Here is a 72,089-nt window from a genome sequence, read left to right as displayed (position 1 = left end):
TTTAACAGCATAAAGTAATACACCTATCAAGACAGATTAATTCTGCTAAGGTAAAAGAGGAAGATATAGCTAATCTGATCCTAGTTAGTTATGACTTTAAGTCGGTAACATACTATAAACTGCTGTGATGGAATTCTAAGATCAGTGGTTCAATAGTGATGCTACTGGAAAATCAATGACCCTAAAGTGCCTCCTCCCATGCTACAAAGAATATAGATTAACATATAGAAAGAAACTACTAATTACATCTGCAACTGCCAATAAAATTTGAAAATTAGAGCATAAACCTGTCCTTTTGGGGGACCTCCACTGAAGATTGACACAGCAACTCGAGTCAATACATTGGCAATAAAGGCACTAACAAGTCCAACCCCAGCCCACAAAAGCCAACCCTTTTGAAGATTGAAAGGTTCCCTCAAATCTGTAACAATGTTTTTACCATTGAATGGAAAAGCATCAGTGCGTAACAAGTTCTAATTCTTCCAAATAGAAGCCAATTGCAAACTCAACATTGGATTAAAATAAGATTTAAACCAACATGAACCAACATACAGAGATACAGCACGTTCATAAAGGCACAAACTGGTTTGTATTGGTTGTAGTGAACCTCGTTAAATCGGTAATACTTTTTCTAGTCTTAAGATTGGATGCCAGTCATTAATATAAACATCAAGGAATAACTTTTGCATGAGCTCAGTGTCTATAAGTGCAGCCAATAAAGAGCTCTAGATGTATTAAAATAATAATCAACCTTGTATTGAAATCTATGTTGAAGTTATCTTAATATTATTTTGAGCTCTTGATGCACTATACTCAGCCTTACACAAATACTGCTCACACTGGAAACCTTTTTGTCCATATCCTAAACATAATTGAAAGGCTCTTAAATGATAATACCGTATTTGAAGAAGTCTTCAGGAAGTGGCTGGAAAGTGTCGGCAACACTATATATGATTCCAAGTATAACAGCAGTTGTTATGCTGCCAAGACAAATAATAGAAGAAACTAAGAAAGTAATCCAAAACTTCGCATACTTCTTCTTTAACACCAGAAAGAAAATTGGAATAATTATTACGTCTGACGGTAGAAAGGCCAAAGGAGTTTCATACTTTTATTATTTATAGATTGATTAAGTAGATGGCATACAAAAGTTTAAAGCTGTTGGAAATAATGATAATAACAGTTAATGCTTTGAAGAAACAGTATGTTTACATATCACATGATAAAATGCATTTAGTATTCATGAGTACTATTGTCTACAGAGTTGCACTATTAATCTTTCCTAGAATTTGGACTCAAGACCAGAGTCAATCTATTAAATCGGCTTACAAGGTAAGAATTGTCCCAGCTTTATATGAAAGTAAACCACTATTTAGTGGCAACTATGGCAACCTCAACGAGGCACAACTAAGTCAGGCCACGGATCAGCGCAATTAAGGTGGCCTCCCAACACTCCCCCACACACACAAGGTTGCTAAAGTGTCGCAAATGCAAGTGACCCAATAATGTATATAGAATAGGTTTTGATATATTAGAACCTAATTCAACCCCCATGAAATCCATTTGCAAGGTGAGGGTTGTCCAAGTTGTATAAGCTCTATAATCATACTGTGTCAACGGAGACTAAAACACCACCCTTGAAAAAAATTAAGGCAGACCCCAAATAAGTCACAACCAAGGTAGGGCACGGATGACCGTAATTAAGGTGGTTTTCCAACAATATTAGCCTAGGAAATAGAAATTTTTAGTTTCCTGGAAAACTGAGGTTGGGAAAGTATGTTTCTCACGCTTGGTTTACCTTTTAAAATATAACATCCTCAAGGAAATATGTTTCTCACGCTTGGTTTACCTTTTAGCCAAGCTTTTCACAAAAAACTTGTCATGGAGGAGGTGGGAGTCTAACTTTCCCAATTTAAAATAAAAAATTTACTGAAAAATTTACCATATTACTCATTAATTCAATTTAAGGTATGAAGAAACTTCCCTCCTACCAAAAGTTCCCTAAGTCTATCAAGAATCTATATATGTAGATTATATATACAGAACCCTCTCTCCTCCCTTTTTAAATCCCCCCTTAAATTCAATAAAAGGAAATGTACAAAGTAAGCCAGCCTTCAAACATTTCACTAAGATACAAGTTTTGAGTCTTAAGAAATGGACTTTAAACCTAATTAAACCTCACAAAATTGAATTTTAAGATGAGATTTACACAATCTTACATACTCTAAATTAGTCTTATTTTGGGATCTCCAACATTGAGCAAGAAGTAATCAAACGATGAAAGCCTAAAGACCTAATGCATATCACTCACTTCCAAGAACATCATGTGATCTTGCTAAGTAAAATGTAGCTTCACATCTTCTCAGCAAGTCAATGACTCGTCCAAAATAAGTCAGAAGCAAAAAAGTGGAAGTAGTTTCAAAATTACCAACCAACTTCAAGGATTACAAAGGTACGAGAGTCGAAAGGAATAGCATACCCTATATCTAACAAAAGCATCACTGCCTCAACATTTAAACTTAGCACATCAGGTTTGAACCTATGAATTGCATCCATCACACCTGTCGACAAAAAACTGCCTGGGAGTAAATTAATGGCCCAAAATACACCACAAACAGTAACAAAAATAAATTATAACTTGTATGGGTAAGAAGGCCCTAGATGCCATCTTCTCCGTAGATTTTCATTATTTCAAGTTTGATATGAAATCATAACAGCTATTCGAAACACACCCAATTACACAAGCAAGAGAGGTTAACGAAACCGTTTGCCAGTCCCAAGGCACCTCCCATCGCCTCAGAATACGCCATTCCACTCCCGATTCCTGAAAAAGAGACAAATAAAATGAACAATACAAGTAATTATTACAATCTTTTATAAAGAATTTGACTAGAATGTATTGATAATATAAAAGTTGTTTACATCATCAATCAATAGTATATTTTCACGCATGGAAAGATTACGGACAAAAGTAATAATTACTTAAAAAATATATTTGAGAGATCCATATTTGATCGACTGAATAAAAATCTTCATAAGCAAGGTGTTAAACTAAATTATTTCATATATTATTGTAAACAAAAACAAATAACATAAAGACCGATAACTCATAGGTGTCACTGAAATGCACTCACATTCACTCATGCAAAGGGAATCATATCATCATAGTAGATTTCAATTTGGTATTGAATACACTGAAAAACCAATCGCCAGATACCCACATTAAAAGAATATGTTTTTACTTCTTCATTTTCTTAGCTTGTCACAAGTAGCATAGAAAGTCAAACACTTTTACTCTTCAAGCACAGAAACCATAGAGCATCATTCCGGAAAAGTAATTGCATAGGAAACAAAAATAGAAAGAAAAACAAAGGTGAGAAAGCAGAGTGCCTTTTCTCCGGCGTTGGAGAAGCAAACTGAAGAGAGGGCCCATTTACAACCCAAATTCCAGTGGTGCAGGAAAAAAGGCTTTCTGTGAAGAACTGTGTGGCTTTGTTTTGAGATGGTTTTGAAGGAAGAACAAATCTCCGGCGTAGGAGAAGCAAACTGAAGAGAGGGCCCATTTACAACCCAAATTCCAGTGGTGCAGGAAAAAAAGGCTTTCTGTGGAGAAATGTGTGGCTTTGTTTTGAGATGGTTCGAAGGAAGAACAAATCTTTTGGGAACCAAAGAGGGTGGAAGGTGACGGTGAACACACAGAAGAAGCAATGAACATTAAATTTGAAAGCATTATGTAAAGTGGAGATTTTAGAAGTTGGATTGGCAAAAGAAGATCTTTGAACGTTAAAACTTTGGATGATTTGCCCACAAGAACAGAAGACAGATGAAATGATGTTCGAAAATTTTGGATGAAATGATGTTCGAACTTCGTTTTGGGGCTTCCTATTGGTTTTTTCTCTTACAAGAGTTTGTTGCAATTAGAACGAATTTATATTGTAAACTAACTAAAAAATATTTAAGTAGTCATTCTAAAAATTATATGTTAATGTGTGATTAGATATTATAATAAAATTTGTACTTTCCAATCTCCTTTAAATAGTTGTACTGTTACTATCGCTTTCAAATTCATAATGTGTAATTTCAACTTGCATTGCACTTAGGATAAAGTTCAACATTCTAAATTTATCTTTATCTTCTGGTTTAGGATTGATTTTCTGTTCTGTATATATTAATTAAAAGAGATTTAATAATATATAATTCAGAATATATATTTTTATTTTAGATTGTTTATTTTGAAATACAAATTTACATTATAAATTTATTTCAAAATATAATACTTGTATTATAAAATATTCAATCCAAAATATAAAATATAAAACATAGTTTAGATAATACAATTCTAAATACAAAATATATCATCCAAATTTCACAAGTAATTCAAGATAAAGTTAAACATATTTTTTTTCTTTTAAGTTTAAGTGAAAATTAAGGTTAACATATTGCGACATTTAATTACACACATATTGATTTAAAAAATCAATTAAAAAACCAGCAGCATAAAGATTAACCAAAAAAAACAAACTCTGATAACAATTGAAGGTTATAAATCTCATTCATAACATGCACAGAAGAAATTGTTGGATCTATTTTTATTAAATTCATGCATAATAGATATCAACAGACAAGAAATTAAGAAGAAAAAAAATACCTTGATTGCCAATTATAGTTCCGAAAAGTTTTCCCTTTCAAACATACAAAGGTCTTAACGTGTATCCACGGAGACTAATCTCTATTGCGCCAAGACTTGACCGATGGAACCGACCTACTTCTCTAGCAACGGAAAACTATTGAAATCTTAAAGAGAAAGCTCCTTTTCATAAAAATAAAATAAAAAAAAAAAAAACTTTTGCATCTACTCTTAGGGTTTTAAAAATAAGCCTCTCATCTAAAAATGTGTTTTTCGAAATTGGTTTTATTCTATCGTCACGCAAGCCCACATTTGCCTCTCTTTTTTTTCTATCTAATATAAACCAAATCGAATCTTTGTTTCGAGCGTCAATAAATCTTATATTAAATCATATTTAATTTTGATTTATCAATTTTGATTAAGTTTTACTTAAAATCAATTTTATATATTCTTAGACTTTTATTAATTGTATTTTTTGTGCTAGTAAAGAGTATAATAATATTCTAATTAAGAAAATATTAATTAATTAATTAATTAAAATTAAATTATTTAATTTAATTAATTATATTTTCCGTCCAAAAAATATCAGAACATCCTTGATGATCTTATAGATTTATTACTAAACCAATAATAAATTAATTTATAAAACCACTAAAAAATTAATATAATATTTTTTATTATGTTTTCATCTTGATGTTAGTTCTAAAATAAAGGTATAATTGTCAAAAATTTAACTCAAAATGAATAATTTAAGAAAAACATTTCTTATTTCATTCCTGATATTCTCACCAAGATTTTTATTTATATAAAGACCAAACTCATTATCAAAAAGTTAATGAATTTTTATTTGGTTAATCATATTCGATTATCATTCAACTATCATAATAAAATATTAAATGTTTAATATCAAAATATAACAAATAACTTGTTAAATTTTATAATAATTTCAATTATAAGAAAAACGATATGTTTCTTTAAAAGAATTTTTGATTGAATACTTTTTATTTGAGTTCTATATGTACTATTTTAGTGTAATTAAGAATTTTATTTTTATTTTTTTACACATATTAATCTACCCGAATTAATGATATCTTATCATCAATAACGTATATAATTAAAAATAATTTAAATTAAAATTATATAAAACTTATTTGTAATTATAATAATCTTTCTTATAATAATATGACCTGAATTTTAATAGAGAACCTTTACAAATGAATTCAATGAATATATGACGATGGAATAAATAATAATAATAAATAATAAGCATAATTTTACAGATTTGATCTAACATACCTCCGATCCATTAGTGCCTGAGCCAACTGAGCTATCTCTTTTCCCCTTAGCACCAGGGTTTGTACCTCTTCCTCTTCCATGGAGGCTTTCGCATTGCTGCAACAAAGCCGACGCCGCCACACTGCGTCGCCACTGCCACCGTGCCAGTGCATCAACGGCGCCGTTGCCGACCGGAGACCGCCAGCGCCATTCCCCTCTCCTTCCGCGCAGGAAATACTCCATCTTCTTGATCACACAAGTGCCATCGCCAGCAACATCTCGATCGTCGTCGCGTCTAGGGTTTCCCGCTCCATACTGTTCTGTACGGCTAGAGAGGTTCTTCCCGAAGTTGATACTTCTTCTCTCTCCATCGATCCATGATAGCTGCAGTTCCCGTTGCCTCCATTTCCGTCCAACACCACGTGGCAGCGAGCGCCTCCACGCAAGCACCTTCCAGAGCGTCATCATTCACAAAGTATTTGGTTGCCTTTAGAAGGTAGAGCCAAAATGAAATGGTTAGAGAAATTGAAACTGAAAAGATTTGAAATAGCATTTACATTATTTAAAGACCGCTGCATGCATTTTCTCCGTTATTACCTTCTCATTCCCGCCTATCGATTCATAATAATCCACAAGAATATCAAATATTATTTTCAGTGCCACGTAGGCTTGTCAATTGAGTGTAAAATCCGTTGGGTTTTTTCACGTGACCAGATTTGGGGATGAAGGTCGTTGGTTTGTAACTACTTCTGAGCAAGAAGATTTGCACCAAAACGAAGAGATATGCAAGAATAACTAAATGTTTTATCTTAATACCCTATCCACACAGCTACCATATATCTATATATTTATTCATCTATTTATTTATATATCTATATCTTTTATAACATTTTGAACATGTAATAATTCCTGACACCTTCTCAATTTTTTTCTTAAGAATTCAACAATAAAAATATATTAGTACTTTTTTTTATAACACTTTTATGGTTTGCAATAAATTCTAAAATCATATTAAGACTTTTTTAACGTAAATTTGAAAAGAATTTAGTAATATAATTATATATAAAAAAAATTTCGTTATTAGTAATATTTTTATTATAATATATAATGGTACACATAAAAATGATTTTCAATAGATAATTCAAATCAATTTAATTTAAAAGAATATTAATATTTTCTTAACATAAAATTTGAGAAATTCTTTCGATATACTGCCGCCTTCAAGTTTATTTATAGTATGTTAAAATATCGAAATATATTCATTAGGAAATATACGCTAATTTCATTTTCATTTACATTTACATTGCTTTTTATTTTTTATTTCATTACTTGCATAAATAAATTCAAGATTAGAGTTATGGAGGAAACAAATTTAACCAATTTAACCACTTTTGTGCTATTTATATATATATATATATATATATATATCTTTATATTACTCAAGAAATCATGTTCTAAAGGTGTTTGAATCTCATGATGAGGTACATTATTTAATGATTTTTTTTATACTTTTTGTCTTTTTTTATCTATTCCACTATCTTAAATCCATGATTTCCAAAATAGTTTCACCAACTCATGAATAAGACTTTGACGTCAAAAGTTAAGTACAAGTATGATGCTACATGCATATTTCAACAATCATTTCAAGTTAAAAATAGTGCAAAAGTTTAAATAAAAATATAGTGCAAGAGTTTAAAAATATGCTCTTAAAGTCTTCGGTAAAACTTTGTAAGTAATTATTTTTTTACATATACCATTGTCTTAAATTTTGTTATTATTAATTGCATATGTGTTTTAACATCACAAGAGTCGGCATTACAAACGTTTATAAATAATTACCTGTTTGTGCATTTATCTTCCTAACGTATCCCATTTTATATGTTTTTAATATCTTTTTCTTTTTCATTTTGTGCATGATCTACTCATTAAGTTCTCACATGAGTCAAATGTCAAAAAAGTTTAATATTTAAATGTTGATTTGAGTTCTAATGTAGCTCTCACTTCTTTGAGGGAAGATAGTTCAAGTACTTTTGACGTCCCAAATAAATAAGATATTAGAAAATAAGTATTAATAAAGATTAACATTGAGAAGTTAGTGATTTCAACTTATAACTATTTTAAGAAGGTCATAAAGTTTTAGAGTATTTATGAAGTATTTATATTTATTTGTCTACTTAGTGCATGTATTTTGTTATTGGATTTATTTTGTTGTTGTTTTAAGTTTGAAATCATTTATGAACACTTGGGTTGTTAATTTAAATGTTCCATTTTTTTATTCTCATTTCACCATTTTACTTTTAATGTTCATGTTAAATTCTTATGTTAACCTCTTCTTATTAAATATTTCTATGAAATTATTAAATGTTTTTTTTTAAGAAAATTGAACACTATTTTTCATAAACGTTTAATAGGAGTATTTGCAAAAATTATATATTTTAATACAAACAATATGTTATTTGTATTAAGTATTAGATATTAATTGATAAAATTTGATTCATCATTTAACATTAATTATTGAATTACTAAATATTATTCAATATATCGATATAAAATTAACAATTAACACAAACAATATGTTATCTATCTCTATTATGTACTATATATTATGTATTACGTATATGTTTTTAATATTATTAATGGTAGTAGTTATACAATTTAATATGTAGTATAGATAATTTTTTTTAATTATTTTATGTTAATTAACTGTTTAACAATCAAACATTGTATTACGTTGATTGAAAATATAATTATAGAACTTACAATATTTTAATAGTTAATTTTACTATTTCATATATTAATTGTATATTATCTATTATATATTATATACTATGTATTATGTATCTATTATTAATTATTAATGTCAGTAGTTATATTGACCTTAATTAAAAAGACAATGATAGTAGTTACACACAAATAATATATTCTTCTTGTTATTATTTTTTTCTTATTAAATCATTTTAATTCAAATTTTAACAATTAATGATATTTTATCGTTTACTTAAAATATAAACTTTTATTTAGTTTATATTTACAAATTGACAAATTATTATTTATATTTAATGAAAAAAAATAATTGTTGTAATAACTTATTAAAATTAGGTACATTATTATTATTATTATTGTTAAGAGTTATGCAAATTATGTGAACCCCTTACTTTTATTTCTTTGAGTTATCTCTTTCTCACTAAACTTAAGTGCACCAACTCATCTACACTGAACAGAAACACTCTCCACCATTCTCTCCAGTTCTTTTCCTCTTAAACCCCTCACACTCTCCACAATTCTAATTCTTCTTCTTCTGCAAATTCAGTTCCTGGAAGAGAAACCCTTGCAGAGCTCCCAGTTGACCTTGCTTCCAACTCCCTCCCTCATAGTAAGTCAATTCTTCCAAGTCTGATCCTGTTTTACTCTGAATTCGAAATTTTGCCTCTATTCTGGAATTAATCAGGCGTCCTCCTCTTCCTGTGTTGTAATGACTAAATTCTCTAGGTTGAACTGAAATCCTGAGCCCTCATTGTTGAGGAGGTATCTTATCAAGCTCAAATATCATAAAAAGGTAAGGGAAGCTAACCATTATCTTATAATTCATAGAGAAATCTGTTCTAATGACTTTAGATTGCATGCTCAAGTGATGAATTGATGTTTGAACCGTATAATTGAATGTGTGTTAGATTCTGTGGAAAATCTGGGCTTCTGCATGTAGGAACAGGTTCATAACCTGGTATTTTCGCCTGGGTGAGTGGCTCTCGCCTGAGCGAAAATACCAAGAAACCCACCCATGTTCCTGCGCGAAGCCTTGCCTAAGCGAGCTGAGGTCGCTTAAGCGAGAGACACCCTCGTCTAAGCGAACCAGTTTAGCCTGAGCGAGAGTTCGCCTAGGTTTTTAATTTTTTCCACTGTTAGAGCCTCGCTCAGGCGAGATTGAATCGCCTAAGCGAGACGACCTCTCGCCTAGGCTAGATTGTCTAGCTTGAGCGAAAGCCACTGCAATGGGACACTTGATGTTCTATTTTAAAAGGGTGAAATTATATGTTTGAAAGTGATTTTGTGCAATTAGTCTCCTTTGTGAATGGAATGTGTTGCTAATGCTATGTATGGTGAAACTTGATGAATATGAATTGTGAGAAGATGTGATTGAGATAGAATTTCAAGGGAAATTCAGAAGAGAATGTTAGTGTGTGTGTGTGTGTGTGTGTGTAAGGACGTGAGGAATCCGTATTGGTTGGTATCCTAAAACTCCAATAATCATTCACGCTCAGATAGAGTAGAATGGATGTCGTGAGGAGTAGTAGGAGGTCCTAGTCTTTGGACTTGATTAAGTCTTAGACGCGAAGGGGACTTACCCTGTGAGTGGTTGGGTGATAACCCCTTGTGCTCAAACTTTGCAGAGTTTGGGAACCTTCACAGGCGCAAACCACCAAGAGCTCCAATGTCACTTACACAATCCGAATATCGAGTCTAGAATTATATAATTGAGTTATGTGTTGTGAATGATTTGATACTGTGGATTGTACGATTTTCTCTCATTTCAGTTAGCTTACCCTTCTTGTTTTATGTTTGTTTCCTTGTGTGTTCTCCTTTGCAATGATCACTTACTATTGGTGTGAGCAGAGCCGAATCCAGATGAAGAAACCCCTCTCCTAGACAGGAGCTGATCTTGGCTTGGAACTTTTAGTAGTGACCTTTTTGAGTTAGATCCTTGGAGTTTTTAATTGTATGAACTGACTCCACTTTGTATAGACCGTACCACTTCCTTAGGGAATTATATGGTTATATGGTTATTTTGGATGACTCTATCAACACTTTTTAACTGTTTATCCATATTACCTGCTTTGTTGGATCATGATGTGAATATTTTATTTAGTACCATAAAAACTATTAAATGGGATGTTACAAATTAATTTGAATGATTAATTATTTTTTAATTAATTAAATTTAATTACATTTTTTTAAAAACCAAACATTAATTACGTATTTAATATATCATATATATTAATCGATAAAATTTGATTCAAAATTTAATATTATTTGTTAAATTACTAATTATTTAATAATTCGATATATAATTATATTATCTTAAAAAATAATTATAAACTCATACTCAAATATTAAAAAAATCAAATAAATTAAATTTAGATTTATTAAAAATATTTTGTAACATTCCATTAAATAGTCATGGAACTACTAAACACAACATTAACAAGTCATATGACAAAACATATAGTAACTACAATATTAAAATATTGTTACAGTCATCTAAAAAAGAACAACTATAACAAATATTAAAATATACACAAGACATGTCAAAGTGAACCAACCTGGCTCACACAGGTTGGCTCACCACGAGCCGGGTTGAAAATGAGTGAACACAACCCGGCTCACTTTATGGTAAGCCAGAAATTTTGTAACCCGGCTCAACTCACCATAGGTTGGTGGGTTAAGTGGGTTGGCTCACCAACCCACTTAAAAATATATTTATTTATTTAGTTTGAAGTATTTACATACTTAAATAATTTTTTTAGAAACCCATGAGATGACAATCACAATAAAATCAAGAACCGATGTCATCATCATACTCACCACCAATATATGATGAATTATTTCCAAGAAAGTATCATATAATCCAAGAAAATATGACTAATATTACACATTTTCTGTCATGCTATTCAACAAAATATAAATAAAAAACTACACATTTTTGTCATGCTTATTTAGAAAAAAATGTTTATAAAATCGTTGCTTGTGTATTTACTACGAAGATTATAGTTAAAGATTAAAGTATCAAAGTATATAACTTGACAATCAAATTAATTAAACATTCAAAGTATTCAAATATTATTGAGCAACATTCTAGCATTTAAAAATATGAAATTATGAACCTATATAATTAAGAGTAGTAAATAATTATTAAAAAAAATAAAAAAAAATGTAAAAAAAAATTTGGTGGGTTGAGTGGGCCAACCCACCTCCAACACGGCTCGAACTCGTTTAACCTGTGGGTTTAGTGAGCCGGGTTGAATTCAACCCACTTTTGAAAAAACTGATTTTTTTCTCAACCCAACCCGGCTCGAACCCGTGGTGAGCCGGGTTGGCTCACAGGTTGAAACCCATTTTGACATCTCTACACAATCAGTGCTGCTGAACTAAAACAGTTATTATTCTTAAGCATCCAAAAGTACTATCTACACATAGTGTCATGCTCTACTGAATAGTATCCTAGCTTCCTGTAAGAGGAGTATCCCCACATGCACTCCCATATGCTCACACTATTAAGTGATCATTGCAAAAGGGTAACAAACACAACCACAACACCAAACAACAACAAAAGGGTAAACTAATGTATCAATGAATCTTACAACCATAAAAGTCAAATTATAATTATCATGCTAGTACACAACATAATCACCTATACCTATAAATAACAAACACTGACTCGACTATCCGGATACATGCACCAAACATCGAGTCCCCTGGTGGCCTGCACCTGTGAATTGTTCTCAAACTCTGTAGAGTTTGGCCTCAAGGGGTTATCACCCAACCATTAACAAGATAAATCCCCTTCGCGCCTAGGACTTGATCTAATCCAGTGGCTAGGATCTCCTTCTTCTCTTCACCATATAATATACTCCACTCTACTTGAGTTTGAGTAATTAATAGAGAAAGGATACCAATCCAATAATGAATCCTTATGTTGATGCATACAATAAACTTCCATATGGAATTTCTCCTTGAAATCCTTTGCATATCCACATAAAAACCATTTCCAAACACACAATCAATCCAATTTCAAGATAATATATTCCATAGAATTCAAACTAACCTTATTTAATATCTTCACACAGATAAAAACAACAAGCAGTGAACAGAGCAAACAACACTCAATGCTAGACTTCAGCGCTGAGCGCCAATTGCCTCGCATTTTTCAACGCTTAGCGTCCTTAAATTAAATCCCTCCCAGACCTGCAGAGGTCCCAATGCTCAGGCATCGCTCAGCCTGCGCTTAGCGCAATTTGCCTCGCATTTTTTAGCGCACATACATTGTTCGGCCGACGCTCAGCGCTATTTGCTTCGCATTTTTCAGCGCTCAGGCACCGCTCGGTCGACGCTTAGCGCTATACCAAAAAACTTTATGAGAAATTGATACCTGTGTATTTCATGACTCAAATTGGCATTCCTACCACTAGCACTAGTTTTCAAAAAAGAGAGTTTACATCGCAATAAGTGAAACCAATTGGGGTCATGAATCATGAAACCATCTTTCTAAATTACAACAATAATTCACACAATGCATTCAAGATTCAATTCACACATAAATTAACAACTCACAACAACCAAACTTTAAATTTTAATTACCACATGAACATGTAAAAAGCATTCATCAAACCTAGCAGCAATTAGCTTCCCTGATCAAAAAGCCTCAACACCAACAGTGATCCTAAACCCCTTTTTGCTACTAGACGCGAAATTCAACCTAGACAGAACAAAAATAGAATCAGGGTATGTAACATCCCGACAGGCCATCTCATCCCTTTAATACAACAGTAACACTTGCCTTGAACGCATAACAACACCCTCGCTCCCTTAGGCTAAAAGCCTCTGTTCAAACAGTTCAGCCTATCTCGCTTAAGCTAGGCCCGCTAGCTTGAGCGAGCCCCTCAAACAGTTGCAACCCGCGAAGTCTCGCTTGGGCGAGACCCTCACTCGCCCAGGATTAAAGTGCCTCGTCTAGGCGACGAGTTCAATGAGACAGTGGAACCACCCTCGAAATCTCGCTGAGGCGAGAGGCTCTCGCTTGAGCGAGACGCACCTTCGCTCAAAACAATAAATCCCGCCTGCGCGAGATGTGCAACCAAGCCACACAAAAACACACGCGAGTTCTCGCTTGGGCGAGGCACACTCACCTAAGCGAGATGGCCTGTCGCCCAAGACCAAATTACCCCGCCTGAGCGAGATGCTCGAGCAGAGCCTGAAGCTAAATCCCTATAACTCTCGCCTAGGCGAGTCCGGCTCGCTTGAGCGAGAATTGCAGATTTTGGCATTGTTTTACGCACACAACAACAACAATCGAACCCAAAATACACTCCAAATTTATACCATTCATTCAGCATAATTTCATTAGGCATATGAGCATAATTGGACACGAAAATAGGCCCCAACAACCCAACTTTGCATAATCACAGTATATACAATGCATAACCCCATTATATTCATGCATTTAGGCCAAAAATTCAGTAAACCAGTACCAACAACCATAACCCTTGATTCCCTCATGTGCAACAAGAAATTCAAGCATAGATTCATCCAAATTATGCAAGATAATACAACAAACTCAGAATTTCGATTCAGCTCCCCTAACCTGAGATTTTCCTTTGCCTAGCGTTTGAATTACGCGTCTCCCCTTGAACACCAATGCCCTTCTCCTTGATTCTATCCCAATTCAACTTTCAATTTCCTCAAACCTCATAATTCACTCTAAATTTTCGTATTCCTTTACCTAGGCCACAATCACAGATGCCAAAACCCTTATTCTCACCTGAATTTACCTTTTAAAGGGTGCCTTAATGTGGGTTAATGCAAAAAAACCCTAAACCATTATTATTAGTTATTTTTCAGCCCCTCTTGGCTGCCCCTACTGCTAGGGTTTTCTATACCCTTTCATATTCAAGTCACAATCAATTATTAGCAAAAACCCAAGTCCCTTCACACAATTTAAGTACTCTCAACCACTTGAGCTGATACTTTTTCACATCACACCAATCAATATTTAAAGCCATAAAAGTTCCACTACCCGCATTTATTAATTAAGTAATTATTTAATTAATTAATTTTTCCGGGTCTTACAGGGTACGCAATCAGGACCATTGATAAAAGGAAATTCACATGGTAACCTCAGAATCTACAAACAATCCTTCACTGGCCATTTGCAAGGGATAGAATAATTGACAAAGAAAGGATCGGAACACCAACTTACTCAATAAAAAAATTGATCGGATGAACTTCGAGATCTCTCTACAAGGATCGCTCCCGTAGTCTATGATCCTCAAATAGAGGAGAAAATAGTGAAATATTGTAGAGAGAAGGGAGATGGCTTCTAGAAAAGTGTTTCTAGAGAAATGTAGTGTTTTTAACTAATGAGATCATTTTATGAAATTTCTATTTATAATTAAGCATTTATGTATTAAAATAATATTAAGATCTTATTATTTTAAAAACACTCTCACTCTTAAAATAAGATTTTCTAAGTTCTCACATATTTCGTGTGATTTAGTTTATTAACATGCATGTTGTATCGATAAATATTTTATGATTAATATTATGGTGGAAATAAATCAATATTGTTCATTCTTTGTAAACAAAAGTTGCAGGGGTTTGTTAATTTTTTTTTAAGAAAATGAAACATGATTTTTCATAAACGTTCAATAAAAGTAATTGTGAAAATTAAATATTTGAATGCAAACAATATATTATCTATTTTAAGTATCATATATTATACAATGTTATATATTATTCTATATACTTTATATTATGAATTATATATATTATGTATTGTGTATATAAATTTATTGTTATTGATGATAGTAGTTATACAAATTAATTTTTATAAATAATTCATTAATCATATTAATTTTTTCTTTGTTAAATTATTTTAATTTACATTTTAACATTAATATATATTACCATTTATTTAAAAGATAACGCTATGATTTATTATATATATTTTATATATGATAAGTGGAAATACATTTATTATTGAGAGTAAGTATAATTTAAAATTAAATGTAAAATTAATAAGACGATAATTTATTAAAATTAGTTTATTTAAAAAATTAACCTTAAATATAATTTTAGTAAACATTTGTTTAAGTTTGCATACTAATTTGAAGAATTTGATGTGGATTTAATTGATATGTGGACTAACGAAATTTTAAAAGTCATTTAATTACAATAGAACATCATATTATCACACTATGAATTGTTATGGGTGTTAGGAATTTTTAGGTGTTATTAAAATATGAGATATAATATGATAGATGATATCACTAGTGCAAATTTGACTTTTTAATCCGCCTTATATGCTTCGGTTATAGCGGAACCGAAGCCTATAAGGAGACGATGACATTTTTGTAATTTTGTCAAACTTTTTTGCCTCGGACCTACTAAGAATTGGTGCAGCAACAAGTTTTATGCCTCAGTTACAAATGAACTGAAGCCTATAAGGAAACCCAGTAACCAAAATTTCAAAAATGCCACCAACGTCAGATGTTTTGGCCTCAGGTATTATTGGATCGAGGCAGTAAGTACTTTAGGCCTTGGTTATTAATTGAACCGAAGCCATAAAGCTTGTTATAATTCCTAATTCGTGAACCCTCTCCACTATTCATCATCTCTCACAATTCTCTCTACGCGAACCCTTTGCACTCTTTGCCACCACCATTGTCCAGCTCCGCTGCCAACCAGCTGCCACCGCCATTCGTCGTGCATCATCACCTCGTCGCGCCATCCACTATCGCCGATTAAATCGTTGCCTTTCACTACCGGTGAGTTCAAAAAATGGGTTTCCCTTCGCGTTTTTTTTTGTTTTTTTTTTTTGCGTTTTTGATTCGTTTGTGTTGCTTTGGAGTTCACAGATTTAAGGTTCAAAACACACATTGCCCTATCACGAAGAGACACCGCAAGTGAAGAAGTTCCATTACCATCGTAACCCACCATACTAGAAAACGAACGAGAACTGACACGATAGAGGCACCTCGAGTCATTGCACGCGAGCCACGAGCCCCACCACAAACACACTACCACGACGAGAATGCCTCCACTACGGGCACGCTTGAGCCACCGCTGCATATGGAGGCCAGCACAAACTGTGAGCCCTTGATTGGCCAGCCATTATGACGAAAAACTATCGTGTCTCCCAGCAACCACCGTTGCTGCAAGAGCTCCAGATGTGCCATTGTGAGACATCATGGCTAGAAACGCGAGCTCCAAATTTTTTACAGAATGGCTTTGGTTCACATTAGAACCGAGGCAGAAGAGTAGCTCTATGGCTTCGGTTCACACCCAAGGCCAAAAGTCATCCCCTTTTGGCCTCGCTCTAATATGTCTCGGTTATGAAACCAAAGTAGAATATAAAAAACAACCGGAACCAAAAGCCCTTAGAGTATGTAACATAAAAATTATTTACAATATCTCAATCTTGATTTCATAATTCTAAAATAATAACTAATTTCTAATATTGAAAGATATTTTTATAAAAAAAAAACTATTTCTTAAAAACTAATTAAAATAATTAAGTAAATATTCTCAAAAATGAATCATACAATAAATCCCAGAAGAGATCAAGCAAATCATGAATGAGGTCATCTTATAGGAGTCTATTATTGAATCCAATGATAATGAATCTCAAATTGGTTTGAACGAAGTTGAAGGTTATTAACGCGATGTTATTTTCAAATTATTAGAAAGTGTTATCAATCTTCATGTCAATATGAGAAAGTTGGAAGATTATCCTTATTTATCATTAGATCAATTAAATCAAATTCAATGTGTGCTCTTCACTCTTGCATTTTACAAAATGGTCAATCAACTATCACACATAAACGAATCAAAAATAGTTGTCAAATAACTCTAGTGACTTTTTTCTAAAATAAAGTTACAAAATTATTGATTCTAGAATTTTCCCTTTCTAAATGTGCATTTAGATGGCATGCTGATTTATGAGTGTGAATTTAAAAGAATGTTTACTGTAAATTATTTAAAAAGTTATAGTAAAATTAAAAAGATAATTATTTTAATTTAAAAAATATTATTTGTTAAAGAATAAAATTGGATAAGTAATGTATATATTAAAATAACATATCAAAATATGATAATTTATTTATAGTATATCGAAATATGAAAATATGTACACTACGAAATAAATGTATTTAATGTTTTTAATAATACTAATAATAATATAATTTTAATAAATTAAATTATATGTATTTCTAATAATAATAATATCAAAATATTTTTTTTCTGAATAATTTTTTTGTTATTAATAATTGTTTTAATTTAAAAATAATAATAAAATTAGTATGATAATTATTTTAATTTTAAAAAATTTATTTGTTAAAGAATAAAATTGAAAAAGTAATATATATATATATATATATATATTAAAATAATTATAATCTCAGACTCACATATTAAAAAAAATTAAAATTGAATAAATTAAATAGTTTAAAGAGAACGTTAGTTTTGAGAAAAGTTTTTATTTTATCTAATGTGAAAATATAATTATCATGTTTAATTTTCTTAAATAATATTTTTTTTTGGAAAACAATGATGTTTAAAATATATATTTTATATTAGTACGTAATTTAGTGATTATAAAAAAGTCGTGTACAGAAATATAAAATTTAAACTTTTTACTTAAAATAAAAGTCTTAATACATAAAATAGCGTAAGCACATGCGTTGTTGTGCCTGTATGTATGCATTTTCTAAATATACGTGATAGTATATTAGTAGGTGATGATAATATAATGTTATTAAATTATAATTTATAAAATAAAATTATATTTATTAAAAATAAAGTAAAATATATCATAAAAAATTGAAAGAATAACTGTTGATAAATAGAGAAAAAGAAAAGAGGAGAAATAGAAGATTTTATAAAAGAGTTTACAAAAGTAACGGTGATTTTTCTAAAATTTTATAAATAATTATATTTTAAAGAATAAAATTGATATTTTGAATTGTGGATACAAAAGAGAAAGTTTCTTTATATAATGTTACAAATAGATAAATTAAGAACCTTGATTGGATAAGGAGCATAGGTGTTGATTTTTACAAGAATAGCTATGTGCATTTGCATCCTCGGAGATGTTGAGCTTTACTAATACGAAGGAAGGGAAAGAATGGTAATGTATAACATGTGATTTTCCAAATATATAATTTTTAAAATAGTTGTTAAATATAAAATTATAAAAAAAAAGTAAGATATGTAAAAAGAAAATTTAAATGATGATTTAAAACAAAAGAGATTTGTAGAAAAATGATTAAAAATAAATTACTTATAAAATAATTAAGGGTAAAATGAATATTATAAAATGTGGACACAAAAAGAGGAATCTCCTTTATTGTTATATATATATATATATATATATATATATATATATATATATATATATATATATAAAATAAAATTTTCAATAAAATTAATACACTAATTTTTTATATCCATAAATTTATACAAACCTTTTCATTCAATACATTTATTTAACTAAATAATTTTTTATTTGTTTAAAAAGGAAAAAAAAACTTGCATCATAATTTTATTATTTTAATTTAAAATTGTATAATTATAAAATTATAATTTTATTATTTCAATGAAAAGTTAAAAATATATTATAATTTTATATTTCATAAAATCATAATGGAAGATAATAATCAACTTAAATTACTTAACACACATCACCTGATTATTAGAAAAGTTAATAATAGATATTCAATTAAAAAAATTAAAATTTATTAAATTCTCAATAAATCACAATAATTTATCAAAACATTAATTAAAATTTCCAAAATTTAACAAAAACTTAAATATAATTAAATTTATTATATAATAATAATATATTAATTTTAACTACAAAATAAAAATTCACATTCTTTCTTTTACCTTCAAATCGAAACAAGCATAATTGACCCCTCAAATTCATCTATCACACACTTGACTCTCAAATTTGATGTTCAGAGGAACGCACAATTAGGTTCTCCCTGGGCAGCACACACCTGTTCACACTCACACTCTCCTCCCCGCAAACAATTCTAGTCCGCCGCCGCCGCCGCCGCGAGGAACCTACTTCTTATCCGCAACTCGACCAGCCTCCCCGCGACCAACGCCGCCTCCGTAACAGTGAGAGCAAGATTTTCGTTGAAGGTACTTTGTTTTTTTTTTTTTTGTTATTACAAATTAATTTTAGTGAAATTTCTTTCGGTGACTGAGATTGTTATTGTGCTTTTATATTCCAATATAATGAATTCAGATTGTACATTTCCGCGGATAAAGCATATCGGTGTTATTAGTTTGAGTTATTCTCCCAAAACATGCTCCAATTTTGGTGAAATTTCTATCACTGGCTGAAGTTGATATTTTTATTTTTATTTCTTCCAATTTAGTGAATTCAGACTGTACATGTTCACGGATAGAGCATGTTGGAGTTATTAGGTTGAGTTATTCACCCACAACATGTTCCAGTTTTGGTGAAATTTCTATCCCAGGCTGAGATGGATATTTTTATTTTTTATGTTGGGATTTAACGAATTTAGATTGTACATGTTCACAGATAAAGCAAGTAGGATTTGTATAAGTCATAGCAACTTAGAAATTAAAAGTAGTCATTGCTTTGTATTCTGTTTCAGCATATGATATTTGGAGTTTTCATTTTGTAGTCATTGACAATTTCCATTTTAGATTGGTATTCCTTCAAATTTTTTAAATTTAAGTGGGCCGGTGGGGCTGGTCTGATTTTTTTTTTTCAGGTGGGCTGGGTTGGGCCAGTCCATTGAGGAGGTGGGCCAAAGTGGGCTGGGTCAATCAGGTTGGGCTGGCCTGTTTTGACAGCCCTATTCGTAACCACATTTTCAGGAAGGTTTTTTGTTTAGGCAAGATTTTGCAAAGGCATGTCTGCTTTGAGCAGCACAGTCCATTCCTGCAAAAATTTTCCACTTCTGGCAACTGTGAAAGATTATCATGGGAACGTTCCACCAAAGATATTCTATTGGGAAAGCTTAAGTTTGCTTTGAGGAATCATCAGGTGCATGAAGCATGGGAGTCCTTTCAGGATTTTAGAAGCCTTTATGGTTACCCTGAGGTTCATCTACTGAACCAATTCATTGTTCAATTGTCCTATTCTTCCAATCATGTTTGGATGCGAAAAGCTTGTGATTTGGTGTTGCAGATTGTTAGAGAGAAGTCTGGTTTACTTCATGATGATACCTTAACCAAACTTGCACTTTCCCTTGCTAGGTTGCAAATGCCATCCCCTGCCTCAGCGATTCTTAGGTTGATGCTTGACAAAGGGTGTGTGCCCTCTATGCATTTATTGTCCTTGGTTGTTTTTCATATTGTGAAGTCAGAAATTGGAACACATCTTTCATCCAATTATCTGTTTCAAGTTTGTGATCTTTACAATTGCTTGAATGATAAGAAGGTTCACCATGCAGTCACGGTCAAGCTGGATACCTTGGTCTTTAACCTTGTTCTTGATGCTTGTGTGAAGTTTAAATTGTCTTTAAAAGGCCTGAGACTGATTGAATTAATGTCGCTGACTGGGACCATGGCTGACGCACACTCCATTGTAATAATTTCTCAGATTCTAGAGATGAATGGTCTGAGAGATGAAATGCAGGAATTGAAAGACCATACTGACAGAGTTTCGGCTGCTTATGTTTGTCACTATTGTCAGTTCTATGATAGTTTGCTGAGCCTGCACTTCAAATTTAATGACATTGATGCTGCAGCTAAGCTTGTTCTAGATATGACTAGCTCGCATAATTGTAATGTTAAGAAAGAATATGGGAAACACTTGCAAAATCCTTGTTTTATTTCCATTGGATCTCCTAACCTCAGGACTGCATTGAAGATACACATTGAACCTGAGCAAATGTGTAAGGATTTTGTCCTTAAGGTTGAAAGCAGACAGGTTCTGATCTTTTATAGGGGTGGGAAACTAGTTCTTAGTAATAGAGCCTTGGCTAAGTTCATCAGTGGTTACAAGAAAGATGGGCGGATTGGTGAACTTTCAAAACTCTTACTTAGTATTCAAGGGGAATTATGTTCAGTGGCAGGCTCCAGTTTGTGTTTTGATGTAATCAGTTCTTGTATTCAATTAGGATGGCTTGAGTGTGCTCATGACATTTTGGATGATATAGAGGTTACTGGTTCTCCAATGGGTCAGGATATGTATCTTTTACTTGTGTCAGCATACCAGAAGCAGGGATTGCAAAGAGAAGCAAAGGCACTACTGAAACAAATGAAAAAGGTTGGTTTGCTGGACAAAGCGTTATCTGATGATGCTACGGACAAACACAACCTCTGTGAAGAAACATTAAATTCACTTGGTAAAACAGATTTGGCCATTGCCTTAGCTCAAATATTGAAAGATGAAGATCGGACAGTTTTTCCTTTGGTGTATAACTTCAATTCTTCCATTTTCTTTTTCTGCAAGGCCAGAATGATAGAGGATGCATTAAAGGCATATAGAAGAATGCTTAGCATGAATGTTCAGCCCACAAGTCAAACTTTTGCCTTTTTAATGTGTGGATATTCTTCTCTTGGTATGTTTCGTGAGATCACAATCTTGTGGGGAGACATTAAGAGATTCATGAAGAGTGACAATCTAGTGGGAAATAGAGATCTCTATGAGTTACTATTGCTAAACTTTCTTCGAGGTGGTTACTTTGAGAGAGTGATGGAGGTCATTAGCCATATGAGAGACCATAACATGTATGCTGACAAGTGGATTTACAAAAGTGAGTTCCTTAGACTTCATAAAAATCTTTATAGGAGTTTAAAAGCATCAAATACGAGAACAGAAGCCCAAAGCAAGCGGCTTGAGCATGTTCAGGAGTTTAGGAAATGGGTGGGTATTGATTAAAGGTCTCTGATGAATATTCATGTGCCGTTGTACCTCCATGTTTTCCAGCAAACTCGTGTTAAGAAGGCCAAATTTCTAAATCCAGTGCTGTGCTAATGAATCCCTAAACATGTCAGAGTTTGGCCCCCAATACTATCGAAGCAGGATAGGTTGTTCATTGCGACAAAATGGTTAGTTTGTTATTCTACCAAAACCATGAAGGCTAATAATAAATGTATGAACTAGGGACATAGGACACACCCAAATTGCCCTGAATGAAAAACTCCATAGAGCAATTTGGCCGAACGATTTAAGATCGGTTGAGTAATAATTTCTCAGCATGAACTAAACCCTCTTTTTTGTGGCCTACTAAATAACTAACTGATCTTTGTCACTCTCTTCCATAGATAAACCTAAATTTGTTTTACACTGCATTTAGAATTGATAATCTGTTTTTGCATATTCTAATTTTTATTTGAATTAAAACTCTACGTCATCTTTTCTCATTGAGAGAAAGGTGACTCATGATATTTGACTTTGGATTGCTCTCTCTAAATAAGATGAATAGCACTTAATTATATATATATATATATATATATATATATATATATATATATATATATATATATTTGTGCCAATTAGCAAATCATCCGTCCATTATGTAAAAGTTCTGTTCTAATATTTCTGATTTCTGATAGGTTCCAGGAAGTTATAGAATGAGTTACAAAGTGGTTCAAAAATTAGTTCAGTGGTGGAAATGTGGAGGGATTATAAGTTAGATGGCTTCAGATGGTTTTTCTCCTTATTGTGTGTGTAAATTAGATTCAACTGATGATTCATGTATCAATTAAGTTGCAAGTAGTTCTATTTCGAAGGGTTTTTTTTCTTTTAGATAACGGGGTAGGTAGAGAGTCTTTTAATAAACGATCCAAGTCAACTGAGAACTTCAGTTCTGACTTAACATCTGTAGCATATTTTAGCCGCATGTTACCATTTGGAATCCACTTTATGTACTTTATTCTGCGTTGGGTTTGATCCACGTAATAGTGAATTAGCTTACATGGAGTGATCTTATATGTAGTAACTCCGTCTGTGCCTTTGATGATGGCCACATTTGCATATGCTCAATAATTCTGGCGTTCCCATGTTGTATTCAAAATATTGAAGCAATTAAATGGAAGTGATAACTTGGTTTAGTGGTTAGATGGAAGGGAGGGGAAGGAAAGTTTGTGTGTTCAGTCCCCTGCTTACAATTTAGAGAAATAAGATTGGTTTGGTGGGTTTAGAAAGGAGGGTGAGAGAGGTTGTGGGCTGAACTTCTCCAACTAACCAAAAAACTAACAACTAATTTGTCGAAAAAAAAGAAGAAAAATTGAAGCAATCAGTTTTTTTGGTGTTTGTTTTATGGATTATATTCTAATGTTAATATATTGTCTCTGACTTTCTTTGCATTAATGTTCTTTGGACTTCAAAGTTATTTTCTTATTTCCTACTGGCAGATAACTAAATGAGGCTGATGAAAGTAATAATTCCCTATCCAATCCAACCAGAGTTAGTCAGAAACCAACTTTATCTGCAGGAGAACTGGATGAATCAAATCTCACCTGCATTATGCAGCAGAAGTTTCATTTAGGGGAAGAGATGGAACGTCTTGATTACTCTATTTTGTTGATGACTAAATTATGGCATCATACTGTTAATATAAAGGTTTCTTTTATTTCTTTGTAGAATACTGCTGCCATAGAAAGCTTGGCATAAAGTTAGATACTTCTATAAAGTTTCACATTTTTTAAATTAGGTTGTTGTTTAAACTTTACTGTTATTAAAGTGAATGTAATTGACAATAGCTATTGTCATAAGCCAAAACCCGCAATTTGGTTTTGAATACAAATTGTTTTTCCAATGGAAAAGAAAGTAAATCAAATGAAGTTTCATTGTCATAATTCGTTTTCTTTGGTGTAGTTCAGGATGTGTTAAATTTATCGAAAAGGTTCGTGTCAAAGATTGCAGTCTATTTCAAATCAGATTGAATAGACAATTTCAAATTGATTATACCAATGACACAGAAATATTACAAAAGCTAGAAAGGTATTCGATGGATAAAGAAAAAAAAGAAGTGGGTGTGAAGCTTAAGCATGTGGTTAACAAACATCAAGCATTTTTACTATAAAATAAGGTCAGAAGTATCAGTTGCTTCCACGTTAAATAACTAGATTAATCGAAGTCAAATTTCAAAGAGAGATTATGAAAAAGAAAAAAAATAATGGAATGAAAAGCAATTGTCTTGTGTAAGCAAAACTATGAAACTATAAGGTCCCACATCGATTTTAAAAGAGTATGGCATCATTGTCAAATGATTCGCTGGCCATGAAAGCAAAGCAACCACCACGGCTTCAGCAAAAGTAGAACCACCATGCTACAACCTCAAGTACAACGAAGGGTGACCACCACAGGCTAGTTCCTAACTGGCCTTTTGCTTCCCTAACACTCTAATTTGTAGCCCTAATTTGTAATTTTTGTAACCCTAATTTTTCTTAAGACTCTGATTTCCCCTAATTGGAAACAAAGGTATCTATGATTGGTGTTTGTGTGATCCAACCCCCAATTTCGAGTCATTTTGTGATTGGTGTCGTAGTCATTTGCCCCCATTTGGATTTCGAGCCATTTTGTGATTGGTGTCGTAGTCATTTGCCCCCATTTGGATTTCGTAATTGTTGTCGTACAAGGCTTCTCTAGATTTGAGGTAACCATATATATCAAGCCTTTCATTTAAAAAAAAAATGAACAATTGTTGGACTGTTTGTTGATTTTATGTGGTTGTAAATTGTTGTAATTGTTTGTTGTAAATGTAATTGACATGTTTGTTGCTATGTTGTCATCTATTTGTGTTATGTTGTTGTTTTGAGTTGACATAGTTGTTGTGTTGCTGTTTTGGTTTGTTGTTTGTGGTTTTCTGACTGAGTTATATTATAATGTTTGTTTGTGTTAGGATTTAATGAATTTGGGGTGATTAGTACGATATAATGGATGAGTCAAATACAAATACTAAGAATCCTCCTCCATGTGTTATTGATGAAACTGAGAATGTTAATGTGGTTGAAGAGGATATGGATGTGAGTGTTGAACTTAAAGAATCCTCTTCTAAGAAAACTGATAAGTCAACAACTTCTGATGTTTGGAATTATTTCACTAGGATTGGAGTTAGTGATGATGGAAAAGAGAGAGCAAGGTGTAAAGGATGCAACCAAAAATACATTATTGGTAGTAAAAAGTTTGGAACTTCTCATTTGAAGCATCACATTGAGAAATGTAATAAACTTAAATGTGAAGATGTGAGGCAAATGATAGTGGACGAGCAAGGAAAGTTAAAAGCAAGAAGAATAGATCCAATGGTTTCCCATGAACTGTGTGCCAATTTAATTATCCATTATGGTTTACCTTTCAACTTTGTTGAGCATGAAGCTCTTAGAACTTGGATAAGTTATTTGAATCCTGATGAATGTTTAGTTTTTAGAAATACGATAAAAAGTGATGTTTTAAAAATATATAGGAAAGAAAAAAACATGTTAAAGGAAGAGTTTAGGAAAATAAGAAAAAGGATTTGTTTGACATCTGATATGTGGATTTCTATATCTGGTGTGGGTTATATTGCTTTGACAACACATTATGTTGACATAAATTGGAGATTGTGCAGTAAAATTATGAACTTTTGCCACTTTCCTTCACCTCCAACTGGCTTTGAGTTGTCAAAGAAAATAAATGGATTTTTGCATGATTGAGGAATTGAGAAAAAAATATTTTCTTTGACTTTGGATAATGCATCTACTAATGATGTTTTGATAAAAACTTGATTGTGAGTTTTTGCATGTGCGTTGTTGTGCACACATTTTAAACTTAATTGTGCAAGAATGATTGAAAGCTCTTGGTGATTCTTTAGATGATATTAGGGAGAGCAAAAAGTAAGTTAGGGGTTCTGAAAGTAGGATGATGAAGTTTAAATAGTGTATTGAAAAAAATATGGGACATTGATGCCAATGCGGCTTTGTGTATAGATGTTCCTACAAGGTGAAACTCTACTTATTTAATGCTTCAAAGTGCCCTTAAATATCAACATGTGTATTGGTGAGATGAGTACATGGATCTTCATTATCCATTCCAGTGAATTGATGAGAACAAATGAAGCTAAGGAAAGTTGGCTTTATCTCTAATGTTTTAGTGGTGTGTGGTATTGCTATGCTAGAAAAGTATATTGGCCCTTGTTGCATAGCATAGTCTCCAAGTGTTCACCTGGGTGGAATTGGTCCTTGATTTGCCATATTTTCTATTTCTTGATTTGTGATTGAAGTGTTAGAAGATTCTTCCTTTGTTTTTCCTTGCTTCTTTTTGTTTTTGCCTCTATTCCTTCGAGTCGTCTTTTCTATCTCCGAGTCAAATGCCAATTGATCTTTAGAAATCTAATCTCGTAAGAACATAAATCAAAACAACTCAAGAGGACTAATTGAGGATTAATACAAAGAAGAAAATTGAATAAACTATCTAACTAAGAAAACTTCTTAAAAAGCTCGATGAGATAACTAAAAATTTCAAAAGAACATCGTTCCCCGACAATAGTACCAAAAATACTTGTTGTTCTCTTGGCAAGCGCACCAAAATTCAACTGTAGTATAATGATTTTGAAGTAAGAGTGTCGATCCCACGAGAAACAGATTCAATTATAATAAATAATTATCTCAATCGGCATATATACAAAGACATCCATTTGATTCATCATTGAATGTAATACTAAATTTGCATAAAAGTAATACAATAAAAGCATAAAGTTTAGAAAAAGTCTAGTAAGAGAAGCTGGGATTGAATTTTATCTATCTCACTTGTTTGTAATCTGGATAAATATAAATATATAACATCTGAAAATACCAATATTGATGCAACACTCAAAAATCATTTATATTGATTCCTCACTATAAAATTCATAAGATCATTCCCCTGAATATTGATTCCTCACATATTCAACAGATTAATCCAGCATTATGTTCAAGTGTTATAAGCAATTGATATATTGAAATCTATTCCTAGCATCGCAATAGATCAAGTACCATTGTTCAGATCAGATCTTTAGAAATACTTTCCAGTCAGATCTAAAAATCACAACCAAGAACCTATTGATCAAATAGAATCAAGCCTTAAGAACAAAACAATAATACCAATATTAAGTAGAAAAAAATGCTATATATAAATATCACCATATTACATTTGAATCGATCACATTCAATCCCAAGAGAAAAGATTAGCCACTCATGGTAGCCATGGGATCCTAAGAGCTAAAGAAGTGATAAGCTTGATAAATACTTGGTATTTAAGCTTATTAACCTCTCTTATTTGTCTTTATTTCAGGTGTTTGGTGTTTATTTCTTAGGTAGTTTATTAGTATTTTGTGTTTTGTTTAGTTAGAAGTATTTTTCTTTTCTTAGGTCATTGTATAGGTAATTGTATAGGAAAATGGAAGACTACAAAGCTATCTGTCAGGACCATCTCGCCCAGCCAGAGCCCCCCACTTGCCCAGCGAGACACATCAGTTGTGTGGTAGTTAAGTGATCTCTCGCCCAGCGAGTAGACAGTTGTGGTTAGTTAAGTTTCGAGAATCAAAGGAAAGGAGTAGTTCTTTTCATTGTGAAAAACGCAGAAAAACTCGAAAGCTTCGGTCAAGGGCACCTTGTGGACGAAATTATAGTGAATTCTTCCATCTACTCGTGCGAATTCATCAAATCCGTATGTTCTAGATGATTAGGAGTAGCTAATCTCTATTTTCATTAGGATTGGATGTAATGAATTCATACACTATGTAACTTTTCCTATACAATATAATCTCCTTCGTATTCAATTGTTCTATCTTTATTATTAATGTGTATGATAGGAATATCATGTTATTGTTGTTACTAAATCATTAGAAAATGAATTTGGAACTAGACATGGATAGAACATCCCAAGAGTTATGATCTAGGAATAGACATTATCTCTTGGTCATTCTAGAAATGTGATCTTAATGCAAATTGTATGCTAAAATGGCTAAGGAATTAGAGTTTTAACATATGATTTAGAACTTGCTTCTGAGGGATTAGAGTAAGTGTGCTTTTAACATGAATGTGAGTACGTAAAGATGTTTATATTGTGTAGTGTTGCATTACGTTGATTCATGAAATCCAATCCTAATGATGCCTTTTACCGAATCACATCTTCATTTTTATAATTTTGCATGCTTTATTTTACATTGAATTAAAAATGTTTTTCACAATTGCTAAAACTAGTAAATAATCACAAGTAGATTAACAAACACAAATCCCTTGGGAAAACGACACTTGGACTACCATTTTACTACTTCAAACGAATTGGTACACTTGCCAATAAGTTAACAAGAAGAAAAACCTAGAGAAAATGCTTCCTCTACTTTTCATGATTCTCTAAAGCTCCTTCAAGATCAGTTCCTGCATCCTCTGGTTTTCTACCTCTTGGAATATATATATATATATATATATATATATATATATATATATATATATATATATATATATATATATATATATATATATATATATATATACACACACACACACACATATACTGCACGAATTTTCAACTAAGCTAGATAATTCTCGCCTAAGCGAGAAGGTATTTCATGTTGAAGAAAAGTCATCTCGCTTGATCAAAACTATTCTCCCTTAGGTGAGAAATGCCTAACTTGAATGCCCCTTCTCCACGAACTTAGGTGAGATTGGCAACAATAGATCTCGCTTGGGCGAAATTGCTTTAGCTTGAGCAAACAATGGCAAGACTTCTTCCGTTAACTCTGTTTCTTGATTTCTTCTTCCTCTCTTATGTTCTTTCCTCCTCCTACCTTAATTTACCTGAAAAATATACAAAAATAGGGATCAAATGATTTCTTTTAAGTAGAAACTTGGAAACATGTGATTGAAGCTCATTTTTCTTAGATCAAGGAAAATCAATATCATATAAACACAAATTACAAGCAGAAGTGCCAGAATTCCGTATGAATTTTACTAATTTTTTGCACTTATCACATCCTCAATTGATTTGATAAAGTCAAATGCTCTTCATGTAAGTCATATAATCATATTAGTTTCTACTAATTTAATCATTATTAATTAGCATATAAATTAAATTATGATTTTGGTTTTTATGTTACGAATTAATAAAACGGAAGCTTCAGGCTTTTGTTAATGTGGGAAAGAACCAACTTGACATAAACTTGGATGAGCCAACATTGGCAATTTCATTTACTAAACCTATAAATGCTCTTGAATGGTGGAAGAGTATTTCCATAAACAATCTTTTATATTCTAACTTGTTTTTTTCAATTCCATTCCATGTGTTATTTTAAGATGATGAAGTTGATCAAGATGGTAGAGCATAGGAGAGTTGTTCTAAGGGTGGATCTAATAACCCTGAAAAGAGATAATCTTGCTAATTTTAATCGAGTTACCTTGGATCTACATAGTATTAGAGTTAGAATAATGATAAGGTTCAAGTTATTATTTTGTTATGTTTTGTGTCGAAATCATACGAAAATTTTTATTAACACTATGTTGTATGGCAGGGATAGTATTACTATCAACAACGTGAAAGACAATTTGCAATTTACAAAACTGAAGAGAAGAGTCTCTAGTTTTGATGAGGATGATGCATGATTCATAGTTAGCAAAGGTAGAAGCATGGAAAGAGGAAATAGTAGCAAGGGTCATACACGAAGTAATTCACTTTCAAAGTCAAAGAAAGTGAAATGTTCCAAGTGCAAAGAGGTGAGGCGCATAAGGAAGAATTGTCCACAACTGAAGAAAGAAAGAAATAATAATGTCAGAACAACTGTTGCTCGTTCTAGTGCAGTTGTCTTTAGTGGGAGCTCAGATGAAGGAGATGGCAAAGCTGTTTTGATGGTCAATACTATTGGTTCTACTGATACATGGGTCATGGATACCGGTGCTTCTTATCACACGAATTTTAACAAGGAGTTGTTCAATTTATTTAAGGAATGAAATGGCAGTGTAAAATTGGGTGATGATGAGGACCTTGGTGTGAAAGGCAGTGACGTTGTGTAGATAAAAATGTCTGATGGCATTGCTAGAACGTTTGATGCTTGGTATGTTCCTGACTTACGGAAGAACCTGATCTCATTTGGTACCTTAGATAAACAAGGGTATAATTTTCCAGGAAAAGATGGACAAATTACGGTTTCCAAAGGTGCTCTAGTTGTCATGAAAGGGAAGCTACAACATGGATAAATTATGCTCATGTGAATGATGGTAAATTAAAGCCTAGGGCAATGAAATGTATATTTCTTGGGTATCCTACGGGTAGGGATGGCAATAGGTCGGGTCGGGCACGGATAGTGCCTACCCGCAACCCGACCCGTAAAAAAAAAATTCGCCCACTACCCGCCCGTTTACCCGTCGGGTATCCGCTTAAAAATAACCGCAGATATTTTTAAAACCCGCGGGTACCCGTAGATACCCGAAACCCGCAAATATTTAAAAATTTTATATTTTATAAATTGTTTAATATAAAATTATAAAAATAAAATATAAAATTAAATTAAATTAAATTAAATTAAATTTTAGTTATAATTAAATTTGACATAATAAAATATACTGCAAATTTTAATTTTAATTAAATTTAACTTAATAAAATATAAATTAAATTTTAATTTTAATTTTTTTGCTGGTAACGGGTACGCGGGTATTAACTATCCGTCGCGGATTTTATCCGCGGATATTCGCGGACACGAGTATTTTTGCCATCCCTACCTACGGGTGTCAAAGGATATAGATTATGGTGTACTGAAAGTAATAGAACTAAAAGTTTATTATTAACATAGATGTTACTTTTAATGAGTCTGTTTTGTTTGGCCAAAAAGAGAAGGTTGAAAATATTGCAGGGAATAAGGGAATTCATCAAAAGGTGGAGCTTAAGTTTGAAGATTCAAATAAAGAAAATTTGGATCCTGTAGATCAATCTAGTAATGTCCAAGAAGAACCTCAAAGTATAGCTATAAGGAGAACGAAAAGGGAAATAAGAAAACATGCAATGTATGCAGATGTTACATGTGTTGTTGATACTAACTTTGTTGCGTATGCCTTGGCGGTTGGTGAAAATCTTTATTCTGATGAGCCTAAATCCTATAAGAATGCAATCTAGAGCAAAGAAGCGTCATAATGGTTAATTGCCATGAATGAGGAGATGTAGTCACTTAAGAAAAATCATACCTAGGAGTTAGTATCATTACTTAAAAGTGTGAAGCCAGTTGATGCAAATGGGTGTTAAAGAAGAAAAAAGGGATTCTTGATGTTGAACCATTTATATTTAAGGCAAGACTTGTGGCAAAAGGTTTTTCACAGAAAGAGGGAATTGACTACCATGAAGTGTTTTCACCTGTGGTAAAACATAAGACTATCCATGTTTTGTTGGCCATGGTGAGCGCTTTGGATATGGAGTTAGAGCAACTTGATGTGAAAACTACATTCTTGAATGGGATTTTAGAGGATCAAATTTACATGTCACAGCCATATGGATTCCTTGAGGTTGGGAAAGAGAACCATGTGTGTTTGTTGAAAAAACATTATTGTATGGTTTAAAATAGAGCCTGAGGTAGTGGTACAAGAGGTTTGATGCTTTTATGGTTTTCTATAATTTTGTTCAAAATGAGTTTGATAATTGTGTTTATAGTAGGAATTTGGCAAATGGTTCCTGTATATATTTGTTACTATATGTGGATGACATGTTAATTGTAGCTAAGAGCAAAACTATGAAGGATTTGGGTGCAGCTAAGAAGATTTTTGGAATGGTGATTTGGAGAGACAGGAATATAGGTCTATTTTATGTATCTCAGAAGAAATACATTGAAAATTTGTTGTAGTCTTTTCAAATGGAGAATTCTAAGCCTTTTAGTACTCCTTTGGTAGCATATTTTAGACTTGATGCTAGCACTCTTTGTAACATCCCGTTAGGATATTACGGATTTATAAATAAAATAAAGGAGTAAATTAATAACACAGCCTTTAATAATACCTCATTTTCCCAAAATGCGGGAAAAATTTAAAATTTATTAAATAAGTAAACAACGTTCATAACCATAAGTCATCAAAACCAAAAATCAAATGTTATAATAGCACCCATCAGGGTTTACAACTGATCTCAAAACCAAAGAAAATGAAACATAAGATTTCCCCGAATCTATCCCCTCTCTGCGACTAAGCTTCATTTGAGCCACCTGCATCAACAACATCTGCTCTCGTGTACCGCGTACACGATCATCGCCAAACATAAGCAGATAGGGTGAGCTTAATAGATAAAACATATACAATTTTATAGATATATACTTATACACACATCACTATGAATAACACAACCATCCCCCATGATTCCATCTTTTAATTCATGCCACCTGACCCCAATCAGATTATTCGTATTCTACATCTTCTAGTGAATACTTCAAGATGACTTGCTACAATACCTATCGGCCATAACCGATAAAGCACGTGCGGGTACCATTGTTACGGATCATACACCGTAACGCCAGGAGGAGTTCCCAAATGCGAACATAATTCGCAACGTCCCAAGACTACCAAACTCGTCAGCCAACCACTGAGGAGGGCAATTTATCTGGACCCATCCGTACTGGCCACAACCAGCACACTCACACCGGCAACACTCGCCAACCCGAGCCACAACTCAAGGGTTCCTCGTGTTCATCAGTCATACCAAGCCACAACTCAAGAGATGCTATTCCGAGCCACAACTCAAGGAATACCATATGCTTAACCCCTATCCCGAGCCACAACTCAAGGGATACGTTCTGAGCCACAACTCAAGGAACACCAGCAATCCCACCTTTAAAGCACCACTAGAAGCCATGTAGATCACACATGTGAAATCAAAATTCCAAGCTGCAGCAGTACAAATCGTCTAGCGGGGGACACGTGCCGCCAGGCGTTGCCAGCTCCCAGACCGCCTGGTGTAGGTGTCGCATACCACCAGGCGCACAGCGCCTAAAAAATCCTTCTTGCTACAGGTACCGCCTGGCGGGACTGTCCTCACCACTAGGCGCACCTAACCTCGAGACCCCACTGTATTCCCGCTACCGCCTGACAGTTCGTGTATCACCGCCAGACGCCATGACAATACTACGCGTTACTGGTTTCTGCTCAAGTCTAGCACAATTTCTTACCTCATTTCCAACTGGTCACTTCCCCAGTATCATCTAACTTAACTTGTTACTAACAACGGTGAAGTTCAGTCTTCACTCCCTAGCTTGATAACAGTACACATTCAATTATAACATTAAGCTTCTTCCTTTTTAACCTATTATTATTCTTGGATTCCTTACCCTTAAGTTGTTGCCAAGCCTATTACATTGGTATAGTGCCCTCTTCACACCATCAAGCGCCAACGCTAAATAAATCCCATCACTTCTTCTATAATTCCCTCCCCCTCTAGCGTTCTCTTAGGGTTAAACTCCCATTCACAACAATTGGTCAATTCTCTAAACCCCCCTTGCACCCAACTTATCCAAAATCCAGAATCCCTACTACGCCATAAAATAAGCAAAACCTCTAACATCTAATATCGTTACCTCCTAATGTAGTCCCCACCTTTTTAGTTCATACACGAAACTCCATCATCAAACTTCCACATATATAACAAAAATCCCCTCTACTGATCCCAACTCAACGGAAACAGAACCCAACCTCAGTGCATGACATCACAACCATGCAGCAGCACTGCCACTACGCTGGCGCCTGGCGGCCAGTCCCGTGCCGCTAGGCGGTGCTTACCATCTATACATTTTCCAGATTTTCCTAGCACCCATAACCCAACCATTTTTCTTTCTTTGCGAATTCCCATCACTCGCAACTCCAATCCAATCACAACCAGAACCATTCAACATTTAATCACATTGATCAACTATTCCTATGTCCAATTCACGGTAACCTATTTCGAATCGTAGATAAAAATATCACACATTCAACCCTAAAGCTCATGTGCATTGTTCCATCCGATTACATGGTCCATTACAAGTCAATCAGTGAAATTCAACACCAAATCATCTTCTAAGAACTAACCCATGTTTTTCCCAATCATAAACATGTCAAAATACGCACAAAATCACCAAAATGAGCCAACAGACTCGCGTTGCCTGGCGGAAATTCATCACCGTCAGGCAGTCCATCAGAGAACCCAGAAAAATGCTACAGAATTTGCATCGCCTGGCAGTACAGGGCTTCACTGCCAGGCAGTGCATCAGGGAACCCAGATATACATACAATTTGGTATGAGCTGCCTGGCGGCTATGTATAGCCCGCCAGGCGGTTTCTGGAAAATTTCCAGAATTCAAAATTTCGCAGATAAAAATGGAAACCATGCATTCACGTGATCATACTTTTCAGGTAATTATTAAAACAACAAGATAAATGGAGTCCAGCTCCCCTAACCTGGTTTTCCTTTACTAAACTTGAAAATTTCAAGCTCTTTCTTTGATCACTAATGGCCACCCTTGATTCTTCTCAACCCAGCCTCAATAATTCACTCACTACACTCCCCTCACTCTTAATTTTCGTCTCTGTTTTCTAGGTATATTTTCAACCTTGCAAAACCTTTCCTAAACCCTCACTTTTGCCTTTTAAACTAGTGCTTTAAGCTAGTCCAAAGATCAAAACGAAAATGCACCTAATTATGTGTTAATGGTCATTCATTTCTCATTATGAATTGTGATTACAGCCACTCTTGGCTGCTGATTCAAGTTAGGGTTCCCTTTACCCTTTCCACTTCCATCCCAAGTTAACATTAGCAAAAGAAAAATGAAGTTAAATTTGGGTTTTCCAAGACTTGAACCCCAACTATGCAATTGCCAGAGCATGATTAACATATACTAAAATAATAACGAATAATAACTCAAAATTAACACACATAGGACTCGAACCCAAGTCCTTTCACACAATCAAAGTACTCTCAACCATTTGAGCTAGTACTTCTCCACATCATACTCATCATAATTTAATGTCATAAATGATTCCCCCCCCCGCATTTATTAATTATTTATTTATTTAATTAATTAAATTCCATGGGTCTTACAGTCTTCCTAGTACCAATGAAGAGAAGGATTATATGAATGAGGTTCCTTACTCTAGTGCTATTGGGAACTTGATGTATGACATGGTTTGTACAAGACCAGATTTGGCTCATGGTGTGAGTGTGGTTAGTAGATTTATGTGTAATCTTGGGAAAGCTCATTGGGTGGTTGTGAAGTGGATTATGCGATATTTAAAAGGTACTAGTAATATCTGCATGGTTTATGGTTCTAATGATATTGAGTGTGGTCATATTGGTTATGCAGATTCTGACTATGGTGGAGATCTTGTGAAAAGAAGATCTTTGACATGTTATATCTTCACTCTTTATGGTTATGCTATTAGTTGGAAAGCAACACTTCAACCTACTATTGCTTTATCTACCAACGAAGCAGAATACGTGTCCTTGATAGAAGGAGTCAAAGAAGGTATATGGTTGCAAGGTCTTATTAATAGTTTGGGTTTGAATGTGCAAAGGTGTGTACTTTGTTGTGACGGTCAAAGCGCATTGTGTTTGGCTAAAAATCCAGTTTATCATGAAAGATCAAAGCATATCGATGTCATATTGAATTTCATACGCGATGTAATTGAAAACAAATTGTTCTCCATAAAGAAGATATTAACCGTAGACAATCCAACATATATGTTGACTAAGCCCCTATCTTCTGCCAAGTTTAAGCATAGCTTGGACTTGGTGAATGTTCGCATAGCTTGAGACCCTTCGGGATGAAGAGGCATGAGAGTTGTTCTTGATTACTGGTGACTTGGGAAAATTCAAGTCAAGGTGGAGAATTGTTAAGATGCCTTGAATATTACATTGTCCCTTTATCTCCTTTACTTGATATATTTATAGGTTGTAACGATGTTTAAAGGGATTGTTATTTTTATCCTTTTATAAGGCTAAAAGACATATGTATCATGTATTTCTCTATTATTATTCAAAAATAAGAAACTCTTGAATTGCTCCATGGACGTTGGTTAAATTGACTCAATCATGTAAATTTGTATGTTTTTTTCTTTCTCTTATTCTTTTTCTTTTTCATATTGTCATAACAAGTAATTTGGAAAAAAAAGTTTTGACTTTTTTTTTTCTTTGGTCGTGATACACGAAGGGAAATGATATGGTTCTAATTACCTTATGTTTTTATTTATTTGTTTGGAAAAATGAATTTAGAAACAAAATTATGTTTTTACTTATTTGTTTGAAAGAAGGAATTAGAAACAAAATTATTAATGAGACTAGTGACAAAATTAAGAAAACAGCAACATACTTTTAAGATGATACAAAATCATTTAGATTGCAATCAAATTAATTATACTAAAAATATTAATATGGCAGAATATTTGAAAGCTAAATTTTAAGTTTTCATTAAACATTTTCTCACGAAATATTAATTTCTAAGTCTTTAAATCTTCACCAAAACTCAATTTAAAATTTCATAAAAAAAAATACTTAATCTAAATGCACAAGTACATTAACTATATTTGCACTAAAAAAAATAATCAAATATTAGATTAAATACATCACAAACCTAATAATGTCCCGTGATTTTAACCTCATCATTGAACTTTGTTGAACAACCTGTGCCTTGAGTTTGCATATGAAATCTACAATAGATTGATTTCTTATAATTGATGTATTTTTGTTCAAAGTTTCCATGTCCTAGGAATAAACTACACATTAAGGTTGTAATAGTGCCTTATATGATTAATTCAACCTTTATGAGGAATGAATTCATAGACAAAATCTTGTTGCTGATCAAATTGCGTGTGAAGTTATGCTTGAATAAGATGAATATAATAGATTTGATAGCTAGTTGAAAATCCCCTTCAAACATTACAAGTACTAAAGTTGTCTACTCCATTAAATGGAGTCTTCCTCCTTTGATACTTTTAGGCTTAATTGTTATGACACAATTTTTGAATGAGGAGCAAACAATAGTGCATGACATGAATATGTCAATAGGGACCACTTTTGTTGTCTTTGTCTTTTCATGTAAATTATGTGTTGCTTTTATTTTTCAAGTGAAACTATGGATGATTTTATTTGTTTTAAGTTTGTTCATGAATAATAAATTGTTGAATATATTTATTTTATTGATTTTAATCTTTTTTATGAAATGTACAATTTTATCTTATTTGTTGGGGATTAAAGTGTAAATTTAAATTTTACACTAAAAAAAATAAAAAAAGTTAAATATAATGTAAAAATGAAGATCTATAAATTTATAATTAAATACTGTATATAAAATACGAAAGATAACTTTTTTACATGTATCGAACACATACATCATCTTTGAGAAGAAAAATATTATAAATTTGAAATATGAATTTAAATTTGATACTCTTTGGGATGATCTCTAATAAATCTTAGTATGAGAAATTAGGCTTTTTAATAAAAGGAAAATGAAATAAAATTAAATGATGCAAATAAATTAAAAAGAAAACTACGAAGCTGTATCACGTGAGTGGCACGTGGGGATTTGCAAGCTCAACAGAAGTGAGCCCAACTTCCGTAAAAGCCACAGTCCCCAATATCCATTTCCCAACTTCGACAATAAGAAATTCTTTTGGGCTTCTCTCACACGCCAACAACAACAACAACTACACCATCTCAAAATCAAACAAAGGCAGAAGAGAGAAGAGAGGAAGAAAATAGAGAAAAGAAAAACCTTCGTGCCCGCCAAACGCAATTTCCCAAAAGGAAAAACCCTTTCGCGCTCTCTCCTCCCAAATGACACAACCATCAGCGCCTCCGCCTCCTCCTCCGCCGCTGGCGCCACCGCCACCGACAACTCCGCCGCCACCTCAGCAGACCGAGAGCGTCCGCGTCCGCTGCGCCGGCTGCCGAATGATCCTCACAGTCGCGCCTGGCCTCACGGAGTTCGCCTGCCCTACCTGCCGAATGCCGCAGATGCTTCCGCCGGAGCTCATGCCTAGGGAGCGCGCCGCCGCACCAAATGCGCTTACACCGGTGCCTCCGACGTCCGCTCCGCCGTCGCAGCCTCCGCACGCGCCTGCACACGGCATTGATCCCACTAAGATCCAGCTTCCCTGCGCTTCTTGTAAAGCCATCCTCAACGTTCCTCACGGCCTCGCGCGCTTCGCTTGCCCTCAGTGCAACGTTGACCTAGCCGTCGATGTCTCCAAGGTGAAACAGTTCTTCCCCGCCGCTCCTCCGCCGGAAGAAGTTAACGAGGTTTGCCTCCTTTCTGTTGCTTCTTTTCTGGTTATCGACGATTTCGGTGATTGAGAAGTGGCGAACGGGAATGGTGCCATTGGTTTACTGTGTAGTGTGATTCTTACGGTAGGGTTTGTGTGTAGTTTAGTTCGTTCTGGTTGATATTCAGGATATGGTATATAAAGTGTGATACTATACAGAGTGTGATTGTGGATACTATAATGCTTCCAATGAGGATGAAGAAACAAGGAAGTAGAAGATTAAGTGTGCTTGATGGTTGACAAATGCTTTTGTTTGTCTTCATTGATGCCGAGGAGCATGTTTGGAAAGCTTTAGTCGGTCAACACACATTTCATCAGGCCAAACGTAAAAGCAAAATTTTGTTTCTTACTTGTATAAGTTGGTATCCGTTGAGACAAACAAATACACCAGAAGACATGCAATATAAAATGTGATTGTGATTGTGGTTGATGTTATAATGTCAGTGGGTAGGGTGATTTTAGTTTACATTTGGATTTTTATGTGTACTTCATTTTTCGATGATTTATATTGGGACACACAATATCAAATGTGATTGTGAAGGTGGTTGATGTTATAATGCTTGTGTGTAGTGTAATTTTAGGTTACATTTGGATTTCTATGTGTACTTTAGTTTGCCTTTATTATTGGGCACACACAATATAGAAAGTCTGTTGTTTATAATGATACTTTGTAGTGTTATTTTAGGTTAGTGTGATTTCAATGCACACTTCAGTTTGTCCTGGTTGCTATAGGGGACCTACAATATGAACTAGGATTGTGATTGCAGTTGATATTATAATGTTCTAATGAGGATGAAGAAATAAGATAGCAGAATATGAGTACGATGAATGGTTGCTAATGTGAAGATGTTAGTAAGGAACAATGACGATGATTAAGCGGAAGCCTTGATTTGTTTTTGCATGATAATGGGATTCTGTGTATACTTTATTTCATCTTGATTGATATGGAGGATATTTGATAGGGTGTGAATTTTAGGGTGGTTGATATTAATATGCTGCCAATAGGGAAGAATGAGGATTCTGAAAAGGAGTATGTGATTCTATGTGTACTTCAGTTTGTCTTGATTAATATGGAGGATGTACAGTAAGTTTTTCTATGGCTGAAAACTTGACATGGTAAGTGTTGCTTATTGGATTATTATATAATGGTAGTAGAATGTGCTTGGTAGTTAGTCAAGTGGGTGTAGCATTTCATGGTTGATGTGGAGGACATACAGTGAGGAGTGATGGTAGTTGATATGGTGGTTTAGCTACAAGGATGAAGATGAGCAGGCATTATGAAAAGGAAGTGGAATGTGCTTTATTGTTGGTTGATGAGGTAAAGTTGTAGCAAGAATGAATTCACATTTCAAAAAGGAAGAAGAATGTCATTTATAGTTGATAAGGTGAAGATGTTAGGACGAATTAAGAAACTGGATGTACAATATGCTTTATGGTTGATAAAGTAAAGATGATAATAATAAGAAGGATGGGTTATTCTATTTCTTGAGAGGGGGGGGGGGGGGGGGGGAGTGGTTTGTTAATTAGGGAAGTGGGAATTACTGCTGCTGGGAATGGATTTACTTGTTAAGGTACTACTTATGAGGTTCTATGCTGTTGGATTTATTGCCTCTCTGCTTCATCTCATGCACATAATCTTGTCATTATTTTATGGTGAAGGTGTTTAGTGTTAGTGCCTTGGTGAGTGAGGAACTGAACTTATATTTGTGGATGTTTCATGTATTGTAAACGTGGAATGGAATGATGGATTATTATGTGAGCATTCAACCATCCATTTTTTTAAATAAATTTAGAAACAAGAATTTAACCATCTAATTAGGTGCTTATCACCATCCTTCCCTTTTATGTAAATCCCTCCATTCAGACCTTTGTTGAGTTGGTGGAAAGTGGGCATGTGGAAAATTTGGAGTGAAATAACTTTATTCTTTTTTGGTGTAACGGAAATAGGGGCTGGAAAATAAAATGCACTGACTTTTTACCATTTCTTTGAAAACAATTTCACTCTATCCTCTTTGTTTTTTGCCTTCCCAAATTTCACCTGTTCAAGTAAGCTGACCCTAAGTATCTTGTACAATGTGAAGAATGCATTGAGATCTTATGTTCAGTCATCTCATGTGAGATTTGAGATGGAAGGAGGGACCAAATTGAATGGTGAAAGAAACAAGTAAATTTGAGCATAGCCTGCCAGTCATTTGCAAGTATGATATAGAAACATTCAATGGAGTCAGGAAGTGATTGAGTTTCAGCAATATAACTAACTAATTTATTGAAATAAAAAAATTACGGGTAGAGATCTGCTACCCTGCTCCACAAAGCATAAGCTCCTAATGATTTCCTTAGAGAATAATTAAGCGTGACCCCTGACAGACTCTTGCATCTCTTTTACATACTACTCCTTAACAGCTTTCCAGATAAGCCTTGCTGCTATCAATTTCCTAGATAATCCTATCCTAAAAACGAAACAGTAAAAGATACCAGCTTTAATGGATAACACATTCCTATCTTTCAATTTAATATTAAATACAAAACAGTAATATTTAATATTAAATACAAAAACAGTAATAAGTATTAATTTCCTTAATCGAAAGCAGATTCCTATCTGTTATTTCTTGTTCCTCCTGTTGTAGACACTCCAAACCTTGTGCGTGCTATTTTTCATTACAAGCTGGGATCTACCAATGAGAAATATGAGGCTAGGATCAGGAAGACAAGCTTGTCCAACAAAATCTTGGGAAGAAGTTTATTGCTAAAATTATTCTGCTCATGATTTATTTATATAGGTTATGCCTACCTAGGGGCTTGATTGCTCTTTTGAGTCAATTTTATTTCTGTTTTTTTTTGTTACCTCTATTTTTAATGTGTACTTAGGACTTTAGAGGGTTCCTGATTCTTTTGCATGTATGTATACTGCATATGTGTATTTATTTCATATTTAGGATCTTTTGTGTTTTTGTTTTTGAAAAGGAAAATCAATTTGTGATCATGCATTATTCCCCCCGGAAAAAAAAATGGACTGTCCCCTACCTCTGTTGATATTTGTTTATTTCTCCAGTTGTCCTTGTGACATTTCCTTTTATTAATTTAAATTTTGTCTCTTTTTACTTTTTATGAAAGTTCGTTGTTTCAAAATATGTTATTTGTACATTTTATTGTCTTTATATCAATATTTTTTTTTTAATATCATGTATTCAATTAAATCAGGTTGCTGTTGAAGTGGAGCGAGATGAGGACGAAGGTGGCATGGTTGGAGAAACATTTACAGACTATGTGAGTTACTATAATTGTCTCCTTTTGAAAGCATTGTTTGCTAGAACTTTGTTTTTGCGGATTATTATTTCAGTTGTTATTTCATGTTATGCTAGCACATTTTAGTAGTATTAAGATGCCTCCTTGTGCAGCGACCACCAAAAGTATCTATTGGACCTCCACACCCAGATCCTGTTGTGGAGACATCTTCCTTGTCTGCAGTGCAGCCGCCTGAGCCAACTTATGATCCAAAAATTAGAGATGATTTGGAGAGTTCAAAGACTTTATCTTGCTTGCAAATTGAGACATTGGTCTATGCTTGTCAGGTTTCTTCTATGATATAATTGACTATATATGGTTATGTTTTGCTTTGCCTTTCCTGTGTATGATGTTGGTTTTTATGACAGAGACACCTTCAACATCTCCCAAATGGTGCTAGGGCAGGATTCTTTGTTGGAGATGGAGCGGGTGTTGGTAAAGGTCGAACAATTGCAGGGCTAATTTGGGAGAACTGGCATCATGGAAGGAGGAAAGCTTTGTAAGTTTGGGTCATGGCATCCACATGAAATTATGGTTGTGTTATTGAAAACTAAGATGCTCTCGAAGTTTTGTTGTTTTGATGCTTTTTGTCACATTTCCAATGATCTTACACAGGTGGATTTCTGTTGGTTCAGACTTGAAGTTTGATGCTAGAAGAGACTTGGATGATGTGGGTGCAACATGTGTTGAAGGTATTTTCCTAGAAAACTTTATACAGACAAGGTTGTATTTATTACTTATGTTTTGATTAGCCGGTTTGCTTGTTATGTTAAATACATAATGTTTGCAAAAGTAATTCTCATTATGGATATTTTAATACATATTTTTAAACTTTTGTTTTCAGTTCTGGGATATGTGAGGTGTGGGTATTTCTTGGGGTAGTAGTTTTGCCCAATATCTCACAGAATTGAGATTTTGGATATGTGTAGGTTGGTGGTTCATGGCCAGTGATTTTCAATTAGGTTAACACTGTTATTATACAGTGATTCCTTTAATTTTGGTCCTGTTAAATGGAATTTTGCTTATCCTCCTCTATTTTGGGAGTCAAATTTGTTATTAACCTCCTCTTGTGCACACTCTTACCTTTATTTTTCTTTTTATCCAAAAAATGAAAGTTTTCTGCTGTTTTGTTATCATCCTGGGGTAAATTTTCTTTTGTAGTCCATTTCAGGTGTTTGTGTAACTGTGTTAAAGTCTTTAGTTTTAAAATTAATTGTTATTGTTGTATCTATATCACAGAATTGTTACAAATTTAAATATCTTCCTTTTGTTTTCCCTCTATCCAGTGCATGCTTTGAACAAACTGCCTTATTCTAAGCTTGATTCAAAGTCTGTTGGGATCAGGGAGGGAGTTGTTTTCTCGACGTACAATAGTCTCATAGCCTCTTCTGAGAAAGGTCGTACTCGTCTCCAGCAGCTTGTACAGTGGTGTGGACCAGGGTTTGACGGTCTTATAATTTTTGACGAGGTATGGAAATATTTTCCAGTGTCAACTAGCATCCAATGATTGTTTAATTTGATAGTTGTTAATTGTTATTTCAAGTGTTTCTTGGATTTAATTTTATTCCTCCACCATTTTGTTACTAAGGTTTAAATGGTCTATTGTAGTGTCATAAAGCAAAAAATTTGGTCCCTGAAGCTGGCAGTCAACCAACCCGAACTGGAGAGGCGGTGCTTGATATCCAGGTTGTTCTTCATTTCAATCTTTTGAAGTAGTGGCCAAGAGTTTCTATATTGTTTGTCTTGTTTTCATTTGTGAACTTATGTTGAGTGCAGATATAATCTTTTTTATTGTTTTTAAATATATATTCCTTGTTCTTTGTTATTTTCATATGTAGTGTTTTTGGGAATATTTTTAATACAGTGAATATAAATGCGAAGTGTATAAGATAAGTGATATCTAAGCAGAAAGAAAGATAACAATGGTCTTGTTTAATATGCTTAGTAGATGCAACTTGTAGCATAAGTACAGCGATAGAATGAAGATTCTAAAATTTATTTATTTTAAATAAAATAGTTTAAAGCTAGTGGTGGAAAAGAAACATATTCATGTGAAATAAACTTACATGGAATTGGGTGAAGGGCCTTTTTAATTGGATTTTCATACCATTATGCTACAAATTATAATATGGATGACCCTTGCTATAAATCGCAAATCTCATAGCCATGCATGCGAGTTTGCTACAACTTGTAATACGTATCATTCTTACCACAAATGGCAATTCCAATAGCCATTTAGGTTATACAGGTCTAAAGCAATGTTTTAGAGATTTGGAAAATTTTTTCCTCTTTCATCCCTCAGCATAAAAGAAACTTCCCAATAAATAATATGGTGTCATTTTTGTTCTCGCCTAACTCATGGAAGTCTGTCATGATTTAATTGAAAATTCAATTTTTAATGGTCTATTGGTGTGAGTTGATAGAAGTAAACAGCCATTATACATGATATGCTCAAATCCTTGTCATGTTTCTCTGATGTGTTGCTAACAACTCAACCATTAAAGTAAGGTTCCAAATCCAAATTGTCTTGCTTGTGGCTGAATGCAATAGGGATATGAACAATTGGATGAGATGTTGATAGGTTCATACAACCATTCATAATGAATTCTCAAAGTTGTGAAGCTTGTGTTGTGCTGTATTTGAAACTTGTCAGAGAGAAGTGGTGCAGTGCCACTACTGCAAGCAGAGCAAATATGGAAGGAGGCATTGAATTGATACAAAATAACACCTTAAGGCCTACTATCCAAAATGCAGTTTCATGGGGTCATTTTTTTTTTCTTTCTAGATGGCAAATATGACTTTTTTTTTTACTATATATATTTTTTTAATTTTAAATGGGTTGAAACAATTATTTGAAATTGGTTATGCAAACACTTCAGTTCTGGCTTTTGGATAAGTGTGAAGGTTTAAGTGAACAGTTGTTTTTCTGGTCCGGGTGCTTATATAACAGTATATAATGAAATTTATGAGTAGTGACACAATTCTAGAGAATCTGATCCTAATTTATGAACTTAGTCTACTCCTGGGTACCTTATGTTGCGGAAAGTCCAATCATTCTGTGTATCTGATTGTACCATCTATGAAGCTTGACAAATGTCCTTGTAATAGTGATTCTGATTTGTTGGAGATTCCATATTGACTGGATATATGACCAAATTATAATATATTAGTGGGTTCAAACCTTTCTATGTTATTCAATTTTATGAGGTTGAATTATGTTTAAAGTGCTTTTTCTAAGAGGGTATGTCTGCTTATGCCATCTACCCCCTCTCACGTTGATCTCTCCTACCTTATCTGCATTAATGTATGTTAAAGTGAAATTATTACTTTGCAATATTTATTTAGCATTGAAATAGTGGACACAGGATGTGGTATCTGAGTTATTGCTGTTTAATTTCACAGGACCGACTGCCTGAAGCTCGTGTTGTTTATTGCTCAGCAACTGGAGCTTCTGAACCTCGCAACCTGGGTTATATGGTTCGGCTTGGTCTTTGGGGAGATGGGACGTCCTTCTTAGATTTTCGTGAATTTTTAGGTAGTTTCTTATCTATTATTTTCGTATATTTTTAAATACAATTTAACTGGTAATCTTCATTTTTTTCTTCTTTCGAACATGCTTTTCTATTTCTTTTGCTCAAATAATGTTTTCGATAAATCCACTCATGGTCCGTTTTTTCCCTTTCAAATACTTGCTGCTGCCCATTTTGGAGGTATATTATGTTTGTCTAATTGATGATGTCTTTATTCTGATATACATTCTTCTATTTGTTTGATGACCATTTTTTTTTCGCCAATATTGTTACTCTACAATAGTTTATGAATAATATTTCATGATTGGTAAGCATTTATGATAGATAACTAATATTTTATGATTGTTTTGATTTAATCTTCCTGCAACTACATAGTATAGGAAGTTAAAAGAATTTGTTATATCTCTGCTTTCTACTCGTGTTTCTTGTCCTTGATGTCCCCATCTCCTAAGTCTGTGAATTTAACAATTTGAAGTTATACATCCAGGTGCTTTGGACAGAGGGGGTGTTGGAGCTCTTGAATTAGTTGCCATGGACATGAAAGCAAGGTTATAATAATTTCATGACCAACATACCTTATTGAAAATATATGCTTATGAGAGATAAATTGTTTTTCTTCATTTCTCTTGTTGTAGGGGTATGTATTTATGTCGGACGCTTAGCTATGAAGGTGCAGAGTTTGAAGTAATTGAAGCACCTTTAGAAGAGAAAATGATGGTACAGAAAATTTATTTGCCATTATTTATGGAATTTGTAATTTCTTTACTGAAGAAACAATGAAAATTATCTGGTAAAATACTGACTGGCATCTGAAAATAATAATCAGTAGAGCATAAGAGAAAAGAAAGGGAATTCCATCAATCAGTTTCAGAAGGTTGTTTGTTAGTTATGTCACATTGTTTAAAATAATTACCCGTTTCTTTTTTCTGACAATTGGTCTGGGTTTCATTTGGTTTGTGCTTGTTAAAGTCAAACATATTTATTTGTATCAATCAATGCTGACGTTATACAGTCGGGTATGCACTTGTCTTTTCAGATATGATTTTTATTTAAGCATGCCAAATCAGGAATGTACTTTATCTTTCTCTTTGGTGCGTTGCAATTCCTTTTTCTTATCTTAAGTATGATAATAAGAAGGAATTGAAGTTGTAAGAAACTAGAAATGTCTCCTGGCTGTAGATTGTTCAACTTTCTTTTCATATAATTATAACGTGTACAGTTATCAATATTATCTCTGGACGCATTTATTTATCCCTTGAATTCCATATTTTTGTCTTATGATCTTATTTTGCATAATAACCTCAGGAAATATATAAAAAGGCAGCAGAATTTTGGGCTGAATTACGAGTAGAATTGCTGTCAGCCAGTGCCTTCCTAAATGATAAACCTAATTCTAGTCAACTATGGCGCTTATACTGGGCAAGCCATCAGGTATTGAAGTTGATGTGGTAGATTCAATCTGTATTTGGATTCTTGTGTTCACTAATATTCATTTACCCTTTTGTCTGTTCGTTTTCCCTGTAATGCTGTAGCGTTTCTTTAGGCACCTATGTATGTCTGCTAAAGTCCCTGCTGCTCTTAGACTAGCGAAGGAAGCATTAGCTCAAGAAAAATGTGTAGTCATTGGTCTTCAGAGCACTGGAGAAGCTAGGACAGAGGAAGCTGTGACAAAATATGTGTGTATTTGAATACTCTGTTCATTGCATTTCAGTTTCTAACATGGTTTATATTTGGATAGGGTTCTGAACTTGATGACTTTGTTTCTGGACCTCGAGAATTGCTGCTTAAATTTGTGGAAGAAAATTACCCTTTACCAGAAAAACCTGAACTTCTCCCAGGTTTTAGACTTGTTTTTCTAGATGATTCTCATTTATTTATATATTGTGAATTTAATCGTTCTTCTGTAATAGGAGAAGATGGGGTAAAAGAACTCCAAAGGAAGAGGCACTCTGCAACTCCTGGTGTTTCAGTAAAAGGCAGGGTCAGAAAAGTAGCCAAGTGGCAACCTCCTAGTGATGCTGAAAGTGATGAAGAATCTGAAAGTGAGTCTCTTAGAAACAAATTCTGATGAAATACACTTGTCCTTGTTTCTCTTGTGCCTCCGTAAGTGAAAATAAGGGGTCCCTTTTGAAATTAGTATTATTATTGAAAGCAGAGAACACTTTCTTAAACCATAAGGCCCTTGGACTTTGCAATTTGCTCAACCAACGCAAAGGAAACTTGTAGAATATATATGAGAAACTGAATAATTGCGAGAATGGTTTTAATCATATACCAGTCCCAATTTTCCAATTACTCCTTGAAACTTTGATTGCATTAAACACTAGTTCTGTGACAAATTGTTTGCAGACAACATAGTAGTAAGGATCATACAATTCACGATACAAATAGACGATATGATCCTCCACCTCCGGGATACGAATTGCTCCATAAATCATTTTTGTTGCCGTATCATGTTCGTATTGTATGATTTGATTTTTGAATCAAATGATTCGCTCCGAACCGTAGCTTGAATTGTAGCATCCACGGGCAGAGATATACTCACCGTGGCACCTCTCATGGGGACTACTCTTGTTGCAGCAACTCTCATGACTACGCCTCTTGCTGCCTTGTGGTGCAATCCCTCCCAGCGATGAGGGAGAAGAAGCTGACAAACCTCACGATAGCGACACCTCTCTCGGTGGTTACTTGTGGCGGCAACTCTCAGGGCGTCACTGCCGGTGGCAAGACCTAGCCTTTTGTGCATTCATGAGTAAAGACAAATAACTCTAGGGTTTTTAGTGGGTTTTATTTTAGCCCATTTACCCTCTAAAATTACTACTGCACCCAAACGAAAAAAAGGTGGCTATGGAAACCGTCACTGCACCCAAAAAATAATCTTTTTTGGGTCAAATATTTATCAACCTATATATATATAATTTTTTTTTTCATTTAACAAAGTTGTTGGGTCATACAACCTAACCCAATCCAACCATTATAATATTACGTTAATTTGTTACTATATAACCACTCTTTTTTAATGTAATAGTTATTGTTACTTACATTTTTACATGATTGATGTCTTATATGTTACGTTTTTTAAATGTTTATGAATCTTACATCCATGATACGAAACATAGGCTCTCCGATACGCGATTCAACTACCATGGCAGACAGTACTTGAATGTTTGCATGATAGATGATGATAAGAGTTTTTTCTGCCTCGAAGTGCACTGACCACTGTATCATGTAACCATATTTTATTTTGTTTTTCTCTTGTTCGACATTGAATCAGTGTCATTGACACATGATTATTTTATTTATTTGTTATGTTTTTATTCATTTGATTCACTTCATTGGCTATGGTGTGTTAAAGTTACCATTGTGATTAATACAATTTTTTTATTCTCATGATATCCGTTTTTAAAAATCAAATGTTAGACATTTAATGATTTCTGAAGACATTTTAAATTTGCTTGGTTGCTTGTATGCATTTTTATAATGATTCCTCTGGTTTGGTGCAGCTGACTCTGGTGTTGAGTCTACTGACTCTGATGATGAGTTTCAAATATGTGAAATTTGTACTACTGAGGAGGTGATTTTCTTGCTTTTAAGTGGTTTGATTTGTTTCAATACTGGAGATTCAGTAATCACTTGATTTGCCTGCAGGAAAGGAAAAAATTGCTACAATGTTCTTGCTGCGGTAAACTAGTCCATTCCACATGCTTGATGCCACCAATTGGTGATGTAGTTCCTGAAGAGTGGTCATGCCATTTGTGTAAGGAAAAAACAGATGAATATCTCCTAGCAAGACAGGCCTACATAGCTGAACTTCAAAAGAGGTAGAATTCTTGGGGTCATGTTTGTATGGTGAAAAATTATCATTTCAAGTCAAATAACTGATTAGTAAAGAAACTGGTTCTATGAGATACAATATCTTCTGTTAACCAAAATTATGTGGTAGAAAAATGAATATAAGAAATCAGGGAAGTGTTAATTGATGAACGTGTTCTTACATTATTTCAGGTATGATGCAGCCTTGGAACGCAAGACAAAAATATCAGAGATAATTCGGTCTTTGGATCTTCCAAATAATCCTTTGGATGATATTGTTGATCAGGTAGTGATCATTACTCGACTTACATTCTTGCTTTGAAGGACACTTTTCAATATGTGAACAACAGAACATAACTGTTTAAATCATTGTAGTAAGTATCGTATGATTCATGATACGAATCGTACGATATGATACAAGTCAACTCCTCTGCGATACGAATCGTGTGAAGGTTCATAGGTTCTAGTTTTTCCTCAGTGGCCTTGTTAGAATGTCATCTTTTCTATCCTTTTCCTTAATGTTTTTCTTCTTTTGAATCAGCTGACTCTTTCCTGGCTACTATTATTGTCATCTAATATGCAGCTAGGAGGACCTGACAAAGTTGCAGAAATGACAGGAAGGAGAGGCATGCTTGTGAGGGCTGCTACGGGCAAGGGTGTAACTTATCAGGCTCGTAATACGTGAGTTGTTGTTTGCCTACCTAATTATCATGCAACACTACATTATAGATTACTAATTTCTGTGTATACCTCTTTAGAAAAGATGTGACCATGGAAATGGTTAATATGCATGAAAAGCAGCTCTTTATGGATGGTAAAAAGTTGGTTGCTATTATCTCTGAGGCAGGATCTGCTGGTGTTTCATTGCAGGCTGATAGACGAGCTGCAAATCAGGTGTGTAAATTTCTTTGATAGAAACCATTATGCTTGGAAATTTATAGTATACTGAACTTTGAATATGTATTCTGTGCATAAGTTGCTGTCATTCGTTTCTCATTCTGTTCTCTCTAACCTTTTCCCAACAGAAAAGAAGGGTTCATTTAACCCTGGAACTTCCATGGAGTGCTGACCGTGCAATTCAACAGTTTGGAAGAACGCATCGATCAAATCAAGCTTCCGCACCAGAATACAGGTCATTGAGCACTACTGATTAACATCTGCATTCTATTTGTTTGATTGCTTTCATATTGGTTCAAGAAGGAAATCTTATTGGAACTGTTGAGTTCATCCTTTGGAACCACATAACATCCCAAATATAATGAAATAGGATGAATTAAAATGGCATTTTATAAGTTACATATTATCTTGAATAAACTCACTATTTCTTTATTTTCCAACTGTATGGACAAGATGTTTATTCTGTTCTTTCTTCAACAATTTATGATCTCCAGTAGTCAGACTCATTAATTGTTTCCACTCTATGTATTCAAATATGCTAGAGATATTTAACGTAGAACTGAGGCTTGAGGAAAATGACCTTGTTTGAGTCTTTTTTTGGAGAAGAGAAAAGAAAGATTAGGAAATGCAGTTTGGAAGTGGATATATATTATTAGAAGTGATGCTATAGCTTATTTTGGGGAGGATCTGGCTTCCATATTTGTGTATACCAGGACTGTGTAAACTATCATGTGCAATTTACTTCTCTGAACATCAATGTAATTGCCTAGCCAAACTACATTATTGTGCCAATATCTTTCCTCAAATGGAAGTGTTTCATGGATATAAACTTGCTGCCTTTCTTCTGAGCAAACAATTGTATAGTTGGTTTGAATTAGTTGACTATTATCATGACACCTGATAACATTTAAAAAGTTAGGATTGAGACACTTAGACCTGATCAGATCTTAAAATAGTTGCAGTCCTAAGTTTCGTTGATGCTCTCTCCAGTTGTCACACCACACCAGTTTAACCTAATCTCTATTACCATAAATTTTGTACAGGATACTCTTCACAAATCTTGGTGGAGAACGAAGATTTGCATCAATTGTTGCCAAAAGATTAGAATCTCTTGGTGCTTTGACTCAGGGTGACCGCAGGCATGTTCAATTTATCAGTTTTCTTTTTAAAATGAGCTGCATGGATGAACATTTTGGCTGTTATTCCTGACATTTTTTGTTTGCAGGGCTGGACCTTCATTAAGTGCTTATAATTATGATAGTGCCTATGGAAAAAGGGCTCTGATGATTATGTACAAAGGAATAATGGAGCAGGTTTCATATTTTTTATTGAAAATAGGGAATATATACATAGAAATGTGTAAAAGAAAAAGAATGGTCAAATACATCACTGACGAATTTTTTTCAGGATTCTCTGCCTGTGGTACCTCCGGGATGTTCATCTGACAAACCAGATACAGTTCATGATTTTATTGTGCAAGCAAAAGCTGCTCTTGTATCTGTTGGAATAGTAAGGGACACAGTCCTTGGTAATTCATTCATTGCTCTATTCTAGAAGTTAGTTTGGGTGGTTTGGTAATAATTAAATTTGTTTGTCTGTAAAAGTTTTGTAACATTACCACAGTTAAATACATGCTTTCTATATTTGTAGGTAATGGTAAAGATCTTGGAAGATTATCTGGTCGCATTATTGATTCGGATATGCATGAAGTTGGGCGGTTCCTCAACAGGATTTTGGGACTACCTCCTGATATTCAGAATGGGTCTGTTTTTTGTGAATTAAATTGCTTGATGCTTATAAGTTTTGGTATTAGATTGAATATAACAAATAATACTGTAACAGGTTATTTGAGTTATTTGTTAGTATCTTGGATCTTCTTGTTCGGAATGCTCGCATTGAAGGTAACCTTGATTCCGGCATTGTTGACTTGAAAGCTAATGTAATTGAATTACAAGGGACTCCAAAGGTTAGTTTCTGCTTGACCTCTTTTTACAATTGTCTATATTAACTTTATTATAAAGCTAATATTGATGGGAAACTTTTTCACTTCCGTTCAGACCGTTCATGTTGATCAATTGACTGGGGCCTCAACAGTTTTGTTTACATTCATCTTAGATCGTGGGATCACATGGGAGGTACATGTTCTTTTCTACATGACCTGAATAATGGTGTTTTTTATGCTTTTTCTGACTTCTAATTTAATATTTACGTGTTAGTTGGCAAATACAATGCTGAATGAAAAGCAGAGGGATGGGCTTGGTTCAGCCAATGATGGCTTCTACGAGTCCAAGAGGGAGTGGTTGGGAAGACGCCATTTCATTTTAGCATTTGAAAGGTATATTTTAGTTTTTGTTATCTAGGATTCTAAATTTAATTTTAGTTTTTATTTAATTTGATGTTCCAATATTTGTTAAGGTTGCACAGTATTTTACTTCTGGGATTGTTTCATGTTCACATTCATGGAAACTTAAAGAGGCAGATTTAGCCGGCCTTAACATTTTTCCAGTCTTTTAAAATTTCTTTCCATGGTTATCAAACTCGTGATTCAACTCATAGAATCGTCCAGATTTGCATTCACACACTCAGTTTCCGAGTTGACTCGGAAGCAAACTTGTTTTTGGAGTAGGCTCGATAGACTCATTTGAACTCAGCCAAAGTTGTGATCAAGCAACCAAGTTGGCGAGTCCAAAGTGGATTGGGCCAACGGACCAGCTTGACTGCCATGAAGTGGGCCAGGTTAGATTTTTTATCCCACCAACCTAAAGTAGCTCGGCTCGCCTAGCCTTCCAACCCGCTAGGCTACAAGTGGCACAGGGCGGGTCAGCCCGCCTGCTTGTGAATAATTAAAATGAGATTGTATTTTCTCCTCTTTCACCTTCAACTCTCTCTCCTCTCTCACCCACAGGTATCTCAGTGCTACGAATATTCCTATCAATGAAGTATCCAAATTCTTTCTTGTCTTTTGGCATAGCTTCACATGCATTCTTTATTTTCGCTCGTTTGCTTGTTTCTTCCATTTTAACTGTGTGTGGAGGTACAAAAAACAATGGCGAGAAAAGGAGGAAAGGGGATTGTTGTAGGAAAACCACGACGACCAACAAGGAGAAAAGACAGAGACAAGAAGACGCCTATTTCTCGCTCATCTCGTGCAGGGATCTAGTTTTTTTTTCTCCTTTTCCTTTTTCTCTATGTTATTTAAAGTCTTCTACTTTCTCTATTTTCAACTTTGAAACCTTCGTTACTCTATTTCTTCCCTTTGTTTACTTTTGTTTTGCCTTAAAGAACGCATGGTAGGGTTGATATAAAATTGGAAGATTGAAAACTGGGCCAAACGAAACTGCAGAAAAAAAAATTGAAAATTGGTGGGCCAGCCCGCCCAGTTGCGGCATGGGTTTAACTTTTCAACCCATTTTCTCCATGTGGGCTGGCCCGGTCCAACTTGAATTTGGGAGGCCAATAATGGGACAGGCCAAAACGAACCAGGCTGACCTGTTTTTCTACCCCTCCCATAGATTATCATTTCCTTGTTAAATACACTAAACTCAACTTGATTTGTTCTTCTCCTCCATTGTTGCTTGCAATTAAGGTTCCATGTTTGTTGTCGCATGTTATTGGTTGTCTGTGCTCTCCATGCTATCACTCTCGTTGCATGTCACTCAATTGTTGCTCCAATGTTGTTCCATTTTGGTCGTTTGTTGCGCCCTCATTTTCTTCTCAGCTTGTTTGCCTCATTGTCTCTGCATGGTGGTGTGCCATTGTCTGTGCTGGTAGTATGCTCTATCTTCTTAGCCTTCCTATGGTGCGTTGGTGTCACGCTGGTAAGGGGTAGGGTTTCGTTAGAGATGAAGTTTTAAGGGGTCTCCTTGTGTTTCTATGTTGGCCTTTTGGGCCTCAAGTACAACTTGTTTTATATAAAACATAATATATCATATCATTAATTAAAATTATTATAAAAGAATAATAATATTAGAAAAATATAAAAAATATTTACAAATATATAATCTGGTAAACTAACAGTAATAATAATATTTCAATAAGAAAATGTAAAAAGTTATTTATAGCATATAACAATAAATTATTATGTTATTTATAGATATTTTAATATTTTTTTATCTAAAGTAAATTTGAGTTTACGATCTGAGTTTACAAAGTTTTCACGAGTTTACACAAACAATCAAGTTTGACAATCTTGTTTCTTTCATTGTTTCCCTATCTGAACTAGGAGCTTCTTTAATGCAACATGATATTCAAGATAGTTTTTACTTGCCCTTTGATATGCGTTGACATGTATATTAGCAGTAGTTTCTCCAACAATGAGTTGTTGGTTGTGTTATGAGTTGACTGGTCACCTTACTCTGATGATTTGAGACCATGCTGTAGTGGTTGATGGCAATATTGTCAAAATTTAGAGACTTTTACCTATACACCGCACACATACATGTAGGGAGAGAGAGAGATCAACATAAAAAGATTAACCTTCAAATAACAACAATTTTTAATAACTTAATTTAAATGAATAAAAAATGTTTAACTTAGGCATCAAACCTAAACTCAAACCTCAAGCTAACTTTATCCTAATATAAAATGTATTTTTTTAGACCACATAAAACTGTCGCCCAGCTAAAAAGGAAGAGGTGTGTAATGGGAAAATCTAAATGTTAAGATGTTATAAGAATATATCCAAGATCACCTATCATATTATCCACACACGAAGGTCTCTTGTGGGAAAAGACCTAGGTCCCGTGTTGGTCAGAAACACATCTTGGAAAGAGTATATAAGCGGGGGAAGATCTTCACAGTACAAGTCTTGTGGCAAAAGGCCCAAGTCTCGTGTTGGTCAGAAACACATCTTGGAAAGAGTATATAAGTGGGGGAAGATCTTCACAGTACAAGCTATTTTCTAGGCCTAAATGTTATGTGCGTGTGTGGCAAGACTGGCAGGAAATAGTTGCACATTAACATCCATCCATCCATCCTGCAACAAAGATTGATGACGAATGTAGGTGTGGGTTGAGGTTTTGGGAAATTGATAATGTACTGGGGGTGTGAAATAGAGAACAACACACTATCTCTAATTGAGAGCAATAGAAAATAAAGGCTTGGATCTGCATGAGAGATTAAGCGCATAGATCAACATTGGGATGAGAAATGAGGTTAGGTTTGCTAAAAAGCACTTGGGTGCTTGGATCCTGGTCTAATGAAGATCTTTGATTCCACCACCATTTTCATAGTCTCCCTCGAAAATTGCATCATGTTCCAAAAAAATGAGATCGAAATCCATATGAAAACTGTGTTTAGAAGTCCCACATCACTTATTCCAAGTTTTGGAGTGTGGCTTATACAACTGTTGGGCAACATCAATTCATTTCAATTGATTTTAAGATGAAATCTGACAAGGTATCAGAAACTATAGCTTGTTAGCAATTGCTTTAATTCTTGGAGTGCAACTCGTATATCTATTGGGTTACTTAACTGAATGCAAATTGGGTTTAAAATGAAATTTGACATTGAACCAAAACCTGCAACTCATCTTGGTGATTGTCATTCTAGTAGGCTCGCCTTGTTTGATAGATATATGCGGAGGCAGTGTTTGTTAGGATCTCCCACATCACCTACCTTAATTCTTGGAATGCAACATAAATATATATTTGTCTAAGTTTTTAAGATGAAATCTGGCAAGTTGTAGAATCAGATGATCCTATGAATTAGTTTCTCGCTTTGACAATGGTTAAACATTATTAGTGTGTGGAGTTATTCATGGTCACAACAAAACCTTGGTGTTTTTCAATGTTTGAGAGAAACATTCTTAACCCTCAGTGATTTAGCCAAATGATTACAAGATTAGATGTCTCAATTTTTGGTATTTCCCAAATATTGGCATCACCTTCAATACTGTTCTTACAGTGAATGTTTGCGTTAATTGACTATAAACACTTTTACACGGAATGTCTACATTGGATAGTCAATGCAGAGAACTGGTCAAATAACCTATTGAGCTCATTATAGAATCTATAGGGGAAAGATAAACTCTGGAGAAAAATCAACATCATTCATGGTAATACGAAAATAGTTTCTCTGATAAAGTTCTCTTTTACTATTTATTTTAGTAGCTTGGTTGTGGCTTAAAATCTTTTTTCATTAAAAAAGAAAAGACAGCAGGAACTTATTAATAGAAAAAATATATTCATACAGCAAGACATAAAAAAGTATTAATGTTTTTGTGGTCGTTGTTCTTAATGATCTGATTTTGTCAGTATTTCCTTTCATTTTGTTCCAGTTCTGCTTCGGGTATGTATAAAATAGTTCGACCTCCTGTTGGAGAATCAAACAGGTATGTGTTTCCCAGTAATCAGACCTTGTTGATTTGTTCAGTTTAGTTGTATTTTAACCCCTATTTCTCAAATATATAGGGAGATGCCTCTGTCTGAATTAAAAAGTAAATATAGAAAAATTTCGTCTTTAGAGAAGGCTCAGTCTGGTTGGGAAGAGGAATATGAAGTTTCATCCAAACAGGTATACTTCTTTAAGTTACTTTTCGTTACTTTTCCCTGTTGGGAAAAAATGGATGTGATTGGAATCTTGAGGCTTGACAAAAAATAGTCGAGGACAGCTTGTGACTGTTTAAGCAGATGCCAGTTTTATTTGAACAAAAATAAACAACGTTTTATTGATTTGTTACGAACAATGATGGTATGAATTTATAAGATATCGTTCCTCTTTAACTGTCTATTTCTTTACTCATAAGTTTAGAAGTAAAGTCACAAAAGAAAAAGACAAGGGGACATAATAAACATCCATAAACAAATGCTCCAAGAACTTTGTGCTTTGTACTGCCCTCTTTAGATCAACTTGTCATGTATTCTGAACTGGCGTTGCACTCAATAGGTTAAATGTATCATGTATAACCTTCTAAAACATTTAGTTGGAAGAGCAAAAAATGTATACTATTGTTGACTCGTTGTCTCATGCAAATTCTTATATTTACTGGCAGTGTATGCACGGTCCCAATTGTAAGATTGGCAACTTTTGTACAGTTGGTAGAAGACTACAGGAAGTGAATGTCTTGGGTGGCCTCATCCTTCCTGTGTGGGGAGCCGTAGAAAAGGCCCTTTCAAAACAGGTACTTCTGCAGCATAGAAGTTGCCAAGCACTAAACATTTTATTGAAAAAAGCCTATTAATTAAACTGGTGATTGGAGTTGAATTTTATAATGATGGGGTTTGTAGTGTAAAATATCTAGCAGATTTTGTTGGATTATGATATCAGTTGATATGATTTATTATAGTATTATTCACAGAAATCCTGTCGAGTGTACATTAACCTTCGAGGTTCGTTAGAATTTATTTCTTCCACTAAATGTTTTTCTGTGGGACTTTACTGTCGCATTGTGGATATAAGATATATTTTGATTGATAGTACTTTCATAAATTGCTTAAAATATATTTCTATTTCAAGAAAACTAAACTGCAGAGCAAAATCTGTACAGGCCCGTCTAAGCCATAGGAGGTTACGCGTTGTACGCATTGAAACTACTGTGGACACCCAACGTATTGTTGGGCTTCTTGTTCCTAATGCAGCAGTGGAAACTGTGCTTCAAGGTTCTCTCTCTAAAACACATCCACATTTCCGAATATGCACTCATGATTTACTTACATAGAAGGTAGAAAATGTATATAATTGTTTGTAAATGTACTTGGTAAGTGATTTTTTAGACTTCGGTACAATTTTGGACTGAGTTTAAGATTGAAGATTTTTCATGATGGATACCGTTTATTTTTTTTCTTGGACTCATTCATATAGTTTGAAAAAAAGTTAACCTCCTTTCTATGCCCATTGCATGTTATAGTGATCAAGGGTGAACCGAGGGCACTTACCTGTTTTACGTTGGTTTTGGATTTACTTGCTAAACAATATGAAAATATTAGTATCCCAACGTGTATTTCATGTAGATGGTATAGTTTTGTTGAGAGATCTTTGGAATCAACTATTTTTCATGATCAAGTACAATGAACAGAAGTTAGCAAAGATGTGCTGAAAATGAATTGGTGAAAATGAGAGATCATTCTATGACAAGGCATACAATTTAGGTATCTTGGATTTAACGTGAAAAGTCATACATCGAGACCTAAATCATGGGATCTAAGTTTAGGTGAAATTGACTGATTTAGATGTTATTTCAACAAAAGTCATTCGGTTTGCAGGCTCTGTGGTACTGATCCTTGAGAAGTATAAATTAGTGTAGCAAAGATTAAATAATAGATGAATTTTCTCTCTATTTTGATCTTGCATTCCCTTATCGATTTGATGAAGAATCTAACCTAATATTTTCTGAACATTTACAGATTTAGCATGGGTTCAAGAAATTGATGATTGACAGACATGTGACAGTAGGATGTGCTCGACTTTTTTTTTGCGAAGTTTGAATTTCGGTACCACCTTTTGGCAGTTGCTTGCGCTACCACTGATATTTGGTTTCTTCAAATGTCGACAAGCAATTATTTTTTTTGGAAAAGGCTCTACATTGACGCAGAATTTTTTTGAGGGGAAGGACTCAATCTCTTCGGCCCGCAACACAATTGTGCAGTCTCATTTTTAGTATTATTTTGTCACCCATTTAGGGATGTAATTCGATTTTGTATATTTGTAAAGATGATTTACTGAAAAAGCGAAACAGTAGATAGCTAGGTTGTATCACATATAGTCCAGTCAATCTGAACTAGTTTGTATCAGATATCCCGAATGATTACTGAAATCATAGTTGAAGTAAATATTCCTTTTGAGCAACATTGATTGTCCCAAACATACCAATACACAAGCATGCCATACCAATCACAAATTATTCTATTTTTCTGCACTAGATGAGAACTTATCAGCACACGAAAGAACCATCAACATGGTGATCACTGCAGTAAAGTCCTGGTCGTTGTGTGAATCCTCCTCTCTTCAGCTTCTCTCTTGCCTTCAAAACGAGTTCCTGATTTGTTACTGCACCGCGTCTCTCCTCAATTATAGCCTGTATTGCATTGCTGAAAGCTCCATAAGCATCGGCAGCATTACCAGCAGGACTTGCATCTGCAGAGGTCTGATCAGTCTGACAACCGCTCAACAGAATTCCACCGTCCGGAAGACGAGGCTTTGTTGATCCTGCATACGCTTCATATTTACTGTCCACCTTTGTTTCCATGGCAGGTTTTGCATATCCATTATCATCAGCATCAAGCTTTTGCTTGAGAAACTCTTGGGCAAGGCTACCCACCAACCCCAAGATTCCACCGTGTTTCTCACTTCCACCATCCCCGTGTTGGAGTTTGTTCAATATAACCTTCATGAACTTCTTTACTTTAGGGCTAGCATCTTCCCCGAAAATATCGTAAAGTGAAAGTCTCAATTTCCCAACATCGATATCACTTTTTCCAGTTTTCTGCTTCAGTATCTCTATGACAGTAGAAAGTGGCAATGACCTATTCTTCACATGGCCATACTGCTCATGTGGAAGTTCAATGTCCCTATCATCAGCTTCATCATCATGCTTGTGTCTATGATGTCGCAATGCTGAAGGAATATGAATTCCACGAGACTCAATGGCATCCTCCGCAGTACGACGTAGAAAACTGGACAAACCAAAGCCAGAACCAGAATGTTGCCCATCTCTCTTCGTACTATTTCCTATCTGCTCCTTAGCTCCGTCAATTAGGCCACCACTGTGACAGGAATCTGATACTATTGTGAGCTTACAATCTCTAGGGACCCCCTCAACAAATTCCCTGAAATCATCATCTGTTTAATGCACACAAAAACTTTATTACTTACCGGAAAACTGTTACAGTGAACACAAATACTTAATATATCTAGTTATTCATTTTTAATTGAAACCGACCAACACAGTCTAAATTTTGACTCGTTTCTGAAAAACTCCAAGCCCGTTACAAAGTGATAATATCATCATCATTCTGCACTATTTTCTACAATAATTGTTCCCTAAATGTTAAGTGTATTTCACGCGTATTCTTTCCTGATCTCTTCATCTCATAAAAAACAGGGATATCAAAATTAAAATTTGAATGGATCCATTTAATCAAACAAAAAGACCGTAATAATGTCTAAGTTGCAAAGCATGCTTTAAAAGATAAATTAATAGTTTTTTTTGTTGCAGTGATTGTTTCTTTATGAATACGCAAACAATCTCTTTTAGGGAAGTAGAAATGATGAAACTAAACAAAAATATGAAAATCTGTGAAAAATAACATAGAAATAAAAAATGTTTGATTAAAAACAAAGGAAAAATAACAAGATGAATAAAGAAAATAAAGTAAAAATAATAGAAGAACAATTTCACTCATTTTTTCAAACGAAAGTTAGAGAGATCAAACAAAATGGAAACAGATAAGAGAATGAAAAACTATCTTGCAGCAGAGTTAACTGGTTTGGAAAATAAGTTTCAAAATTTAATAGATTATATATAGAGAAAGATTTATATATTTTTGTACGGGATGAGAATGTTTTAGAAAACGTTTGAAAAGCAAAAAGTCAAAACATGCAAAAACGGAAACGGTAACCAACCGGTGATGAGGTTCATATCAGAAGGAACAATGCATTCATCATATCCAGTGTCATCATCCTCTCCCGTTTCCGCAGGAAGGCGCGTTCCGTGTCCGCTGTAGTGCACGAACAACACGTCTCCCGCCTTCGCTGATCGGATCAGTGAAGTCAACGCCGATCGGATGTTCTTCCCCGTCGGCTCCCTGTACGATTTGTCAGTGTCGATCAAGACGGTGATGTCATATTCGGAGAAGCCGTAACGCTCGACGAGGCACCGGTGCATCCGCCACACGTCGTTTATGCAGCCTCTCAGCTCCGCCTTGGTGCCCGGGTAGTTGATTCCTATCAACACTGCCCTTTTCGCCATTGCAACTTTCTCTCACTCTTTCACCCGAAATTGAAACCAGGTGTGTCAATCTCTCTGTCTCTTTCTCTTACTTTATTTTACCTCACAATTGACGAAACAAAGAAGAGTGTTAGTTTTTCTTTTTCTTTTTCTAACAAAAGACAACTTTTCACAAATTTCTTTCTTTTCTTCTTCTAAGCCACCTTTTAAATCTTCTATTCCGTGTTATTTTATTTTTTTTTATCAAAACTATTTTGTTTATTTTTTTAGTCAATAAATAATAAATAATAAATAATCAATTAATATATTAATATGATATTATTATGAGAGCTCGTACATGCATTTAGTTTAAATTTACAGTGAGAAAACCGTTCACACATTTAATGTACTTTAATTTTCTAAACTTGCATTCAATTTGCAAAGATGAGTTACTGAAGATATAATGAAACTTTTATAACATTAATTTATACAATAATTATTTACTCAATTCATTAAATAATGTACAATTAAGAAATAAAAATGAGTCAATTTTGTTTAATCTACAAATTAATTAGGCCGAATGTAAAAAAATTACATTAAGTATTTATAATATATATAAATTTTATATAATTTGTTGCTACCTTAAAGGATTTTAGTGGTAATAGTGAAGTTGCAAATTGTGAATATAAAGTTAATAATAAGTCAATACTTAACAATAAGTAATAAATATTAAATTTTATAAAAGTTTATAATCGATTGTAATATTAAATTAATTTTAATTTTAAAATAATTATTAATATAGTTTTACTTTATTTATAAAATAAAAATACTCAAATATATTATATTGTTATTGATAATTTATTTGATACAAAATAAAAGAGTTAAAATGTAGCTAAGTAATAAAATAATTTTAACGTTGTTGTTATATGTCTTTTTTTTTTCTTTTCAAACGTTTTTTTTTTCATTTAAATATTATTAAAATTAAAATATAATTAAGCGTAAAAAAAACTTAAATTAACATAGAAAATATCATATAAAAATTAAAAAAAAAAAGTGAGTCTATGTTTACTATAGTAAGATAGAATTATATAAATTTATATCATTTTAATGAATTTTATATTTTAAGGACACAATTTAAAATGTAATTAATAAATATTGAATTTTGTAAAAGTTTATAATTAACTATAATATTAAATAAATTTCAACGTTAATAATTATTAATATTATTTTATTTTATTTAAAGAAAAAATTGTCTATAAATATCATACACTCTAAGTGTAACATCCTAATTTTTAGCAGCTTAAGACTAATACAAATAGGGAGTTTCATCATAGTTTCAAAACAGGTAATTCAGTGTACACAATATATTAATACAGTCTTACAAAAGATATGACTATAAAAATATATCACTTATACACTTACACTAAACTAACCACTACTAAAGCTCCCACCTAAATGATGGTTCCTCATCCTCTAGAAGTGCCTCTAACATTGCAACCACATCTGCACCCACCATTAAGGTGATCATCGCAAAAGGAAACATACAACACGAGACAGAAACATAGAAAGCAAGGGTAAGCTAATAATGATTTAAAGAAGGTTACATTAAAGTAAGAGCATAATAACAACAATTATCACAAATTCACACATGAACATTTCAATACTCAAACGCCATTCAACTCTATACTCAATTATTCAGATATATGCAATTAACATCGGACCTCTTGGTGGCTTGCACCGTGTATGATTCTGATTCCCAAACTCTGCAGAGTTTGGCCTCAAGGGGTTATCACCCAATCATCACACCAGGTAAGTCTCCTTCGCGCCAAAGACTTGATCGAGTCCAGTGGCTAAGACCTCCTGCTATTCCTCACGACATAACCCATTATACTCTATATGAGCCTTAATGGTTATTGGAGCGTCAGGATACCAACAAAAATTGAGTCCTTATGTCTTTGCATACCCTACCTCATCCACACTTAGAATTTCTCCACGAAATTCCTCCATAATTCACATACAACAGATCCATATTCAAAGCATACCAAGACAGTCAAAATAATCCATTTCAGATCAGTTAATGCAATGAAACACATCAAAACAGCAAATACATGAAATCTGGCAGTTCAACGCTCAACCTCAAATTCCAACGCTCAGCCTCAGTATTAAAATTTCGTTCCAGACCTGCAGCTGGGGCACCGCTCGGCTGGCGCTCAGCCTCATTCTTCTTACATTTTTCAACGCTAGGCACCGCTGGGCTGGCGCTCAACGCTGATCCTCTCGCATTTTTCAAGGCTTGCCTTACACCAGAAAACAACATATATGATTTCATGACCCAAATTAGCACCTCCATGGCAGTGTTGTATAGTTTTCAAAATGGTTTTCAAGCAAAGTGAGATGATACCAATTAGTGTCATGATTCAAGTGTTCATTTTCCAATTCAACCTCAACTCATACAGTGCATTCACAATTCCACTTATATAAAGCATCAACTAGTTCACAATTCATAGCAAATCAAGCAGTCAATTCTAACTACACACAATTATATTCATTGAACTCTTTAAATAAAGTCAATTATCGGCTTCCCTTACCTAACAAAGCGACTCTGCAGACCCAAACCGTTCAAAGAACACCAAAACGTATCTAACTCCACAAGATGCTCTATCTATAGATAGAAACGTCATAAGAACGATCAAGACCTACCATTATGATCATTGATCAATAAAGACTCATACTGATGATTAAAACATCGCATGTAAGTGAAAGAGAGCTCGCATGTAACAGAAAACAAAAAAAAGACTAAAAAGATAGCGAAAACTCAAGTTACGTGAATGGAGAAACTGATCAGTCCAATTTGAAGAGCTCGCCGAGAGGATCAATCCTACGGTCTCGGTTCTTCAATCAGACGACCAGAGAGACAAAACCTCTAGAGAGAAGTTATAGAACTCTAGAAAAGTGATTTATGAAAAGATGGTGTCTTTTAAAATAATGAAACTCGTTTATAACGATTCTATTTATACTAAAATATGTTAATATTAAAATAATCGAGTCTCACTAATTTTAAACCACTATCATTTTTAAAACGTCATTTTCTAGGATCTTACACTAAGTGATAATTTATTTGTTTCACACAAAAAAATTAAAAATTAAATAACTACATTTTAATTAATAAAATTCGTAAAAATTTGGTTAGCATTTTTCTGTTTTAATTAATAAAATTAATTATTTTAGATTTGAATATAAATATAATGGAATTAAAGAGAGTACTACGTTAACATTCTCCTAATAATAAATTGTAAAATGGAGAGAATGGAGAGACTATTATTTATTACATATATTAGAAGCTAAAATTTTAATAATCTTAATGTCAAATGATCTAATTTTAACACCTACCATGACAAACACGTTATTATTTTACTCTGGTTGGTGTTTGCGTGTTGTGTGCTGGCATAGGTGTTATTTTGGTATTTTAAATTAAAAATAATATCTATTTGGTAATAATTCACAGCAGTTCAATGTACCTCCCCATCCTCCACTAATAATTAACTCATTCAAATTAATATTTGTTCATTTGCTAATCAACTTAATTTAATTTGTATGTCATAAAAATCACGTTTTGCAAATGTTGTGGAATTTCATTATTTGGAAATAATATTTCAGGAGTTTAACATTATTATTTTCAAAAGGGCGACGAGAGTAGAATTTTTAACTGATTTTTTATGTCTTGAAACCTCTTCAGGAACTAAATTTTGGAAAGCGTTTTTTTATTTTTTGTTTTCTGGTGTTTTAAAAAAGGAAGAAAAAAAAAGAAATTTAAAAATTAAAAAAAAGATAAAATTAATTTATGATAATTAATTAAAAGTACTGAGATTAAATTTTAATTGATTTTAGAAAAATAAAACAAAAAAATAATTTTAAGTGTGAATAAATTTTAGTTTTGTAATATTAATTTTGAAATAAAATTTGTTATTATTATAATGATTTTCAGAAAAAAAAAATGATGAAAAGAATATATAAGATTAAAATTTGACAACACTGTTATCATTATTGGTGATATCACGATGATACATATTTTTTATTATAATATTTTTATTGTTCAAAAAGATTAATAAATAAATTTAAAAAATTAGAATTAAATATATTTTTAATAAATTTAATTCTTTTTAGTCCCTTTATCACTCCTACACCATTTACCTGCACAAAAAATACACAAAACAGAACCTAACATATTGAACATTTGTCCTCCCCATCATTCATATTCACATTTCCAACTATAAAAACCCCAAACTAGTTTTTTGCAGAAAAAAATATCAAGGCAAGTTTGTAATCTCCATTGATCCCACCATGAAACTGCTACACCACTCCATTCACTCCGATTAAACCAATAACCACACAGACCGTTAGTAGATATTTATTTATTTATTTGTATTTCTGTTTCTAAAATTTAGGTAATTTTTCCAACCCACATCTCAGCATGAAAGTAGTGGGTTTGTCTATTGTTTTCTTGTTTTCTCTAGTTTGTATTACTTATCAATATTCAATACCATTAAAGGTGGCATGAAGTTGTCATGTAAAACTTCTAATAGATCAATGCATAGTGATATGACTGAATTTTCTGTTTTAATTTATTTTTTATATTAGTTATGTCAAAGTAAATTCAAAGGGTGCTACTAGAAGATCATTTTGTTTGAGATGTCATTTTCGCTTGAGATGTCATTTTTAGGGGAGTAAATACAAAGTGATGGGTTAGATGAGTTGACTTATTGAAGGATGTTTTGCTTTCCTAATTTATTTAAAATATTCATTGCAGTATAATCAAAGTAGATTGATCTGACTTGTCTATTTATAGTAGTACAATTAAAATGTTCACATATTTTACTAATCATTATTATAAATATAGTAGTTTGCTCAATAATGAAAGAAAGAACAAGTTGAAGATTTACTTTGTTGTTGAGGGTTGCCGTTTGACTCCTTGTGTTGCGACTTCATGTGGAGGTGTTTCATCCTTTGTTTGATGGCGCGATCTTGGTGTACATTGTTGGTGTTGTTTGTTACATGTGTGTTGCGTTTTGCGAATTTGTAGGTATGTCTTTTTCTTTGGGGTTTCATATCCCTTGGATTTGCTTACAAGATTAGGAAAAATCCTATTCATTTAAATCTTCTTCAAATGTGTGGGCACAAAAACGTACATTTTCTTATATTCTTAGTCATGCTTGTGATATTCCTTTATCATATTTACATTCTCCATGCCTAAAGAGAGATATGGTATCAGTGCAGATTGTTGAAGAAGTTTATCTTGCTGGTCTGGAGGAGTGCAAAAATCATTTGCATGAGCATATTTGTTAACAAAAGGGGATAAACCTCTCACACTTTAGATCTTTGTAAAAAGCTTGAAGTTGCTGCGAAACATTTGAGTCAATGGAAAACAATTCCTCTTGGAAAATAGTTCTATGAATTTGCTTTTTCTACACTTGAGGATACTAGAAGGGCTTTGGCGATTGTAGCTTGGAATTCGTTTCCCGAAATCCTTCATGTTTTTGCTTGGACTAAAGATTTTGTTTCGGCTTCTATGAAGCTCACGAAAATCCAATGTTAGGTGCGCATACATAGCCTTCCTTTGGAATATTGGCAGTGAAAAGCGATTTACTCAATTGAGCATGGTATTGACACACTCTTATCTTTAGATGATTCCACCAAGAATAAGTCGTGAGGTTTCTTTACACGTATCTAAGTTGGTGTTGATTTGTTATCTGATTTGCCTAATTAAATTTTGGTGGAAAGGATAAGATTGTGTTTATTGTTGATATGGAATATGAAAAATTACCTTTTTTTTTGTTCAAATTGTAAAATGATTGGTCATGATCTATCTAATTATCGACAATTACAACATGACAATGTAGTTTCTGATGAGGAGAAAATCGTTGGCATAAAAATACAATAACTTTATCATCCTAAGGTGGTTGGTGCCCACAGTGGAAATAAAGGCTTGTAGGTTTGATTTTTAAGCCCGTGGAGGTTGTTGTGCAAGCTGTTTAGGAGCCTTTGTTGGAACATGTTTTGGAGCCTTTTGGTAGAGTTCTTGGTGGAGCATGTGGTGAAGCCTATTATTGAACATGTGGTGGAGCCTATAATGGATCTTGTGGGGGAGTTTGTACTGGATATTGTTGCCCAATCATAGCTTCAGCCAAATCATGATAATGTTTCTGTTGAGCATGAATATTCTATTATTAAGAAATATTTCTAATGGTGGTGGTGTGCTAGTGGATTCTAATTCCTTGGCTGATATGCTTGCTTTGGAGGATGCTACTCCAATTATCGATAGTTTGCAAGGTTTACAATATTTAGATTCATTTTATCGTAATTTTGAGGCAGATCCTAATTTTTTGACATATAATGAAGCTTATTTTGTGAAAGAATGTAAAAATGCCTATAAATGGGTTAATATGCTTGATGAGAAGGAAGGTTCTAATTATAAGGAGGAGGATGAGACAATTCAAACTATATGGAAGCCTGGTCGGGGTAGGGGTAGGGATAGGGATAGGCCAAAGGAAGTTAATACTAAATGTTCCAAAGTAAAGGTTTCTAAAAAGCTATAATAAGTTTTCAAGGCCTTTTGTGGATTGTGAAAGAGTTTAATATGTTGAGGAATTTGATTATTGAGCTTTGATTTTCTACTAGTGTTGCATTGGGTTACTTTTTTCCATCTATGTATTTACCTAATTTTTTCATCACAGGTTTTTTTTTTGCCTATGTATACCACATATGTTTATTATGGGTTTGATGTGGTTCCCTATGTTTTCCTGTCTTTTTTGTCTAGTTCTTTTTTTTTTTTTAATAAAATCTTCATATTATGACAATGATGCCTAACATGAACTTATTGGAAAATTAAAGTGTCAACCTATATAATATGAGGAACAAGTAAATTAAGCATCCAAACGATTCAAACATTATTGAACAACATTCCAATCTTTAAAAATATTAAATTATCAACCTATACAATTATAAGTAATAAATAATTATAATAAAAAATGAAAATTTGGTAAAAATAATAATAAACAATTGTTATATAAAATTCAACTCATCTCATAATTTTAGGATTGACGTATGGATAATCTAACTTCTATAAAATAAGATAAATAAGCTTAAATGACATTAGTACAATGTCATCTAGTATCGTTCTTGACTTCTTCTTTTTCACATAACAAATTTCATCTCCCTTTGTTTAGATTAGTTTAGGTTTTTGTTAGGAGTATTGTTATATATTTCTTTTATGAGTTTGATTTGCTCTCCCATGTATTTGTTTTTTATTTTTTATTTTTTCTTTTATGACATGTTTCGTGTGATAACATCATTATTGAATTTTTGAGTACCAGTGTAATTGGAATGTGAAATTTCATAATAAAGATCAGCATGAGTGTTATTAAAAAAATCAACAATTTTATTATATATATATATATTTTGAAAACAATATTATTCCAAAAAAATAATATATAAAAATATATATTTATATTAGTTTTAATGTACTTTTCACATAACACTAAGTTTAGAAACCTTCGATTGCATTTTTGTGTTATGAGGAGTTACCTAACATAACACTAATTGGTAATGGACTTTGACAATAGCGCGTGTTTGGACACACGTTTCCAGTTTCAAATCCAAAGTAATCAAAATGTGAAAGAAACAAAATGAAGAGAAATAAGAAACAAAACAAAACAATTTTTTTAAAAAAATAAAGAAAAATGTAATACAAAACATATATCGAATGATTGATAGAATAGAGTAGAAGAAAGTGTAAGGATTTTTCAAAAAAGTTATACGATAATATATTATAATGATTTAAAATATGATATGTTTCTTAATATGTTAGCCTTTTTATTGTTTCCAAAAGTTTATTATGATTTTTAAAATTGAAAAAAAAAAATTCTGTCTTAGTTTTCTTCTCAAGCAAACCATGTAAATATAGTATTTTTATCCTATCTATTTATGTAAGAAAAGAAATTATCACAATAATTGGTGAAAAAAGATGGTTCGCAAAATGAATTGTCAAAAAAAAAATGAGTCTGTTGATGAGATAAGAAATAAATTAATCACAAAAAGTTAAAACACTGTATTATTAATAATTACTGGTGAGTCATAAAGTATTATACAAAATTATCATTATTTAAGATTACCATCAAGAACTATATTGAAGCACAACAGAACACAAAATATTATGAACTAATACAAATTAAAATAATTGTATAATTGAACAATAATAATGATTTATTTATATCTCAAACACAATGATAAATTAATAATGATGGATTATGTTTCATATGTTTGGTTATAGTCATATAGTTATGGTTATAGAGATTCTGATTCTAGATATTTATGACATTGGTCTTACACGTATATAAGATATTTGACACCATTTGTATTGGGAATAGTCAAAGTCCCACATTAAATAGAAAAGATAAAGTTAAACACTATATAAAAATAAAGACACATAATACTATTGCCTTGAGGTTTTGGGGTTAAAGTGGTGTTAAATACCTTATATATGTCAACCCATATATAACCAAAATATATGGAAAAATATATATATAAACCCATCAACTTTTAGCTCAAAAACCTCAAGTCATAATTTTATGGGCATTTATTCTTATAAAGTGTTTAACTTCCTTCAGGTTTATGGTGATCATTTTTGTCACTTCGTTGACTCCCATTGTTGAGTTATGTTTCATATGAGGATTATAATTATTGTTGTGATTCTATATAAGACATTTGACACATTTTTATCCCAAAATCTTAAAAAAAATATGTTATCTTATATAGTATTTAACTTTATATGATCTAATTTTAAAACCTACCATGACAAACACGTAATCATTTTACTCTGGTTGGTGTTTCCGTGTTATGTGCTGGCATAGTTGTTATTTTGATATTTTAAATTAAAAATAATATCTATTTTGTAATAATTCACAGCAGTTCAATGTACCTCCATAGTCCACTAATAATTAACTCATTGAAATTAATATTTGTTCATTTGCTAATCAATTTAATTTAATTTGTATGTCATAAAAATCACGTCTTTGAAATGTTGTGAAATTTCATTATTTGGAAATAATATTTCACAAGTTTAACATTATTTTTTTCAAAAGGACGACGAGAGTAGAATTTTAAACTGATTTTTTATGTCTTGAAAACCTCTTCAGGAACTAGATTTTGGAAAGCGTTTTTTTATTTTTTGTTTTCTGGTGATTTAAAAAAGGAAGAAGAAAATAAGAAATTTAAAAATTAAAAAAAAGAAAATTAATTTATGATAATTAATTAAAAGTACTGAGATTAAATTTTAATTGATTTTAGAAAAATAAAACAAAAAAATAATTTTAAGTGTGAATCAATTTTAGTTTTGTAATATTAATTTTGAAATAAAATTTGTTATTATTATAATGATTTGTAGAAAAAAAATGATGAAAAGAATGTATAAGATTAAAATTTGACAACATTGTTATTGTAAGACCCTAGAAAATGACATTTTAAAAAAGTGATAGTAGTTTAAAAATAGTGAGACTCGATTATTTTAATATTAAAAGGTTTTAGTATAAATAGAATTGTTATAAACGAGTTTCATTAGTTTAAAACACACCATCTCTCTAAAAACATTAGTTTAAAACACACCATCTCTCTAGAAACCACTTTTCTAGAGTTCTCTGACTTCTCTCTAGAGGTTCTGTCTCTCTGGTCGTCTGATTGAAGAACCGAGACCGTAGGATTGATCATCTCGGCGAGTTCTTCAAATTGGACCGATCAGTTTATCTGTTTGTGTGAATTGAGTTTCCTCTCTTTTTTTAGTCTTTTTCTGTTTTCTGTTGCATGTGAGCCTTCTTCCACTTGCATGCGACATTTTAATCATCAGTATGAGTCTCTGCTGATCAGTGATCACAACGGTATATCCTGATCGTTCTTGTGATGTTTCTATGGTAGATAGAGCATCTTGTGGAGTTAGAGGTGTTGACGTTTTTAAGGCGTTGACATTTGTAAAACTGTCTAAATAGGATAACAGGTAAGGGAAGCTAACTGTTTTGCTTGAATTTCGTATATAAATCATTCTGATCACTTTGAATTGCATGATTGAGTGTTGTATGAGTGCTTAAACTTTGTAATTGAGTGTATGATTGGATTGTGCTAGATTCATGGACTGTTGCATGTGAGAACAGATTGGGAATCTGGTATTTTCGCCTAAGCGAGCATCTCTCACTTGAGCGAAAACACCAGAAACTCATCCTCTATCTCTACGTGAGATCTCGCCTAGGTGAGCCAGTCTCGCTTGAGCGAGAGTCACTCTCGTCTAAGCGAGACAGCTTAGCCTTAGCGAGAATTCGCCTAGAGTTTGGGTTGTTCTCTGTTTCGAGCCTCGCTCAAGCGAGAATGACTTGCCTAAGCGAGAGAACCCTTTTCGCCTGGGCGAGAACCTCTACAGCTAAGTGTTATTTCTCTGTTTCTAATGGATGAAGGTATGTTTAAATGTTAAAATGTGAACTTAATTATGATATGCATGAATTGTTATGACTGGTAATATGTGTGGTGAAAATGCATGAACTTGGAATATGAAGAAGATGTGGTTGAACTAGGATTTCAAGGAAAATTCTAAGAGGAATGTTTAAGTGTATGTAAGGACATAAGGACTCCGTATGGGTTGGTATCCTGAAACTCCAATAATCATTCACGCTCAGATAGAGCAGAATGGATTATGTCGTGAGGAGTAGCAGGAGGTCCTAATCTTTGGACTTGATCAAGTCTTAGACGCGAATGGGACTTACCTTGTGAGTGGTTGGGTGATAACCCC

At 33.4% G+C, this 72,089-nt stretch overlaps 4 protein-coding genes across 6 annotated transcripts in view; 2 read left to right on the top strand and 2 right to left on the bottom strand.

The window, feature by feature from the left end:
• LOC114168973 (uncharacterized) overlaps positions 1 to 6,392 on the bottom strand; it is an 8,405-nt gene extending 2,013 nt beyond the window's left edge. The window contains exons 1-5 of the mRNA XM_028053977.2: positions 5,924 to 6,392; positions 2,733 to 2,824; positions 2,480 to 2,575; positions 898 to 980; positions 288 to 421 (exon numbers count right to left, since the gene is read on the bottom strand). Coding sequence (XP_027909778.2) covers positions 288 to 421; positions 898 to 980; positions 2,480 to 2,575; positions 2,733 to 2,824; positions 5,924 to 6,370 — 852 coding nt within the window. The 5' untranslated portion in view covers positions 6,371 to 6,392. The remainder of the gene's footprint in view (positions 1 to 287; positions 422 to 897; positions 981 to 2,479; positions 2,576 to 2,732; positions 2,825 to 5,923) is intronic.
• Positions 6,393 to 19,626: 13,234 nt separating this feature from the next.
• On the top strand, positions 19,627 to 24,460 carry LOC114169625 (Pentatricopeptide repeat (PPR) superfamily protein; the record flags this gene model as incomplete). Its single annotated transcript, XM_028054860.2, has 3 exons — positions 19,627 to 19,819; positions 20,422 to 22,708; positions 24,017 to 24,460. Coding segments are annotated over 2 exons (2,310 nt in total), but the record flags the coding sequence as incomplete, so codon positions are not given.
• A 13,741-nt stretch (positions 24,461 to 38,201) lies between these two features.
• On the top strand, positions 38,202 to 59,184 carry EMB1135 (RING/FYVE/PHD zinc finger superfamily protein). Of its 3 annotated transcripts, none has more exons than XM_028056098.2 (32): positions 38,206 to 38,852; positions 42,077 to 42,142; positions 42,274 to 42,447; positions 42,529 to 42,659; positions 42,776 to 42,852; positions 43,447 to 43,628; positions 43,769 to 43,846; positions 45,563 to 45,695; positions 46,178 to 46,238; positions 46,326 to 46,407; positions 46,996 to 47,121; positions 47,223 to 47,366; positions 47,429 to 47,528; positions 47,601 to 47,732; positions 49,194 to 49,264; positions 49,339 to 49,511; positions 49,696 to 49,789; positions 50,087 to 50,184; positions 50,262 to 50,397; positions 50,529 to 50,635; positions 51,444 to 51,539; positions 51,626 to 51,713; positions 51,808 to 51,928; positions 52,051 to 52,162; positions 52,243 to 52,366; positions 52,458 to 52,535; positions 52,617 to 52,735; positions 56,678 to 56,731; positions 56,811 to 56,913; positions 57,392 to 57,520; positions 57,887 to 57,998; positions 58,743 to 59,184. In XM_028056098.2, exons 1-32 carry the CDS (start codon positions 38,388 to 38,390, stop codon positions 58,772 to 58,774), a joined length of 3,798 nt encoding a protein of 1,265 aa, XP_027911899.1. In that variant the 5' UTR covers positions 38,206 to 38,387; the 3' UTR covers positions 58,775 to 59,184. The 3 variants fall into 3 exon arrangements, 2 of the variants coding, with proteins under 2 accessions (XP_027911899.1, XP_027911901.1); XM_028056100.2 differs by having other exon boundaries at positions 38,678 to 38,852; positions 42,274 to 42,442; XR_003601103.2 differs by lacking the exons at positions 56,811 to 56,913; positions 57,392 to 57,520; positions 57,887 to 57,998; positions 58,743 to 59,184 and having other exon boundaries at positions 38,202 to 38,852; positions 51,808 to 51,909; positions 56,678 to 56,732.
• On the bottom strand, positions 59,087 to 61,449 carry LOC114170591 (metacaspase-5-like). The gene is made up of 2 exons (XM_028056101.2): positions 60,961 to 61,449; positions 59,087 to 60,177 (listed from the first exon to the last, which is right to left on the bottom strand). The coding sequence occupies exons 1-2, from the start codon at positions 61,304 to 61,306 to the stop codon at positions 59,270 to 59,272; spliced, it is 1,254 nt and encodes a 417-aa protein (XP_027911902.2). The 5' UTR covers positions 61,307 to 61,449; the 3' UTR covers positions 59,087 to 59,269.
• Between the last annotated feature and the right edge of the window lie 10,640 nt (positions 61,450 to 72,089).

Source organism: Vigna unguiculata, chromosome 11, assembly GCF_037176805.1.
Source record: "Vigna unguiculata cultivar grain cowpea cultivar isolate G323 ecotype 2 chromosome 11, ASM3717680v1, whole genome shotgun sequence".
Lineage (NCBI taxonomy): Eukaryota > Viridiplantae > Streptophyta > Magnoliopsida > Fabales > Fabaceae > Vigna > Vigna unguiculata.
The sequence above is the reverse complement of the archived record's forward strand: the minus strand, read 5'-3'. Positions and strand labels throughout refer to the sequence as shown.

What these genes read in the sequence shown, in the direction of transcription:
- EMB1135 (XM_028056098.2), top strand. Translation starts at nt 38,388, where the DNA reads ATGACACAACCATCAGCGCCTCCGCCTCCTCCTCCGCCGCTGGCGCCA. An exon ending in TATACTGGGCAAGCCATCAG is followed by an intron (nt 47,122 to 47,222) that starts GTATTGAAGTTG and finishes GTAATGCTGTAG; the next exon opens with CGTTTCTTTAGGCACCTATG. An exon ending in CCTCCTGATATTCAGAATGG is followed by an intron (nt 52,163 to 52,242) that starts GTCTGTTTTTTG and finishes ATACTGTAACAG; the next exon opens with GTTATTTGAGTTATTTGTTA.
- LOC114170591 (XM_028056101.2), bottom strand. Translation starts at nt 61,306, where the DNA reads ATGGCGAAAAGGGCAGTGTTGATAGGAATCAACTACCCGGGCACCAAG. An exon ending in TGATATGAACCTCATCACCG is followed by an intron (nt 60,178 to 60,960) that starts GTTGGTTACCGT and finishes TGCATTAAACAG; the next exon opens with ATGATGATTTCAGGGAATTT.